At 37.1% G+C, this 60,325-nt stretch overlaps 3 protein-coding genes across 7 annotated transcripts; 2 read left to right on the top strand and 1 right to left on the bottom strand.

Annotated features, from left to right (window-relative positions):
- The first annotated feature begins 4,554 nt into the window (after positions 1-4,554).
- On the top strand, positions 4,555-15,052 carry LOC115758053. 3 transcript variants are annotated; one of them, XR_004017390.1, is made up of 4 exons: positions 4,557-5,078; positions 8,877-9,023; positions 9,077-9,940; positions 10,001-10,217. XR_004017390.1 is itself a non-coding variant. In XM_030698566.1 (3 exons), exons 1-3 carry the CDS (start codon positions 4,689-4,691, stop codon positions 14,364-14,366), a joined length of 825 nt encoding a protein of 274 aa, XP_030554426.1. In that variant the 5' UTR covers positions 4,555-4,688; the 3' UTR covers positions 14,367-15,052. The 3 variants fall into 3 exon arrangements, 1 of the variants encoding a protein (XP_030554426.1); XM_030698566.1 differs by lacking the exons at positions 8,877-9,023; positions 9,077-9,940; positions 10,001-10,217 and adding exons at positions 13,873-14,082; positions 14,142-15,052 and having other exon boundaries at positions 4,555-5,078; XR_004017389.1 differs by having other exon boundaries at positions 9,077-10,217.
- A 4,268-nt stretch (positions 15,053-19,320) lies between these two features.
- On the bottom strand, positions 19,321-40,692 carry LOC115757828 (D-beta-hydroxybutyrate dehydrogenase, mitochondrial). 2 transcript variants are annotated; one of them, XM_030698253.1, is made up of 8 exons: positions 40,583-40,692; positions 40,447-40,496; positions 36,209-36,454; positions 20,921-21,127; positions 20,677-20,830; positions 20,246-20,502; positions 19,900-20,001; positions 19,321-19,827 (listed from the first exon to the last, which is right to left on the bottom strand). In XM_030698253.1, the coding sequence occupies exons 2-8, from the start codon at positions 40,468-40,470 to the stop codon at positions 19,651-19,653; spliced, it is 1,167 nt and encodes a 388-aa protein (XP_030554113.1). In that variant the 5' UTR covers positions 40,471-40,496; positions 40,583-40,692; the 3' UTR covers positions 19,321-19,650. The 2 variants fall into 2 exon arrangements, with proteins under 2 accessions (XP_030554113.1, XP_030554112.1); XM_030698252.1 differs by having other exon boundaries at positions 40,555-40,692.
- A 2,219-nt stretch (positions 40,693-42,911) lies between these two features.
- LOC115758090 (selenoprotein BthD) lies at positions 42,912-47,789 on the top strand. 2 transcript variants are annotated; one of them, XM_030698608.1, is made up of 2 exons: positions 42,912-43,511; positions 47,110-47,789. In XM_030698608.1, exon 1 carries the CDS (start codon positions 42,993-42,995, stop codon positions 43,398-43,400), a length of 408 nt encoding a protein of 135 aa, XP_030554468.1. In that variant the 5' UTR covers positions 42,912-42,992; the 3' UTR covers positions 43,401-43,511; positions 47,110-47,789. The 2 variants fall into 2 exon arrangements, with proteins under 2 accessions (XP_030554468.1, XP_030554469.1); XM_030698609.1 differs by lacking the exon at positions 47,110-47,789 and adding an exon at positions 43,950-44,210.
- Positions 47,790-60,325: the final 12,536 nt, after the last annotated feature.

Below are 60,325 nucleotides of genomic sequence, written 5' to 3' on the forward strand. Positions count from 1 at the left end.
CTCCTCCACTTGAAGTTGTGACAGTGTAGGTAGACGCGTAGATGGAGTTTGTCGATGTCAATGTGCATGTCGTTGCTGCAAAATTGCTACTACTGCACTTAATTGCAGTATTTGAAGCACTTACAGTATTTAGGGAAATCATTTCACGAATTTCCGCAGGTGTAGCGCCAGCAATTCTCATCATTTTAGCGAATTCTGGTCGCAGCTCTCTCGGTTGAGAGGGCGTGGATGCACTAACATCCATGCCCAATGTTGTTTGGCTCAATGTTGTTTTTTTCTTATTAATTTTTCACGAAAATTATAAATTTAATGGTACACAATTTTTATTTTTTTTTTTGATGAAAATTTACCTCTGCGTTTGACGTGTTTAATGTTAAATTTGCTTTGCGAATTATGATTTAAAATTCGATATCAAGACAAGTTATCAATTCGAATCATATCAAGCTCGCTTTTATTTAGATTTGGAATGTCGTAAACAAATATTTATATTATACACTGCTCTAAATAGATTACCTTGTTTTAGGTACGGTTAAAAAAACAATACATTCACGTCAAAAATGTTTCATTTAGGCCTTTTGACACCTTCCTGTGTTACGACAGCGTGCAGATTTGTACAGGGTATTTCAAAGTTAGGCTCTATCGTCTAGATTACTTTTAATTGATTTATATGTTTTTAAATGGTTGTTGATATAAAATATAGTGCGTATCATGAAAAGATTTAAGTGTAATGAAATCAACATATAGCATAAACATAAAGTATAAGCTTGTGAACAAGTTAAAACAAATATTCGAAAATTAAATGAGTGGAATGCCAGGCAAAGGGGAATATGTAAATATCTGGGCATTTGCACAACTAATTAAATATGCGATTACGATTAAATTGAATTGCAGGTTTAACATAAAAAAACAAAATAAAACTGGCATAAAAACGAAAGTGAGAACTCAGGCCAAAAGCGGGCAGGCCGCAAATAATGTTCAGGCAACCCGCATTCGAGCGTGTGTGTGTGTGTGTGAGTGTGTGTGTGAGTGAGTGTGCGCTCGCGTACATATTTCAATTTAATTAAAACGTTTTTATTTTATGTGTTTTTCTTTGGCAGTCGCTTTATTTAAATTCATTCAATTGTAGCTAAATGCCAGAATGGCAGCCCAAATATTTGGCTTAGCCGAGGAGTTAAATTCATGTTTGGATTTAAATATATTTTCGTATTCGTCGGGTTCGCACTCGTTTCCGTTTTATCTGTTTTCTTTCCTCTTTTTTTTTGCAAGTTCAAAAGTGCACCAAATCCGCACGCGGCCGCTGAATGCCAAAGTTGAGTTCCAGCCTGGCAAGTGTCCAAAATAAACCTTTAAGTGTGGTCTTGTAGGGAGTGCTTGACTGGAAGATACACTGGCAAGAGGACTATGCTTCCGTTTCATTCATTCGAGGAAAACACACACCCTTAATCACTTTACGAATTACCAAACTATGGAAAAGAGTGCTTGAATAACTTCTATATTTACAGTTCGATTTCTATGACATTTTCAGGACATTAATATGGCATTCATATGTGTGTAAATACAAAAAAAAAAAGCCGTAAGCAATTAATCTTTGGGAGGAACGGTACACCTTACCTAGGAAATGGTATATTCGGCATCTGTGTAGCAAGAATATAATTACTTTAAGGGCTTGTTCCTTATGCCTGCGACATGTCTTTCCACAAATCCATGATACCCTTTTTGTAAATTTTTATTGGGTCCAGGGTACAAAAAAATTGGCTGGCCAGAGTGAAAGCAATTAATCATCGCCACATGCGTTGTGTATGTGACCTTTTGTTAGAGTATGTTACAGTTTGAGTTACTGCTGCCTGACACGGCTGCGACGACAAGTGAGTTAATTAATCTAACTGCCCAATGCCTGTCAAACTGCAGACGAGACGAAGGTCATGTACCATAATTAAGCATGACTGTTGTTGCTGCTGCTGCTGCTACAAATGATGATGACTATGAGACTGGCCCAACGTGCGGCACCGGCTGGCTCGACGCATAAATTTCAATTTGTTAGCAGCCGAACTCCTGCCGCGGCTCAACTTTATATCTCATATATGCATTGCCAGTGAGGTTGTCAGATGCAAACACGTTCGCACCACGTCCCAATGCACAATTAGCGAGCTGTCACATAAATTATTAGGCCGTTCGATTGCCGCAAGGAAATGCAAGCGGAAATTATTGCTCTGCGACATACGCACACACAGATGTACACATACATATGTACATATGGACATATATGTACATGCAATGTGCAAAATGTGCGAAATATGCGAAATATTTTGATGTCGGGTCAGCATATTGCTGAAATATGCAAAACACGTTGCAAGCTTTAAGCCGCTATTGTTTATGAAGGGCATGCAAGCCGGTAATAAGCGATGGTCCACTGATTCTGCTGGTTCGGCACTTTAAACTTTTCGAAGTGTGCAAATGCGCATATTTCAGAAATTTCATTTCCGAGCATTAGGAGTTTAATTTCTGTAATTACATATTGTGTGAAATCGAAACTTTTTAAGATGTTTTAAATAATTTATATTAAACTCTAAATACATAAATTACAACTCGTTTTTATCAACACAATTTATAAACAAATTTAAAGTTTAAACTTCTAAGGAAAGGTTTTGAGATGGAAGAATTTTTAAAGACAAACATCTCACTTATTAATGTTATTATATCTTTCTGCTTTAAGGATATAATATTAAATAATAGTCAACATTGACTTTCAGACAGCCAGTTTTTTATGAATATTATTTGATGTTTGATATTACAATTACAAATTTTTTACACATATTACAAATTTAAAACATATTTTTTCAATAAAATAAAGCAAAAATTATTTTGCTTTTTATTTGAAAACATTTTAATTTGTACTTGTTTAAATTACTCTCCCACTTATTCCACAATTTGGTTTGAACATTTAATAGATTTACTATTGCATGCTGTGCAGCCGGAAAATGTGCACAACACAAGTTAAGTTGAAATTGAATAGAAAACTTTTTTACTGTTTTCGCGTGATTTTCATGAAAGTCACGTACGCAGCTCCATAGTCAATCAGCTGAAAATCGCTGTAAGTTTCGGGCAAGTTCCGTGCTGCGTGCATTGCATTGACGGAGTGACAATTATTACATTCGGATTTCACGCGGCGTATGGGTAATATTTTTGTATTGTCGGCTTAAATACATAATATATATAGATATAGGTTTATGGCCATGTAACTTGCAATGATAACAATGCAAAATTTATGGTAAAGCGGTGAATGCAGTTTTCGTTTTGAGCCTGTGGCAATTTACATATATTTTAAGATTAGGTTTTGTTTTTGCAAACTTATTAGCATAGTCAGAGAGTAAGAGACGGAACTGGAGGCGGCATGTAAATGTCCCGCCCAGTTCAATCGACAGTCTTAGCCCATAAATCAGCGCCTTTGTCTGCGCACCTTTGTTGAACTTTCTCAAAGTGCCAACAATTTTAATAATGCGTTAAGAGTTGCGGTGGCTGCAAGGACCCCATTATGCAGAAGTGACATTTTTCGACTGCCTGTCTGGATATTTTTTGCTTGTAGCTGCAGCCCTGCATTCATAGGCCAGAGTGTTGCCTGCAAGCTGCCAACTTTATTTTATTGCATTTATAAACTTTGCCCTTACACAAAGTGCAGCAAAAAAAGTTCAAAACCAAAATGTATATGTACGCAAATACGTAGCTACATATATATACGTATAAGTGCAACAATTTACCAGCCGCGCTGCCAGCAAATTTACTACCCGAAAAAATAAAAATAAATAACGTTTTACAGGTGAGAGCAGTGCTTGGCCAGACGGGCCTGGGTGCAGGTAGGTGTGTAGGCCTAGGTCCCATTAAAATGTACACAACATTGTTTGTTTAGGACAGGCGAAAACACGCCCTGTCTGCCACTTACAGCCGGCTAACAGCGGCGTTAACAGCCGCTTAACAGCGCCCGCTCTTCGACGAAGCTCACTGTTAGCAGTGCTTTTGCGTCTGCGTCTGCTTCTGCGTCCGTTTTGCGTTTTGCTTTTGCTTTTGCAATGACAGCAAACACGGTGGCAAAGTCACGGAGCTGCTTCTTTAAATACAGCACGCACAGATGTCTGGCAATTTATTCCAAGTTCGGCCGGCTTTTGTTGCGATTGGTGGGTGCGGCTGCCACGGCAACTGCGGCAACAAAGAAACGCGTAAATAATAAGATAACAAAATTGATCAATAAGTGAATAGGATTTCAAATAAATACAAATAAATTTTTAAATAAATTTTGAAACGTGCAGAAAACAATAAAAACATTTAATTTTTAATTATTCTACACAACATTTTGTTCAACAAAATTTCAAATGTGTGCGAGCAACATTTTCTAATAAAACAAAAAGTTTGTTTATCATTTTTGAACACGTAAATAGAAAACAATCAAATTAACTAAGCGAAATTATTGTAAATTTGTGGCACACGTTTAATTACAAAATTTAAGACTTTTGGTATTTTCCTAATAAAAACAACACAGACAGCCGATCGGAGGCACAACTAAAAGTAGGCGACAACTTTCCACAACTACTAAACATCTAAATTAACTTTTTAATTCGTTTTGTTTTTCATAAATCTTACGGACTGGCTAGCAGGCAAATAACGAGACACAGGAAGACATCGAGTTAAGTAAAAAAATGACAGAAATTAACGCTGCAATACAGGCAATTACTACAGTAAAAACAACAGTTGAAATAACTGATACGATGGCAGCCTCGACGGCTCCGTCTCTGGTGCAGACCACATCAAAAACGACAACAACAACAGGAACTCCACGACAAAGAACTTTGATGCGTGCTGCGGAAATGGACGCAGATACCGATGAGGCTGATGCGGATGATGTAGATGATGGTAAAGCTGCTGCTGATTCTGCTGCTGCTGCTGTCGCTGCTGCTGCTACTGATGATGATGATGATGCGGCGGACAGCATCACTTTGGAGCTGGCATTGTCACCCAACACGCCCACACCACCACCCACCACTGCCGACGAGGATCTGGCTGAGCTGGACAACAGCAAGCCTTTCAAGGTGGGTGCTCGTTACCGTTGCCAGAGGACAATCACACAGTATTGCCTATTCATAAGTCAGATTCAATTGTTAACCGGCTAGCAATTGGTTAAGTAATTACGGGCTCCATTGTTGTTGGCCTCAGTTTGTTAGCGCCAGCTCGTGCTGCACAAAGGAAAGTGGTCAGTCAGCGTGGCGTAAGGAGCCAGGACCAAGGTGCAAGGAGCAAGCGGCTGGCCACTCAAAAGTCTTTGGCTTCGAGGGCTGCCGCTTGTTTTAGTTCTGGTGCCGGGTCTGAGTTTTATGCGCCCTTAAGGCATCTTTCACTTTCAAGAGCGGCAGCAGCTCGAACGTACCATGACCAAATTCTATTGCCTCGAGCTGCTCGCGTTTTGATGCCGCGAACTCTTCTGGTGGGTAAAATAAAGGTCGAAATAAAATATTCAAAATGTTTTAAATCTTAGACGCGTTCAAATATTCTTGCTCGGCCATGTTGCTTATTTTATACATATAATTATTTTACAAATTTGTTTCTTTTTATACCGTGAACCCATTAAAAATGGGTATAAGGGTATATTGTATTTGTGGAAAATGTAAATGTATGTAACAGGCAGAAGGAAGCATCTCCGGCCGCATAAAGTGTATATATTCTTGATCAGCATCAACAGCCGAGTCGATCTAGCTATGATCGGCTGTCTGCCCATCCGTCCGTCCGTCCGTCTATCCGTCTGTCCGTATATATGAATGCAAGGATATTAGAACCTATAAGAGCTAGAGACTTAAAATTTTATTCCTTCCTAGTGCCTGTGCAGATCGAGTTTGTTTCCGATAATCGATAACTTGCCCCAATTCCAAGTAGAACCTCTTACTTGTTCTTCTTAGTATATAAGTACTTGTATGGTGTTGGCTTTCAAACTCAATTCGTTGAAAACAAAATGTTGCCAATTTTCAACTTATCTACTTAATTTTTGTTGTCATTAAATAATCAAAGTTGTAAGTTTTTAATCAGTGGTCGATATGGCAAATGCGAAAATGCAAAATTTTAAATGTTTTATTTAAAAAAAGACAGTTTTTGATAGCGCATCAAGGCACTATAGATTTATTTAAAAGTGGAAAGAGAATTTGCCACCAAAATGAATATTATTAAATTCAAATAAGTCAAAATTTTAATTTTGATTTAATCGGTTTATACCATTTCATCACAGTTTGAAAGCTAATTTGCTTACAGAACATGTATCGGAGTCGGCTTGAATTGTTCTATTTAGGGCCAGCTGAGCTGAGTAAAAACCAATAGATTTAGTTGTACCTCAAAGTACACTGATATCTGAGATCGTCTAAATTTAGTTACTCCACTTATTGTTTAACATAGTAGCTCTTTATTCTAAAAATTGTCCAACAACCATAGTAAAAGACGATTTCCAATTAAAATCAACTGCTAACAATGCCAGCAAATTGCAATCTGGCAGCCCTAGAAAATTCCACATGATAGTTCATATGTGCTTCAGATTAGGTTCTATTTCGTCTAGCTTCTCATCATCTGCGCAATTCAGACTTGTTTTTACACGGGCTGAGCTCAAGTCGCACGAAAACGCAGCTCATATCTCATGAAAAATTACTTCACATAAATCAAAACTACATAATATTTAAAGACCCGTTGACTTTATAAAACTTTATAAAACTGCATCGCAAACCTAAAAAAACGTTAGATTTATGTAGCCCGTTGGCTCGATTTTGAACACACTCGAATCAAATTATGATACACCAGAGACTTTATAAACTGGTTGCAAGTTTTTCATTTTCATGTTTAACAAAAATTTAAATAATTGAATGAGCATCCACAAAAAGGCCATCTAGCCACAGTTACCATTAAAACATGCAACAAATTGCTCTTCAATAGACTTTTAACATGTAAATGAATGTACATTATGAGTTTATATCATCTTTGATCTATATTAATACTGTACCCATTATAGAAGGCAGCAGCAGACAACATTTTGGTTGCATTAAATATGCTAGAAATTAAATTAGCACAAACATCTTAAACTTGGCCAGCGACTTCGTTTTGGACAACTTGAAGTAGAGGTTTTTCGTGAAATTTGTAAATTGTGTTTTAATAACAAGGCAGCAGAAGCCAATATTGCGGCTAGCTTACAATTGAAATTAATTAAAACTGTTCCGAGGGATAAAATGGACTAACCGTGCTGCGAAGGCGAGCAGCATCCCGAGAAGCCATAGCAGCCATAGCGTTGCCAGAAAGCGCAACGCGCGGCCATCCCATGCTCGGTCCGGATAGCTCGTATATCATTAGTGGCGGCCACTGCCGTTGAGGCGCAACTAAGCTGCCGTAGTGTCTGCTGCGCGTTAGTGCCGATAACGATGCTGCTGCCACTTGGCCATGCGTCACCAGACACGGCAAGGAGCCACTCGTTGAGCGATTGTGTGTGCGTCGTCTGCCTGGCTGTCTGCCCCTAATCGATTTATGGTATGCTGAGAACGTTAAAAAGCTCCATAACAAAATCAACTAGGTTGAAGGATCAGAGACATGCAAAACTTTATAACTGGCTACGCGCAAGTGCCTGTAAATTTAGCAGGACGCGATTATTAACTGAAAGCTTGTAACTCTCAGATGTCAAATTTGTCATTCGCAAAAATCAAGGAAAAGTTTTCCCTTCTTTTCCCGTTTCCCTACTCGAATTAACTGCGGCTGCGAATGGGCTGGCAGGGCCACGTGTCGTATGCGCAATTTGTGTGGCATTTATTTAATTAATAAACGTGCACGGCATGTGACATGATTTTGACAAGCATTCATTGTCATGCCTATCTGACAGGTTGACTATCCTTACGGCTGACGCTCACCACTTTTTCAACAATTGTAGTTAATTAAATGAAATGTGTAGGTGTGTGTGGGTTGGCTTAGCATAAGTTTTTACTTTGGGGATGTTAAATACAATAGGACTAGAATATGTTCTGCCCCATTGCCATCAAGCGTTATGATAATGTGCCATGAACCTCCTTCTACAAACACCAAATGCAGCTCGTGCAAGGGAGCCTTCCATTCATAGGCCGTCAGTGTCTCGCAAAAGTATTCTTGAGTATCTTTTGTGCTATTCGACCGTGTAATATATTTAAATATTTACACTAGAGCTTACCTCTAACTGTTTTTTTATAGACCTATATAATTTTAGATTGTTAACATAAATTGTACAACTAAAATTGCACTTATTGCATACTTCCCTAATATTTTATGTTTAGCTCTTAAAATCGACGAGGTTCACGAAGTATCCGAAAAGTTGCATTTTACTTGATTTGCGCTTTGCTTTACAATAAGCTATCGTATTAAAAGTAATCAAATTATTTTTTTTCAAATATTTATTGTTTGCAAGTCCTAAACCCATTGAAAATCAGAAAGAAGAGTGTAAAAGGACCCCATAAAGTATACACATATATATACTATATATACTATACTTCTAAGATTACTCAAACAAAAAAAAGTTAAAAAATAAAAAGTTTCGTATAATTTCGTTACGCACCTTATTTAGTCAGCATCAATAGATGAGTCTGACCGACTGTATGTGTGTAAGAATGTGTTGACCTCAGAGACGATAAAAGCTAGGGACTTACCCGCGCAGATGTAATTTATTTTAAATGATTATATCTCACCATGAAAGTACTCCATGCTTTTTTGCTTTTGACAATAAAAGTAAACATACATACAAACATACATACATACATATTTTATTAAAAACTCGTTTAACCTACATAAAGTATTATTTTATTTTGTTTTTAAATATCTTTTTTACATCTTCAACTCTTCTCCAGACAAATCCTAAGCCTGTACGCAAGTGTCCAATCAGTTTTGCTGCATTTTGAAGAGCATATTTCTATTTTCATTGAAAAGCTATTACCCCCAATTTGAGCCTAATTACTACGCTTATAGATATCTTCTATGCATGAGTACATTTTGAAGTAAGCCAATTTCAACTTACTTTTGTGCCGGCACAATCACACTCTCTTAATAGCTCGTTATGCGGTCATAAAAATGAGAACGGAGCGCACCGAGGTCCCTATGTGGTGAACAGGACTCCCCGCCGGCATGCTGTTGTCTGTGGGACTAATACGAATGCGACATGGAAAACGCATTTGGTTTTTTCTTTTAATGTCGTCTGAGAACTGTTCGGTTCTACCTACTATGCAAAAGCCATGTTTCAAAAACGAAGAACCAAAACCAAAATCCTTATACAAATGCCATGCAAAATGAATGGGCAGGCGGGTAAAGTGGGAGGGCGGGCTGGAATGAATTAAGTTAGAAAATACACATGCTACAAACATGACAAGAACAACAGCAATAGCAACAGCAACAGCTACAACAACAACAAGCAATTACAACAAGTAAAAGCCTGGTAAGGTAAAAGCAGGCGCACACATTGCGTATACGCAACGTAGCGCATTAAAGTAAATAAGCGAGCATTATTCATGTCCAAGCAAGCGTGCAACTTAACTATACCACTCCATGGGGCAATACCAAGTAGCAATAAGCTGCAGCACTTGCCTGGGGGAGGGGGGCTGTCTGTTGCCCGTCTGTTGACTATCTGCTAATAATATGCGTGTCAATGCGGTGACAAGCTTGTAAATTGCGATGCTTTCCGATGTCTTCCCTTCGCCCTTCCTTGTTTGTTATTGCTGTAAAATACTTAATGGACTCGCAATTGCAGAGAGTAAACTATTTCAATAATGTAATGGGACAACAACGGCTACAGGCAGGCCCCGGTTACTATGGCATTTTGATGGCAATCGTGGGAAATTAGTGCCGGCAAATAGCATCGGCGAGGAGCCTGACTCCGTACAATGGAAGCACAAAGCAAAGCTGTGCAGAGTGCTGAAATGTAATACAAACAATTCATACTTCAATAGAACCACGTATAAATGGGTCAATTTTCACAAAGGTCTAGCTGAATGGAGTGAAAGCTCAGGGGGCACGTTGGCAAAACAGCTGCTAGTACGAGATCCGCCTTGCCTATTATATTTCTGTGAATTGAATTGAGCAAATCGAATATTTCAGAACTAGCAGTTACAAATAGACAACAAATAAATATCAATAGAACTAAGGTTAATAATAAACAAAAGACCAGTCCCGCTGTGCCGACGAGATGTGGCAGTTGAGCATACTAATTGAAGTTGAGCTTGTGTAGCCTCTCGACTTACAATAATTTAAATCAAATGGAGAATGGCAGATCACAATTAATTCGATTTAATATGGCATGCTGCTATTTTCATGATAAGCTTTAGATCCTCAGGTCTTTAAGATAATTCCATTCATTCTGTGTGCTAATATATAAAATTGAGTTAGATCAAATCCTTTGGCTAGAGAGTTTAGCCTGCAGTTAATAGTTTTGCTGGGCTCACTGTCCGTTGTAGCCGATTGTTGCGAATGCATTTGCATGCCCGGTAGTTGTGTTAATTTTGGCTTAACAGCAGCTCAGTTGCAGATGCACATACCCATTCCTGATGAAGTTTCACAATTGCTGGCATGACCCGCACTCGTACCTTTACCAAGCGAGCCAGATAGAGCGCACGCGTGTCATTATAAATGCATGAGTACATTGGAATCCGTCCATTGTCCTTGTCGGACTCTGCAGTGTTTGCTTTTTCAGGTCCTGGTACTTGCCTGGTGCCCTTCGTAAATTTACCGAACCAATATTTATACGGGATCAGGTGAAATACACAGACAATGTACCCTTGATTTAGGCAATTTTGTTCAGTTTAGTTACTTGGCTTAAATATTTGTCGATACAGCTTACAAGCCAATTAATATAATAACCTTATCAACGCGAACAGTAATGACTGTGCTAACAGACTTCTGTTAAGAAGCACGTTAGTTAACAGAAAGATAAATATCCTAATGCAACTGAGACATGAATAAGATGGCAACTCCATAATGTTTATATACTAGATACTTATGTTCATAAATAAATTATATGTAAATGAGCAATCATTATGTCAGACAGACCAGGAATAAAATGCATTTTGAATGGAAATGGTTTGAATAGATGGTAAAATAATGATGATTTCTTGTTGTCATGTATCACGTATTTAGCTGATAGCTTTGGATAGGCGTCTGATTAACTCAATCCAAAAGTTCTTACAGCAATAACACTTGATTAAATTTATGACAAACATTTAAAATGATTAAAAGCACTTGACACAACGAATATGGTTTGCTGAGCCAAGCAAAATGAAAAAGTTTTCTAAATAACTGATTGAAATTGAGCAGCTTTGTATAGTGAGTAGCGGATACTAAAGTTCAACAAAAGGTTAAAGTCAAGGCCATGGTCAATGGAAAATCTAAATCTGAAAACATGGCTTAGTTCGAATAAAACAACTGCAAATATTGCGGTGTATTTCTGTTTGTTGGGTGGGGGCCATGTAGACTTGCGAATACGCTGAAAACAAAGTCAAGGAACGCATTTGGCGCAAACAAAGCCACAGGCCATTGGCATATGGAAACCAGTCAGCCAGCCAGTCTTCCTTTCAGTTCGCCAGCCAGTCAGCCAGACAGCCAGTTTCCCAGCCAGTAAAGTGGCAATCAGCAAGTCAGCGTGTTGCTCAGCCGAAGTTTGCTTTAAGAGTTTGTCGATTTGTATTGAATAAAGAAACGGAAAAGTTTTATTTAGTCTAGCTTATCGCTAAAAATATTTTTGATATGAATTTCAAGCTGAATGTCATTGGCCATGATGTAGGCCAATTTAAAGCATATATATTTAATTTTATATATTTTAAAGTGAATTTACATTATATAAGTTACAATTAAGAAATTACGAATCAGTTAATTAGTCAGTCAGTTAATCAGCGAATGAGACAGTCAATCAAGCAGGACAAACAGGTTATATTAATTAATAGTGAGCTACTTATTAGTTCTATCAACACTATAACCTATGACCGAAAGGTTAGCCAAGCCGATAATTATCGATCATAGACCTCAGTTATTAGTCTGGCAAATAACTTGTTGATTGAACCTCGTGCGCCAACATGTTGAGCAACACAATAAAAGTCAGTTCAGTGCTGTTCAGCTTGGTTTAGTTCAGTTCGGGCTATGCCAAATGTAAACATAAGTTTAATGGTCAATACGCCAAGCCAAGCCAAGTGCCAAGTGGCCCGACAAAAAGGAAGGCGGTCAGTTTGCTCCTGTCGGGCTTCTTTTATGGAAATTCGCATAAAATGCGTGATAAATTTTCATTGTTGTTGGCAGACGCAACATTGTCGGCCAGTTGATGGATTTGCCAAGCATCATAATTGGTTTAGCAGACGTGGCGATCAATGATTGATATGATAAGCAGCTGGCGTAGGGGCAATTGCTTGGCTTTATGGAATGACAGCTCCATTGTCACGCCCAGACAGTGTCGCTCTCACATGTCATTGACTTTAAGGCCATGCAGATAATATTGATGATGATGATGATGTTAATGATGCTCATGATGATGTGGGCTCAAACCTAGATCGATCAAATGCCGTGTGTTGGCTCATTTATCAGATGTTCCATCCACAATTGTGTACAGCATGACGTATACTTAATATTAATAAAAGGGCGTTCCATACAATACGCCTGCTTCATTCGGGTAGCTTACCTTTTGCTGAGTGGTCCTTTGTCCTTTTTTTTTGTTTATCCTACCCAACCACTTCACTTCAAAACTCACGCATTTTGGCATTTTACATAGACAGCGTTGCGCTTTAAATATTAAGCAGGCCATCTTTAAGCAGGCCAGTATCTTTTTGAGCCCGAAACTTAATATCCTACCTGAACGCATGACATGCTAGGGTTGCTGTTGTTATTGTTGTGGCTTTATTGCCATTGGCAAATTATAAATTGATTAGTTGCTTGCTTCTGTTTCTTGCCCTTGTATAATATAGTACTACCTCCGTATCGCAGTCGTGCGCTTCGCTGGCTTTTTATTGTTTTTATTGGGAGCTTAACAGAAGGCGGTCGTAATAGAATGCTTCTGGCACATTTGAAATTAAGGCAAACATCGATTCTGATTTTTCCTTTTTCTGTTTTTTCTTCGCCTTCTGCTTTGTTGTTTCACGCCAGCGTCCAATCAAAAGAAGTGACATTTTCATAATAATTAAATGGGTGCGAGAATTTTGAACGAAAGTCGTTAACTTTTTGTATGCTGTCGAGTATATACAATCAAGTGTCCCAGCGTGAGTTCTATTCATGTTAAAGCATTTAATAATAACAAGAATGAACCTTTGCTAGCCAAAGATTAAATACTCTTGCAATATTTTTTCAAATAGTTGCTTAAGAGATATTTTAAACTAAATTAGAATATATTTTTTTAATCGGTTTATAAAGTTAAGCCATACAATCATTAAAATCGATTTATCAACTAGTTCAGTTCAAGATTTTATTTATTCTTTTTATCATCGAAGACATTTAAATTAGTGTTTGAGAGATAATTTAAGGCACAAGTTCTTAAGAATAAACAATTAGGTGTCACAGCTGGAAATCTGTTCAATATTGAGAATGTTACAGCTCACGGACAGTGTAGGAAAGCGCACATTGAGGGAGCATAAAAAAAGCTAAGATACGTTGAATCTATAATAAATAAATAAATAGTTTGTTTAGTAAACAGGAACCAAGAATGTTATACAAGGTATTTGCTTTTGAAAATGGAAAAGAAAAATTTGTAATGGCAGGCATGACATTGACGAAGAATTAAAGCGACAGTTAGAAAGCATTTATTATTTGAATGTATTGATAATGTTGGGCTTGTAACTGCGCACTCTTTGGGCAATGAAAACTAATTAATATCCCACACAGGTCAAGGATATTACACGTAACATACGCAAGGCCGTTGTAGCCACAACATTGGCAGAGCTGCGCCTCAAGGTGGCCGCAAAGTTTCAGCGAGCTCAACCGGCAATTCATTTGGACTGCGACGGCACAGAAATTGATGATGAGGAGTATTTTTCCACACTGGAGGCGAATGCAGAGTTAATTGCCGTTTTCCCCGGCGAACAGTGGAGGGATGTAAGTTTGTTTTACCTTTTAACCACGCTTCACTGTGCAAATTCTGCCTGCCTTTACAGCCCAGCGATTACAATGCAAATATGCGTCGTACCTCCCTGGACGCTCAGCGCCTACGCAAGCTAGTGGGTAAACTGCAGCAGAATCTGCTCAACGATGCCGATTTGGATAAGCTATCGAATATGGATCCCAATTCACTGGCAGACATCACCGGACGAGAGCTGAAGGACAGCGATTATTGTGTTCAGAGCGAGGCAGCACTACGATCTACGGAGTTGTCCTGTTAAATTGATTGCAACACTTGTTGCTATTAGTCATGATTTCTTAGAATATTTGTGTCTATTCAATTTAAAACACCTAGAAACCTACCCAATATTCCTGCACATATGGGCAATAGCAAAGTGAACCGTCGCTTATGATAGATTTGTAAGGAATTTGTAAGAGTTTTGTATGTCAAGCTGGAGCTGATCAGAGAATGCAGTTTCGGGTATTTTTGGAGCATGTTTTGATAGCACATATTGAGAGCGACGATTTAGATATATATATATGTATACCGTATATTTATGTAGTCTAGTTGTAGAGCACTTCCGGACACAATAATCTAGAGGCCACAGTATCTTCAGGATAATCATATTTTTTTAAACCTACATTGTGAATATGAAATGAAAATATGTGAAGTTAAAATACACTTCGAAATGAAAACTAGTCTGTTCCTAGACCAATATGCAACATATATAGACCAAAGTTCAATAAAGCCCTTTGTCTATCTTATCCACTTAAGATTTTTAGCTGCTTAAAGCAATCGCATGTGTTTACAATCCAAACCACAAACATGGTTGCCAGATCTAATTAATTGATTATAGTAAGGTAAGGTAAGGTTTGTAAATTTATCACACATAGTTTTGGTTAATAGGGAGCAATTCGTCTTTTAAACAATGCATGTAATGTAAATTAATTTGAATTAAGCAAAAATCAATATAAACTACCCAAATACAAAATATTTTTTTCTTAAAATTGAACACAAATGCAAATATATGTTTTATAAATGTGCTACATCTTTGTGTATGTATGTATGTGTGTGTATCTGTGCACTTTGTTTAGCAATTAACCATGAAAAGAATACAAAATAGAAAGTCATTCAAAGACAAATTGAAATGCAATTTACGATTACAATGCGAACTCTTTCTCCACATTTTACAACACGAAATTACCGCAAAAATCGATCGATTCGAAATTGGTAAAACTGGCAAATAAGATAAATGTACGAAAACTTTTTGCATTGTCAGTGAGTTTACGAATAAATTGAGATTAAATGTGTTAGTCGCTTTGTGTTTTATTTGCTCGTCGACTGGGTTTCTATGGGTAAATAATGAGCACCTATTACTTAGAATGGGGTGAGCTATGCTTTTTAAATGATATTAAATTAATTTCTGAAAGCATTTTGGGAATTTCTTTAATATTAGATCAAAAAAGTTTAGTCAATCTAGACATATCCTCCTGTCTGTCCAAACAACTTGTTATTGAATTAAGATATTGCACATAATTTTCCTTAATAGTTTTTTTCTTAATTAAATATATATATATATTCCAAATTGTTATTCAAACTCTTATTTTGCGTGTGATTTTCAACGTGAACTGTTTTAATTATTATTTTATATTTTAAATAAGTATTGCAAAAACAATTTCAGGAATTTTTTATGCATATTCTCTTTGCTTGAAACTTTTAACTTGCAAGGATTTACCAACTTCTTTTAGCCAGCTGCTAGTTGTTTGCATATTTCCCTGTTAAACTTTTGCAGAAATCCTAGGTGCGCATTATAATGATATGAGTATTTGCATTTTGCACAGTTGCCATTGGCAATGGGAAAAACGTTTATGAGGCAAGCCGCAGGTCAAGTTAATTGCATTTGTGGGTCAAAAGTCAACTGCTGAAATTTGGCTGGTTCATGGATGACAATACGTTTACCAAATGCCAAAAGTCAACGGGTCAACGTTGACAGGCAGCCCGTGGTCATCTACTATATAATGATAATTACTTGGTCTATTGTCTAAAATATTTGCTGACCAATAGCCAAAGGCCACAAATCGAGTTCCTGCTGTCCAGTTGTCCAGCTGTCAAGCTTTAGGTGCAATTTTAATTATGCAAAGTGCCTGATGTGGCATGAATGAGCTTCTTGCAACACGCTTTGGCTGCTGGGAGCAACTTAGAGCAAATTGAATGCTTTTCGGAGCTAAGCCAGTTTGCATGGGGCTTAAAATCTATTAGCCAAACAGGTGCACTGCCATTTGATGGCTGCTTGGGCAATGCAAAAACACTCGTAATATCCTTTTGCTGCAATAAAAACAGAAAACAGAAAAAAACAAACAAACATGAAAACTCTATTTATTTTTGTTGCTTGCGCTTGTGCTGAAAGGTAAACGTTTCAAACCCTGCCAAAGTCACTAAAATATTCTTCAAAGTGGCCTCAGGCTGATGCAGTGTGTGTGTGTGTGTACAGCATTAAACCAGAAACGAAAAAACACGAATAAAATTAAAAAAAAAAAGCAAGAACCTAAAATGTTATGTTGAAAACTGTGCAGGGAATGCCCTGGGCGGACGCGGAGTTTGATATATGGGCAACAATTGAAAAACGCGCAGACAAGTCGGCGATAGTGGATGCAATAAAATGTTGTTTGTATGAATACTCCTGCTAAGTTACGTAGTTGATTTAAGTTAAAAATCTGCACAGGTTTTTAAAATTTCATTGAATTTAAACAAAATTTGACGGTTTCAGATGGCTTACGCATTGAAGCCAGCAAATATAAATATTGAATCATTGAAATAAAAATTATTCGAGCATCAAGAAGATTATATATTTAAAAAAATTAAGGTACACATGATCTGAATGTAACTTCGAATTTTAAAATAAAACCCATATATATTTACATTGCTAAATTTGATGATAAGATTTTGCATATATATGAGGAGCATAGCGATACTTATACATCCAGAGTTTGGTTTATGGCTTTTCCAACTCGGCTGTTGATGCTGATTTAAAATATATGTATATACTTTATGGGGTCGGAGTTGACTTCTTCTGTGAGTAACACATTTTATGACAAAATTATAATACCCTCAACAATTTTTAAAAAGGACATTAGTCTAATTTATTATTAATTTAAGTAAATTATTTAATTTTATTGTTTTGTGAAACAAGCTATATGTAAAATCTTGAAAACTTGACCTCAATTGCGATCAGCCATTCGCGATATGCAACTTGTATATATTAAAAGCTATTAAACAAATTTTTAAAACTAAATATAAATAGTAAATAAATAAAACTAAGACTGCAATATAATAAAGTTAATTTTGATTGCTTAACTAATTAATTGTGAGCAAATTAAATGGTTTGAATATATTATTGCGAGAACTATTCTATTAGTTTTTAAATTTTAATGCAGTTGTCATGCAGAACCTATCAAGCTGTCGCATAAGCTTATCTTAACGCATGACTCGAGCCCCTATTGGTATGCTACACAGAATGTGACAAATTATCAGCCCACACACACGACTCACACACAGAAATATGGTTTGGCGGCCAAAGGGACAATAGATTTGGATTCATATACATACACACACACACACACACATAAATTCGATAGATAGCAATATGTGTGGGACAGCAAAAGGTAAAATCTGAAGGCGTGAGTGATATACGTTGGCGTATGTATGTCTGGGATTAGTCGGACATACATATGCAAGCCAGCGGTCAGTGTTCAATCTTGCCAGGGTCGCGCTGGTGTTTGCGTTCAGTTTTTGTGCTCTTTTTTGTTTCTTTTGTATATATATTTTTAGCTAACCAGCTCATTTCCCATGCAGCCTTTTTTCTGTTTGCATTTTCTTTTTTGTTTGTCGAAAAGTTCGAACGTGCGACGGCTGCCAACTGCCAACTGCCAGCTGGAAGCTGGCAACTAGGGACTGGGAACTGGGAACTCGGGGCTGCCAGGCGCGGTTTGCATTAACAACTATGAGAGATTTATGCAAAAGTTATGCGCTTCTTAGTATCTGTTACCGTTAGTTTTATACGCCCTATACCAGCCTCCGCGTCCCGGCACACGGCACAGCTCATTGAGCTGTCAGGAGAGTTTGTTTTTTCACCTGAGCTCCGGCCTTGGCGGTGGAAAGTGCTGCTAAAATGCGATTCTGCTGTCATTGTTGCTGAATCAAACATATTAAATATTTATTGAATTTATTTTTATATGCTGCTTCCCGTCCACGGACCACTTGTTTGAGCTGGCGTGCGAAATGCGCATTCGAGTTGCACTTAAGCTTACCCATCCGACCGAAAGTAGCCGCGGCAGCTGTGTGTGGGCGTGGCTAATGCACTTGAGTGCTGATTTCCAGCTGTAACTGAACAGACGTCACGTCAACAGCAACAGCAGCGGGCGATACAGATATACGCCAGACAATGCACTCACAGCTCTGACCAGACAATTAAGGAAGAGTCAATCAATGTATTCAATTAGAAAACATGATCATCTAGTTGCTTTTCATTTTGACTGACTGAATAACCGGTTTTTGATGTAGGCCTATGCGAAGACAGGGTTGATACATATTTATGATCAGTAAAATGAACTTAGTCGACCTAGCCGTGTCCCGTCGATCACAGCAATTACAAATAAGAAAGACTCAAAGTCTTAACTATATGGTATATTATCGAACTTCAGACACAGCTGGAGGTTATCATCTCTTTTTAATAAAATCAATAAATACTTTAAAAGCTGGCTTTTCTTTTAAGCATCACTCGATAAATGTAGAAGCCAGAGTCTGTAAATTAGTTATGTAAGCTCGCGGATAGTATACACACATTTAGAATATTTCGTCTATGGATACATTCCTCAGCTGCTGCCAAGAAAATGGGTGTTCGATGTATAGCCTCGGGTTTTGGTTGTCAAATTTATATCCTAAAAGTTTCATAAATATTGGGCTAGAAACACCGAAGTTATTACAGAACCTTTTTTTTGTAGTCTCGCAATAAGGCGAGAAGAAGCACACGTGTATGTATGTAACATCAGCTCCATGTTCGGTTCAGGGTAACTCCTAGTTGGGCACACCCGACTAAAACACATTTAATTGTTTCACGTAAATGTACTCTTGAATTATTTATCTTGCACGTCAATTAATGATATTTATGCTGTTTTCCCTTTTTAATTGAATCTTAGAAAGTAAACAATATAAATAATGAATGCCTGTTAATGTTATCATTGGTTTTATTTATCGTTATATGTATATGTATTACAATTCACGCTAGAAACTAAAAAGAAAGCACAACAAATGTGAAATTCTACTGACGCACAATATTTTCATAAAAAAAATCAGAAAAGTTTATGTGTATGAGATATATAGTATATAAGAGAGAAATGCTAAATGCTCAATGGGCGACAACGCGTTGCTTCATTTTAAATGCGCTTTAGACAGTAGCGGAGCAATAGATAAACAATAAAAATTTCGGGGAACGGAAACAATGTGCGTGGGCGTCGACAAGTGGGGTGACGGTGGGGGTTGGGGGATGGGCGAGAAACGGATAACGCTCAGTAGACAAATTTCTTTTGCTCGCCATAGATGGACTCGTACAGCGAAGGCGCCAAGTGCTCCGCCAGGAATATTTGCAGCTTCTCTTTGGCAGTCACGGGCGTGTAGCGGGCCATGGGGAACGTTCTAGTCACGGCATCGATGAGCACGCGTAGCGTAGGCTGAATGTCAGCGGCCTGAGGATGAAGCGCTCGTTAGCGTGCCACATATACAATGTAGATAAGCTCTGGCTGGGATTAGGCGCTTACCTGGCGCGAGTATTTCTCCACGGATGTCATGGCCGCCTCGTAGTAGTCCTCGCCGTAGGTTTTCTTCTGCTCCGAGGACAGCTGATTCCACATTTGCTTGGCCTGCAAGCAGACAAGAGTTTTAATGAGCCCCTCACTCATGTCGGCCATCTGCAACTATTTTAATGAAACCCACCCCCGCCCCCATCCCCACTTTGGACTGCCCAACTGGGGCATTATCGTAAAAACTGGAACAAGCTAAGGCAAGCTATGCTCTGCCATGTCCTTGTCATTAAGCACGAAATGGCCAGGTGCATTAAAGGTTGGCTGCCTGTGCAATCTTTGTCAATGGAATTTGGCGACTTACCTGCTCGCGCAGCTCCGTCTCGTTCAACCAGCCATTGCCTGGAGCAAACTCGCCCGCCGCCACCACGGACACATCCACGCCGCGTGTGCGCATCTCCTGGCGCAGGCAGGCAGCAAAACAGTCCACGGCGGCCTGTGTGGCGCACTGGATGCCACGCACCGGTGACGGAACACGATTCAGGCCAGAGGTAAGGAATACCACACGTCCATGGGCGCGGCGCACCAGGGGCAAAAAGATTTGAGTCAAACGCGCGGCTCCTTAAAGTGTGGAAGAAGAATCGTAAAATGAGATAAGTGAAGGGAGAAGAGGTGGAGTTCAAAACTCTTTCCAGCTGCACTAATATATTCAAGAGTGCACTTTAGCTAACTATTAATTTGAATTATCCATTCGAAAGGACTTTTTTAAAAGCACACAGTGGCGCCATCTCTTACCGAGTAGATTCAGATCCAAGCTTTTGCGCAGCACTGCGAATGGTATCCACTCCAGTTCACCGAGGGCAATCCAATGGGCGCCATGCACCAAAGCCCACAGGCCCTCAGCGCCATGCGGCAAATGTTGGGAGACATATCGCGCAGCTTCCAAAAGCTGCCAACAGAGTTTGGAATGGATAAGGTATGAAACCAGGCTAAAAGCATTGCCGCCAAAAGCTCTGCAACAACATTATTGTAGACTTACGCTCTTCTCAGAGGTAACATCCACGTGCAGCAACTTCATGCGCCCCGAGGTCTCCTCCTTTAGTATTTTGGCCTCGTCCGAGTCATCGATGGGCGTGTTAAAGCCCGCATAGATTGTAAAGCCCAGATCATCCAGTTTTTTGGCCAGATACCAGGCCAATGGCGAGTCACAGCCGGTGATTAAAACACCCTTGCCCGAAGCAGAAACCTGAATAGGTCAATGGACAAACAAAACAATTGGTTTATTCAACTTTTGTTGTGATTCTTTCACCTTTTGTGAGAAGCCTCCTGAAGCCGTCAATTAATTAATGTTCAATAATTGTACAACCAATTAGCTATTAATCGAGTTGTATCTTTGTTTACTGTGTCTGATAAATGTGCCTATTTATATAAGTTTGTGTGGGTGTATTTAAAAGTGGGCAATTAGCTAGCACTGTTTTCTCGCTTAGGTAATGTGAGACATTTGACCTTATCGAGCTGCCAAGAATGTTTTTAGATTTTGTATAAAAGGACATACCTAATTTAAGATACATTTACGCCTGAAAGTGAGAGTCAATTAGACACATTTGTAGCTTTCGAGCTGCTGTCGCTCAAGTTCGTTACAAGTTTAACATACTTTAACTTGTTGTCAAGTCAGTTCAAGTCAGCGGAAGCTGCTTATTTAGATGCTTAGGTCTTTACCAAGAGCATTGAGTTTCGTGTGAAGAAATTCTTTAAATATATTTTTGTTAGCTCATAAAAATCATAAATAATTGAAGATGCTTTCTAGGGTTTCTTCTTTAAAAGAGTAGTTCGTTTAGTTTGCAATCGACTCTCCATCTGCTCTTTAATCAATCCGCCCGCTTTGCCAACTGCCCGTTAAAGAGTTGCCAACTTGTTGAAGCCTCACTATTTATCCTTTAGCAAAATTAATGTTCAAGGCAGCTGTCATCAACTTTGCAAGCGAACAAGCGCGCGTCAATATTTCTTTTGCATATTTCTTAACTTTCCAAAGTGGAAATAAATAATAAAAGTGCGCATAACTCGTTGGCTTTTAAAGTTGGAATTTTCTTTTTAATTAAATTTTTACTATAGATCTTCTGAACAACGAGGATAAAAAAGGTTAGATAGATGATTTTATAAAAAAATACATAATATAATTTAATTTTATCCATAAACATAATAAATGAATTTTTTGCATGCAGGTTATGTAAAATTATGAGGTAAAATGTTTTTTTGAGAATTAATACATTTATCTAAAACTTCAGTTGAATAATTATTAAATCTCTTAAACTAATTTGAGCGGTAATTTATTGAAGTGCTGTACAAATATTTTCTTCGTAAATTTCATTTTTAGTTTGTCTCAATTATCGTAATTATAGCATTTTGTATGCTGATAGTTGAGTGCAGAAAAAGTATTTTCGCTTTCAAGGGGCAATATTTTATTAGTTGGTTCCGTCTTAAGCTCTGACCGACTGACTGCGAAACAAATACATGCGCAAATTCGAGCTAGCAAGACACACCCACACACACACCCAATCACACATGTACAACACACACACGCACTCATACACAAAATAGACTAAGAAAAGAAGAGCATAGGAACAAAACGTGTGCATTGACACTTCCGTATTAGACACACGCGCCTTGTGGCTTACATGGTATAGAAAAGTGTGTGTGTGTGTGTGTGACTGCCTATGTGTGGGTGTATCGGATGCTTGGCACAAAGAAAAATCGCAGTTTGTCCAAGTCAAGTCAGAAAGAAAGACAGCTGGACAGCTAGACAAACAGGCAGAGAGACAGGAGGCTGAAGGGTAGTGGGCAAGAGCTAGGTTGCCTTTGGTGGTAGTGGTGCCATAATTCATCATGCCATTAGCCAATATATAGTAATAGTTTGTCACAGTATTGGTAACGGCTCAAGTGGTGCGTCTCTAGTGCGTCAATTGTGAGCCCAAGCTGAAGTTGGGCACCGGGGGACCAAGCTCATTGTTCAAGCTATTAAACGGTTATAAAGTGCTCGTAAAATTGTTAAAAAAAGAAGCAGAAGCGAAAAAAAACTGGAATAAGCACAGAGAAGCCTCGTTGTCTGCGCATTATTATTGGCTATGCTGTTGACACCCATTAAGACTGGCCAACATTTTATTGGTGGCTATAAGGTGTGGGCTTATCAAATCTGTGGCATTAATAAAAATTGAAATAACTATGGTCGGACAGGAGTCAGAGGTTCCTGTGACCCATACACCACACCATATCCCGAAGTGTCAGCTGTTTTGTAAGTTTTGGTCGAAGGCAGCGACAAGTTTTTCAGCTGCTGTTTTGTGGTTGTTGCTTTTTATGCGACTTTACTTATTTTTGCCATAAACTTTTGGTCAACTTTTGCTGCTTCTGCTGCTGCTACGTGCCGCTGCAAGGCTGCCAGGCTGCCAGTATCCACTGGCATTACTTTTTTGCTTAGCCACCCAAAATTTATTGCGGTTTTGCTGGAAATTACTTTAAAGTTTGCGCGAGTAAATTGCGGCTAGTAACAAAAACCAGTGCTGACTTAACGGGAATTGCTCAATTAAAATCGAGCAAAAAACCGCGCAACAAAATATTTAGAGTCAATTAAATGCTGTCCATGTCTGGCGAGGTGTAGCAGGGGGGAGGGCAGCCTGCAACAGTTTGTACAAAGTATACAAGAAAATTCGTAAAGTGCATCGAGCGTTGGGGTTTTATTTTTAGATTCCTTTCAAGCGCCGCTCTATGCAATGCTCCACACATCGATCACGTTTCGCATTGAATTGCATTTTTTATTAAGCTCTTAGCGAGGGCAAGGCCAAGGAAGTCGACGTGAATGCTTTAAAAACGGCTTTAAGTTTGTTCATCAAATAGTTTTCATATTTGCAACAGATCTAACGAGTTATCTAACGAATTGTGTGCTGGATTTTGTTACAATGAGAAAATGCCAATTTTAAAATTGTATAAGCAGTTACGTTTAATATGCGGGAATGCATTCACGTTTTTCACTCAATAATTATATATAACGCATGTAAAAATAATGAAAAAAGCAAAAAAACTGATTTAATTTTTAAGCTCATTATTAAATTATAAACTTTAAAGAAATATTTATAAAATAAATATGCAACATTTAGCTAGAGACAGGCAGCTTGAGTTTTTCATATTTATAATGCCACTCCGAATTCTTAATAAACTCTGCATATTAATTACAAAAAATCAATTGTATTTTAAAAATCCAGTTGCTTGCTACAACAGAACGACCTAAGGGGATCTTCAAGCCTGTCGCCAATTATCAGTTGAACTTCCCGCTTTTCTCACCTTGTCGCACCACTTTAACAGCTTTTTGTGCTGCAACAGAAAAGTGAAAGTGGAAAACAAAAAAAGAAGCAAACCAAATCAAAATAGCAAAAAAAAAAAAACAGGCATAAAAAGTTTTGACAAAGTGCAGTTGGGCTACGTGCAAGGCATAAAGAGGCCGACACAACGTTTGACTAGAGCCGTGTCGTCAGCTCAGGAAAAGGAGAAGGTGCAGGCGGGGCAAACAACCAAAGGACGCATCGCAACGTGTGCCTTTAAGGTGGCAGTCATGTCGTGTGTCTGTAAACACGGCAGGATGCGGTTGCACGTCGCTCGCATTGGCTTTTTATAAACGTTACCAAAATAGACGAAAGTTGCATGCCCCAAAATAGGCAACAGCCGACAGCCAACAGCCAACAACCAAGAGTCGCAGTCGCAGTCGCTGTGGGGGGGCATGTGTCAATCAACTCGGGCATTTAACAGAGCTGTTCTTTCCAGCCAAAGTGAGTCGGGTCGCGTTGCAAACGTAGCCGTAGCCGTAGCCGTGGCCGTAGTCGGAGCGGAACTATTGTTAAGCGGAAATGCGCCGGCTTTGTGAAGGGGCATCAATTGCGTTTTACTTAAATGCATCCTCAATTGCATTTTAATTGCAAAGAGCAGTAGATTTACGAGCAGCGTTGCGCAGCAGGTGTTATCTGCAACCAGAAACCAGCAAACAGCAACCTACAACCTGCAACCAGCAAGTAGCAACTGGCACCGGGCTATGGGTACATTTTGCGCGCACTTTTAGCCAAATTTGATAAATGTGCGACTGGCACGCGATTTGCCGCCAACTGCTGCCAATAGGCGCCAACCAAAGCCATGGGACTTGGCTGGGCCGTGGGCGTGGATTTGGGCGAAAGATTCATTAATTTTAACATGCGCACACGGCGTATACGTAATATTTGTATAGTATGTATAATGCATTATGCTGCCCTAATGTGCAAACTGCAACAAGTTAGCAGCATTTCATGAAATCAAATTGTGCCTTAAAGCAGGCCAGGTGAAGAGTGTAGAAGGGACTGAGTGGGGCAACCGGATAATCTAACGCATTTAACTAAGCGACCAAGTCGGGGTTGGCACTTTCTCTGCGTGGGTGTGTTGAAAGTTATGCGTGCAAAATGTAAACAACAAAAACAACAACAACAATAACAACGACGACGACAAGCAGCAGCACACACATGAACCCGAGCACATGGTTGGGGCTTCATTTGCGAGTTACAAATTTATGACTATCAGGGGTTTAGAGCGTAGTCCATAGTCGTGGACACTGGGGCCAGCCAGCTGTAAATATTTTGAGAAAAATATGAGTGTTTATATTGGGCGAGAGTTAAAAGATGCCGGAACATACAAAATAAATTATAGAAAAAGGTAAATAAGCCCATGGATATGTGAAAATTAAATGAAATAACATGAAATACATTCCGAGTGAATCACGGCCGAGAAATGCGATTTTTTTAAGCTTTTATAAAATATTTATACATTAGAAGCAATATTTGTTCTTAAGCAATAGGATGTTCTTAAGGGATGCTTTGGATTTAAGTTGTATGTACGTCCGATTGTTTAGCTGGATGAGATATTGAAATAAGTTAAATGGGGAAGATAGTTTTTATATTTGAAACCAATTATATATCTGACAATCCTAACAAATAAAATATATTGCCCGCCAGTACAAACTGGTTAAATACTCCCCGAGTTTAAGGGCTGACTACTCCAGAATAATATTCCACCGAAGATCTTCTTGAAAGCTCAAACTATTTTTGCCATTATTATTTTATTCAAGCTATTTTGAGCTGTTGGCAACAAAATATCTATTAGTTTTAAATTCAAATCGAATATTTTAGTAAATAATAAGCTTGATGGAATTTGTTGCCAAGCAATTAGTAAGAAGAAGATAACGTAAAAAACAAATAAAGCCCATTTTTAAACTGGCTCCAAGTTTTAATAAACTTTTCCCAGCTCCTTGGTACACATGCAGCATCGAGTCTTAGCTTTTTGCAAAGAAAAATAAATTGTAGGCAACGGGCTGAGTGCTCGAGTGATAAAAAGTGAAAGAGAAATGAGAGCGTTGCCATCTTTGCCGCTCTCATTCCCATTTGCGCTCTTTGGCGCATTGTTTTATCTATATGTATATGTGTTTTTTTATGCGCGTTGTCGCTCTTCTTGCCACCCACAGGCACTTCACTTGCAAACGCAATTCGCATGAAGAAAAAAATAAAAATGAAAAAGAAAAGCAGGGAAAATACACGCTTGACCGCCCGAGAACCCCCTATAAATCTACATAAGTGGAATGCGTGGCGCCCGGTCGCAGGGTTTAAGTGAAAAATGGCGTACAAACCGCATACAAATTGTCCTCACAGTGCCATTATGAACAAGGCGACGAAATGCGCCAAAGCAAATTCTGAAACAAAGCGCTCAAAAGGCAACCGCAACGAAAATAAAAAAAAAAAGAAGGGAAAAACAAAAAGTAATATAAAAAAAAATTTAAGGGAAACACGCACACGCACACGCATGCACGCATATTAAATCAGTTTCTAAAAATAGCCGCGCAAAAAACAACAGCGTAGCCCATTCCAAAAACACAAAACCCCCAAAAAGTGACAACAAACTAAAATCCACGCGAAGTGCAGGGCGAAAACAAAGAGAAGAAGCAGCAGCAAAGCTGGAAATGTTGAATATATCAAATAAACGAAAGGAAGCAAACGCCAAAAGTCATTGAACGTGTAAATTAATAAACTAATTAACTGGAAAGTTAAAAACCATTTATGTGTTTTTTCTATAGCACACAGGCGCACGCACACGCACGCACACACACACACACACACACCTACTAGTGGAGGGATAGAGGTGACAGCAGCTTATTAGATTCGAGTCGTGACACGACTAAGCACATGCTAAGCATTAGGCTCATCCCGCCTAGAAGATAGTATGTCGTTGTACGATATTAAGCGAGAAATTTAAGGAGTTCAGTAGTTGCATACATATACACATACAAAAGTATGTGATATAAAAGCGTATTGCCCAGGTGTTGCATATTATTATATCCCGAGCGAAACATTTGCTTTCGTTTAGCAGAATCCTTAGCCCATTAGTCGGAAAGACAAATACTTCTTTCCAATGGAAAATTGTGAAAGTGGAATTACATGGCAAGGAAAGGATTCTCATGGTTAGGATCCTCAATCTTGTCTCCTCCGTTGCAGGTCATATCGTGGCATATTGGATAAAGCCATGTCGCGCCCAGCTCTAAGTGAAAGCCTCTGGCAACTTTACGCCATTCACATTCACATACACTTTTATAGGCGTTGGAAGCATTAAAGGCTTTTCGCATTGCGCATACGAGGCGTTGTACGTTGTCTAGTTTAAGCCTGAGCCAATTTGCAGCTTGTTTTCCCAACTTGCCGCGACTCAGCTCTTGTGGCAGACAACACGCAAAGCCTTTGACTTTGTGGCAGCCAGTCAGTCACTCATTACATGCCACAAGCTCACACATATTTCAACAAAGGTTTTATAAATGTTTTTTTCTCTTTCTCCTTCTCTTTCTCGTTCTCTCTCCTTTTCTCTCTGTGTGTGCGTGCTGCTTTATGAAAATTTATCTATATTTAAATTGTGATTATATTTTGGTTAAGCTTTTGTTTAGTTTTCACAGTTGCCAGGCTACAAATGGCGCCCCCGGCGTTTGTGTTAATTAATATTTAGAGCAATATCTAAAGACTAAATGGAGCATACTCTGTGGGTAAACTTGTGAAGCTCTTTACTTTACTAAGGCTGCTCAAGCCAGACCTAAGTGCTGAGAGACGATAATTATGCATAAAATGCATATTAAGTGGATGTTGGCTTTGGATATCCAGCATAATTGCCAGTCAAACGAGAACTTATCAGCTGCTCAACACACATATGTATAAAAGGTAATTAAAATTAACACTTTCTCATTGAAAACTTTACTTCAGTCAGTCATTAAGTACTCAATTAAATATAAATATATTTATATTGTAAATGTTAATGTGTTTATTTTATATAGTGGATATTTATGGCTCGTCTTGGACATGATCCAGTAACCTCGATGATGAGATATGCCAGTGGTGAATTGAAATCTACCCGTCTTGATCTCCACTTTTATTAAAAAATATCTTTCAAGTGCATCGAATAATGAACTAAGTGTTGGAAACAAAAGTTTCCGCCCATGTTACTCTTGCGGTGTGAATCTTCAAGCTGAAGAATAAACTTCTATAAATAAATAAATAGCCTTTGACCCATATTTGACACCCAACAACGTATCAAATAACAAAAGAAAATAAGAAAAGCGCAAGTTCCGTCGATATTTAATGTCTACCAAATATTTCTTGACAAATTGCCGGTAAATAAGTTCCCTGCTACACATAGAAAGCAGAATAATCGATTGTCATGATTATGACCATAGCTTAAGTTTTCTTCAAGGTCTATTTTCGTGTAATTATGCCTGGCCACAGTCCTTGGCTCACGTCCTGATCCAAGTAGGTGCTCATATCATGCCCTAATTCAAGCTATTAATTCTCTACCCAAACGAAGATTGTTAGGTGCCGAATAACCCAGTTGGTTGCTCATAAGCTGACGGCTGCCATGTGAAACGCAACAGCACCACATCAGCTGATGCACATGCGATGACCAAAGGTCTATTCCATAGCACAATGTTAACCACTGTGTGGTTATGGTTGCAGTTTCGGACACGGCATAGTCCACGGCTTTGGGTTCGACCTAATGAACAGCGGTGACGCGCTTTGTGCAGCTGTAGAGAGAGACCGTGCGGCTGACAGGGGTAGAGGAGGACAGCCGAATGCAAATGTCAAATGCGATGCAATTTCTGATTTTTGGGTGGCTATTGGCTGCTCAACTACCTGACTCTTTGGCTCTGCTCGGCTGCTGTTGCCAATCATTTGCTTATTTTGCCATTTGCCACGCACATGACCTTTGGCCCGTTGGCGTTGGCGTTGTGGCTGCGGCTGTGTCATGTGCAATTGGTTTTTCATTTAACTGAAATGCGCAGCAAATTGTTGAACGGAAAACAGTAAACAGACTGCAGTCAACAGTCAGCATTCAACAGTCAGCAGTCAATAGTCAACAGTCAGCAAGTTAGAGCAGAGAGCAGCGAGTTGTCAAGGCGTTTTAATGGCGTGCAATTCTTAGAAACGCAATCGCGTATGGGCCACATGAGGCATGTCCTTCGTTTTAGCCATTGTCAGGCCGGGCACGCCAACGACCTTGCCTTAACATGTTCTCTGGAGGATGAGTTTGTGCATGCGTGTGTGTGTGTGTGTGTATGTGTGTATGTGCGTGTGTGAAGCAACAGGCCACGCGCGACACCATAAAAACGTAACGGAAAAGATCTCGGGCAACAGAAACGTGGCAACTGGACAAAAACACAGGCAACACAACGCAACGCAGCTTCGCACATAATGACATTTTATGATGTAAAGATGTGTGTGTGTGTACAAGTCTGGGTATGAGAACATGAACTGGCCGCGTTTTATGTACCCTTCAGCGAACGGCGCGCTGCGCCATTGTTGCATGTGCCCAGGAGAGCACAGCACACAGAGCCAGTAGAGCCGGGAATAGGTTTGGTAGGGGAGGGGGGTGCCACTAGAAAAGCTGGACGCAGTCTACATAATTGACAATGGTGCCTGTACTTTGCAGGCTGAAACTTTTTCTTTGTGCCCGGAAAACACACACAAATCAGCGTAAAATTTGTCAACGCTTTAGCTTTTATGAAGCTGTAAATGCGACAAAGTGCGCAGCTCTTCAGGAAGCGAACGCTGCTCTGGGGCCAAAAGGAGGAGCAAAAACATCAGAAAAACACAAGAAACATGTTCGGCACGCAGAAGTTGAAATACCCTTGTCCACATATGGCTTAGAGGCTTACTTATGTGTGGGGAGAAGCTCAAAGCTCAAAACTTATATGTTTTTGCAGATTTCTTGTCAAACCGAAAAGTATCCCTTGCCGAAACTCATTTTTCGAGCGATTCCGATATATCTTAAAAGAATAAAATTATTTTCTTACAAGAAATGTCGCTTGTAAATTCCTAAGGCAGTTATATGACATAGTGGTCCGATCCGAACTTGCAAAAAATTAAAATACCTGTTGTAAGAGTATAAAACAAGGTGAACTGCTTGGGAGATAAGCAAGTCCCTTCATAGTTAAAGTAACATTGTAAGTGGTCAAGTCTCAGCTGAATTTATGCAATGTATTTCGATTGGAATAACGGACTTATCTTAGTACTATTCGAAACTTGACTTGAGTGCCGAATTGGACAAACTTTTGTTATTTAGACAAAAATACAGAATTACAGATATAAGAAAACTAGGATGAGTTAATATAAGAAACGTTTTAAAAGTATATTCAAATATATAAACAAATATACAATGTTGTAAAACTACAATAATTCTTTAGGTAAAGTGGCAACGACATTGTACATTTTTGGATAAATCATCGTTTTACATAGCTTTGGAATAAATTTAAAACGCAATGGCTATAATATTCAGTCTGAGTATGTTATGAAACTCTCTACGTAGAATATAAATTAAATTTATGTGTTGCGCGACTTGAAGGACCTTCGATTGCACATAAGTTTTTATTTAATTCTGTAAGTATTAATATCCATCGTTATATAGTTGAGCAATCTGATTAACTTTCATTGCCTGCACCTGCTTGCACTCTGAAACGTAGCTTTTTAGATATATTTCACCTGCGGCAATGCATCAATTTGAAAGTTTTGCGCACACACGGAAATTCAAGCGGGATCTTTGAGGAACGCTCGCGTTAGCTACTCGAGTGGTTGCCATTGGGGCGGGCAACTGAGTAACTAACCCAACAAGTGGAGGATAAACTCCGTTGCTCTGCTGCTCAGGTGTGCCCGGAACTTTGTCTATGACAGTTGAGTAAACTTGCCAACCAGGACGGAGGGGTTGGTGGTGGAGGCTGCATGGAGGCGGCAAAGTTCAAAGAGCACGCGTCCGGGCTAAAAACTGTTAAAGAGAATTCCAGATGCCACAGCCAATTACATTTTAATACGTCAGTTAAGTACGCTCTAAAATATGCAAACAATGTGGCGGGCGGCAGCTAGCGTGCGGCGGGCGGGGGTTGTTGGGCTGAGCGGGTTGGTCAGGCTGGGCGGCAGACCGAATGGGGAGCTGGCTTAACTGAGCGAGCGTGTTAAGCAACTGCTCATTAGTGGCGCTTACATGAAGCTATTAATTCAATTATTTACACTGCGACAGCGACAGCGCTGGCAGTTGACATCGCCGCAAACACACAATGCGCACACACGGGGCGTATAAGTAATGTCTAATTCCGGGAACTTCGGCACCCGGCACTGCGGCACCGGGCGAAACTCTTGCGGGGCAAAGCTTAATTATGCGTAATATGCTAAGTGTAATTGGCGACGCTGCAGCTGAAATGTAACACGCCGACAGGACACTTGTACCTGCATTCGAGTAGAAGGCATATATCAAATGTTCCTAAGTGCCTAATGCATTGCCGCTATGTAGCCGGGGCTGCACTTATGAGCATTTCATTAGCTGTGCATTTACATTTCATTGCGCGCAAATTGTGCTACATATTTTCAGGCGCGGCGTCAGCAGCTGCCAAATGTGACCGGCGAGGTGCGTGTGTGCCGTGTGCCGAATGTCATGTGCGTGCCTCTGTGCGTGTGTGTGTGCGTGCGTGTAATTTAATTTGACAATCGTGACAGAAAAACGAAATGCACAACGTGATGTGCAAAACAATCAAACGTGACAGCAAAACAGTTCAACGACGCCGAAAAGAATACACAAAGAACAGGCCACGTTGTATTAGGGACCTATGGAATATAGGGAATACAAAAAAAAAAACAATATTTAAGAACAGAAATAAAAGAAACTAGAGTGGCAGTTGCTCAGTATCCTATGTCTTTATGATTTTATTTGGTAATGAAAATCTATGACAAAGCAAGGCTTGAAACAAAACACGAGTATAATAGCTAGTTGAAACTAGTTGAAGCAACCAAATACTTTGCCATATAATTTAAATTTTTGTGTATGTCAAATTTTTGGCAATATTTTAAGGTTCACAAATTCCTGCTTCTGTGTTGGCCTTTTTTAAACCCTGAACCCATTAAAAATGGGTATAAGGGTATATTGTATTTGTGCAAAATCCAAATGTATGTAACAGGCAGAAGGAAGCATCTCCGACCCCATAAAGTATATATATTCTTGATCAGCATCAATAGCCGAGTCGATCTAGCCATGTCCGTCTGTCTGTCCGTCCGTCCGTCCGTCCGTCCGTATGTATGAACGCAAGGATCTCGGAACCTATAAGAGCTAGAGACTTGAGACTTTTAGATGTAGGTGCTCCTAGTGCCTGCGCAGATCGAGTTTGTCTCCGATAATCGATAACTTACTCCGTTTCCAAGCAATCGATAAAAATCTATATCGATATCCGGTTTTTTGGGCAATTTTGGTAAATAATAAGAGCTAGAGTCACCAAACTTGACATATAGCTTCTAAAAAAGATTATATATATGCATTTGATGTTGGAAGAAGAGGGTTCAGGGTATCCCCTTGTCGGGAGCTCCCGACTAGAACCTCTTACTTGTTTAAATATTTGTTTTGGGAACAACGCAAAAAAAAAAAGAAATAGGAAGACATGCAAGAATCGCGTTTTCGCTCTTTTCAATGCCGTTTAGGGTTATTAGTTGTTGTTGCCAAGTCGAACTAATCAAAGTCAACGACATCATTTTGCTTTGTGGCCTAATGGCAGAGGAGCTGATTTTCACTTTAAGATCCTGGTCCCGGTGACGTTGCAGGGCGTTGACGCCCATTTCGACGCTCGACGCTCAACTGTAAACCGATTATGTGGCTGTGGCTGGGTCCCAAAATAGACACAGAGCAGCTTAGCACGGAATGAACAGTGGGTCCCAAATGTATTTGGACTTGTAGAGATTTCTGAATATTTCAGATTGAAGAGCCACAATTTAGTTAAAAAAATGATCAATGTTCAATGGAAACTATGCAGAAATAAACAAATAATAATCATTACTAATAAAATACAAAGTTATAAATAATTGTAAAAAGTATTTCTAGAAAATCGATAGATTATCTATATTAACCTTACTTGATAAAATATATTTTTTAAAACTTTTTAAAATATAAATTGAGAAAATGAATAATCAATGTCAAAGTCTGTTAACTATGCGATCTGTGCTAAAAATACATTGACAAAAGTTTGTTTAAATAATATTATATATTATGTAGGAAAAGAGCTTCCACTGTGCATTGGTTACTTTAAGTGAACTGTTCGAAAATGTCGAAGCTGCGGCTAAGTAAGTAGCTATATATCTATCTGGTTGGATGTCTATCTGCCAGGCTGTCTGTCTGTCTTTCGGACAGTTATTTAACAGTGTGTGTGTGTGTGCTGTGAAGCTATGCGTTTGAAATTACAGAAAATGGCAAAGGTCGCATGCGTGCCGAGCCTTGACGCATTTGATTAGCCTTTAGCTGAGGCTGTATTCGATTTACGACATCGACACGCTGCCAGCGCCGACGTCAGCATCTGGTCTCGGCATCGGGAAAGCTCACACAATTGTATTAGCGTGTTGCCATTTGTTTAAGCATATTTGTTTTTATTTTTATTGAATTTAAAGCGCCAACTGGCATCGCCAGCGTCAGCATGTCGCAGCGTCCTTGTGCTGAGGTCATACGCTGCGTATAAGCAACGTCAAGAGTGGCCCAGTGTCAGGGACGAAAGTTTCCATGGCTGTTCCTGCTGCTGCTGCTGCTGCTACTACTGGTGCTAGTGCTGGTCTGACTATTGCTGCAGGAGTTTCCATCCAGAGTTGCAGCTGCAGCTGTTAATTATCCTGTTGGCCGGGCTGCTTATTACGTTAATGCCTGGTTGCATATCGCGCATGCTAGTAGAAAAGCAGCCGGCAATTGCCAGGACAATGCGAGCACATGCCAGGACACGTCCGGCTGTCTTATCATTGCAAAATGTTGCCTACGTGCCCCGGCACGACTATAAAATGTGGCCCAGCAGCACTTGTAATTGCCAGTCAGGCAGCAAATGGCCAACGTCAGCAGCATTGTGTCCTGCCTTATCCTGCGTTAGCCTGCTGGCAGTTAAGCTAATTAAAGTGCACGCAAATTTGAATTATCTGACGCCTTTTATGGCCATTTTTGGCGCCATCGATATTTCAAGCCCAGTGGCCAGCAAATGAAGAAATAACTTTGGCATTATCTCCGCCGATTTACAATGAAACGAATGCCCGACAGACGGCACACACAGTTGCCCTCAGCCTCAGCCGTATACATTTATTAGCAGCCAAATAAAAATATGTTTGAAGTAAAACAAATTGCGCATACGCAATGTGGCAATTTATGCGGCTAACATGCACGTTAATTCGTCTTGAGCAGAGCAAATTGCATGCGAAGATAAAAGCTAAAGCGAAATCACAGCTATATTTACTGACATCATTCGAAATGAGAATGAGAATGAAATGCGAATGGAATGTGCTAGCAGAAAATTAAACGTGTGTGGCATGTGGCAGCTAATGAACTGACTCACGAATCCAAATACAAATATAACAGTCTGCGGCCACTTTCCACGTTCACCATTAAGAAATTTATTATTAAAGGTCAATGTTCGTGTTAAGCTGAGATCTCTGTTAGCAGAGTGCATACAAATACTCTCAAAGTAGGTATCATAGAAATTTATGAAAACAAACAAAAAGGAAGCCTCTGGGATATCTAACTGTTGTAAATTTTTTTCTCAATTTGTAATTTGCACTTGTATTTGAAAAGCATATTTAATCGGCTGTAGTAGCAACCATTTAAACCCTCAATCTTTATAAAATATTCTTTGATTGACCTAGATTTATAAGTTAAATTCATTATTTTGTTTTATATTATATTATCCTGTAAATATATTTGTATGTATTTCTCTATGTAGTTTTTGATCAATATATATTCTTAATCATGTATATATCTGAATTAGCTACTATCTATATCAAGTCTGTTTTTTCTTTGGAGCTCTTTAAATTTATTATTTTTTGAGCTTAAGCTCATTTCATGCACGTGTATTTTTAAGCTTTTTATTTTATCAAGTATTGTTATACTTATTCATATTTCCATCTTATCTTCTACTTATGAGTGTTATATTTCTTACTTTCCTGCTTTCAGCTTTGAGCTGCCACATTTTGCGCTCTGTGCAATTTTCAACACTTTTCTCTGGCGTAACTTCAAATGCACTTCGAGTATTTTCTTTTCCTCTGCTTGGTTTTCTTATATACTCAAATTTGTATTCATTACCCGAGCAGTTGTAGCATGTTGTGTCTTTCTGCTCTGCTCCTTATCTGCTGTTTATTTATTTGTTTTTATTTTCATTTCGCAGTCAGTTCTAAAATATCAAACAAGACCAAGAGGGTCTTGGCAAGGGACAAATCCACAGCCAAATGCCGCTGGTGGTTAAAGGGGGGAAAAAAAACCCCAAAGCTGTCGCTCAGTTATTTGTCGTCAGTCCGCGCTGTACTCGTGTCCTTTTGTGCTGAGTTCTTGGCTTTGCCTATTTTTAGTTTCTAGTGATTTGTTTTGCCTACTATTGCTGCCCGGCCATTCCTTTTGCCTATGCGCTTTGTTATTTTTGCGGTTTGGCACTTGTAACATGCAAATTTTTTTAGGCTCACACAAACAGAAGCCCCAGCTACCACCAGTCACCAGCCAGCAGCCAGACATGAGCCAAAGTTATGTCCCATCCGAAACTGAAACCGAACGCTCTTCCAGGCGTTGTCTCTGCCTGTGTTGGCATGTGGCCTGGGCTCTGGCTGGGCAACCGGAATGTGGTTTGCCTGCCGCCTGACGGCGTTAAAAGGATTAGAATGTCTGAAATGGACTTGTGGCATTCCTCAGAATCGCCTCGTGTGCGGCATTCAAATGTAATGCGTAAGGTGTTTGCATCTGCAATCTGTGGACTTACCTTTACAAAATGATAAAACAGCACGGCTCCCACCGTGGACAAGGCGAACCAAACGAACACCGCAAATGTTGAAATATTGGAAATGTTCAGCGCATGCAGCAGATGCGAACTGACAATGGCCGCCGCCTGGCAGAACAGGAACGGCATAAAAAGTCGCTCAAAGATGTCCCATGGAATCTCCGCCGATTTCTGTGGCAGCGCCGAAATCGAGCCACGTCGCAACGAGGCGCGTCGCGAGGCGCGGCGCTGAAATTAAAAGTAAAAATAACAAAGCTTTAATTAGTACTAAGTACACTTGATTAGAAAACGATTATTAGCATTTTCTGAATGTAATTATTAAATGCAATTTGAAAGGCAATTTAATAATAACTTTTTTTATAATTGTAAAAACTAGACTAAAATCTGATCAGCTTTGAAAAATTATATTATCTTTTGCTTTCTTATCTTTTTTGCTTTCCAACATATTTGTGCACTTAAGAGGACCTACCATATTTATTAGCTTTATTCAATTGTTTTTAAGCCAAATACGAAAATAAGTATTTTACAATCTTGTAAAAGTTGTTTAGCTTCAGCAACTCCAGCATAAGTTAGAATTTTGGATTTAAATAAGTAACAAAGCAAGTTGCATATTTATTTAAAATTCATAAGCAAAGTCTGGGCTCAATTGAATTTTAAATTTTTTACAAAAGATTTTTGCTTTACTTTAACCAGTTAATCCGTTGTCCCGATGAGCGTGAATATCTGATTTGGCTTTCGTCTGAGGACAAAAAAGTCGAATAACTTTTCGGGCTTGAAATACGACATTTTTTATCATTAATTTATAAGTATTTAGAATGCTCTGACAGAACTTTCGACTGGGCGACAACAAGTGGCAAAATATTCAATTATTCATTGCCCCAGTCAGGCAGTTCAGTTCTCTGTGTGATGAAAGCTCACAGTCGAAATGTTGCGGCCCCATGTGATGGGTAAATGTGTTGTTTAATCAATTGCTAATATTTGTGTGCACATTATAAAAACAATTGTTTTTCTCTTTTGTTTGTGTTTGGTTCAATAAACAATGCGCTTTTATTTAAATTATACAATTTGTTTGCTTCTCTGGCGCGTCATTAATCGCTGAATACTTTGCGGTCTGTGCTCTTGAAATATGTTCAATTGTTTACATAGAGATTAGTGTCGCATATTTTGTTTTTATTTGTTTATTGGTTTTTTTGAAATTGTTCTCGTAAAATATCTTGACCACAAATTGGCTCATATTGATTCGAACTTTACCCTTTCATCATTTGCAAGTCTATTGTCCAGGCACTTATGAGCTTTACAAATACAAAAACAAAGGCTTAAACTTTGAGCCTATCTTTATAAAAACTTGCAAATATTTTGCTTATATCTATATGCCAAATGCCTTCACTCTTAATTATGTAGACATTCATATTATTTAGGATAATCCCCATTAGACAGACATATTTTAAGAACCTGCCTTTTCTTCCGTTTGCAAATAATATATGTTTTTAACTAATTTATTTGGATTCTTGAATTTCTTTAAAAATCCCTGGTAGTTTATTAGAATACTGAGTTCCATAAATTGTTTATCTAATCTCCAGGTTGACATTCTTTAAATAGCAACAATTTTAGCCAATTTTTCTCCGCCTAGATTTTTCTCTTTAAATAACAACGCCTTTTTTTAAGCAACTAAAATACATTTTTGTAAGCACGTTAAAGTGTTTCAAGCATTTTCATTAAATATTTGTGCAACGAATGGAACTTTAATAATTGATTTAATAAAGTCGTGGACACAACTTGATTATTCGTGCGAATAAATTTCTCATTAATGTTTATTTTCAAGGAAAACATTTAAGTTCCATTGAATTACTGTGTAATAAAAGAGCATAAATTCATGTTAATTTCAATTCAATTTCTTTTGATGTATTTAAGTGGCTGCAATTATTTCTAGTTTCATTATGAACAGAGCTTTGCCTGCTAAAGTTCTATTTTGCCATTTTTGGAATTCTTGGAAGTGCTGGGCCCAAATGAAAACGGACTAAATACACTTAATCATAAAAACAATATGCGAATAATTGAATTCGATTGAAATGAAGGATGCATAGAAAATTTTAATTGCATACGAAAAACCGCAAAACCCTAACTGCACGTCCGGTTTGCATCTATCATGGCCGCACCCACACATTGACATTGACATATAGCAATTACACATGACATATGTGTACACACGCACACACACACGAAGGCACACACAAAAACAGATACACAGATACACATGTGTGTGTCGAATGTAAGTGCGCATGTAGAGTGGCCGTTTAGGGCGACCCAGACCTAGCTAAAAGGCATCCACGCCCATAAATCAACGACTGTGTGAAATAATCAAATGGTGGCATCTGCATAAATACGGCCAATTGATTTATTTGCACGAAAATAAACCAATTCTATTGCTGATTTTTGGCCAAATTGTAAAATGTTCTGGCTATTTTTACACCAGCTCGAAATAAATTGAAAGGAAATCGACGATTTCTCGTTCTTCTTTCTGTTGTTGCAGTTGTTGTTGTTTTTGAGCTTGAGCCAAATGCGTCGACCACATTGTCATCGTTGTACTGGCTCTTCGTCTTCCCCCCCCTCTCCTTCATCTTCTTTTTGTGTGTGTTGACCTTGTCACAAATTTTCAGTTTTCTTTAATTTTCTTGCATTCTTTCATTAGACGCAAGTTTCTGATCTGATCCACTAATCCTGCTGCTTCTTTCTTACTCTCTCCTCCCTGCACGATTCGAAATGTGTGACAACACTGGGGAAGCATTTTCCATCAAATCTATGCGTCATCGTCATTTCGTCATTGTTATCGTGCCTCTTCTTCTGCTCACTTTCTCCTTCTTATTATTTTTGTGATTTTCAACTCGTCATCAATCTTAAGTTTTCTTTAACTCGCTTGCATTCCCTTCTGGTAGGCGCAAGTTTCTGTATAAATGCTGCGACTCCTGTACTTCTGTTAACCTTTGAAATGTGTGGCAACTCTGTGGCAAAAATCTGTGCGTCATCGTCTTTCGTCATCGTTGTTCTGCCTCTTATGCTCCTCCCCCTCTCCTTCTTCTACTTTTTATGTGTTTGACCTTGTCACTAATCCTAAGTTTTCTTTCATTTTCTTGAATTTTTTTTTGTTTTTGGTAGGCGTATGTTTCTGATGTGATCCACTAATCCTGCTGCTTCTTCGTCTCTCTCTGCTCGCTGCACTCTTGCTGCCTTCGAAATATGTGGCAACTCTACAAAATCTATGCGTATCTTTCAAAACTTTTACTTGGCTTTAAGCAAATATTTTTATTTATTATGCTTGATCTGGTTGCTCAGCTGCCAGCAAAATTTTTAGTTTCTGTTTTCTTTTCTTTTTTTTGGCGGGGGGAGGGTCTATAAAAAAACTTGTGAATGTTGGGCCCGTAAATCAGTTTGGTTTGTCGCCGGGTCGGACAATATTAATAGGCCCAAGATTTGGAAATATTTTTAGCTATGCCGCAAACAACATTTTGTGTGTGGGTTTTGCATAGAAATGCTTTCATTGGAATCAAATGGAAAATTCTGGCAAAATACCCAAAAGAAAAGATTTCGTAAAGGTCCATTGGAAAACGTTTTACGACTGCGCAAATTACTGAGCGGATATAGTATGATTTCATAAATATAATTTTAATTCACAAAAAATTATAATTTTTGTCGATCTAAGTTAAGAATTTTGGCTAAACTCGGAAAATATTAATTGAAAATCATATTATAAGAACTTATACCGGGCAGTCATAAATGATTTTAGGTTTAAGCAATAAAGTTTTCTGATATCTTTATATGTATGTATATATATATAAATATATATATAGGGATGCACTTTTATAGCACTTGTGATTCTTGGCAGCTGTTGACCCAGTTGGAACTTGGCCATTAAGTGAATTTTTGTAATTAATTTTACGGGGCGCGTTGAAGCCCTCAAGAGTTCCGCATGTTTGTTAACAGACCGAAGCGGCAAACATTTTCTTGGCCAAAATGGGCGTGTTCGCCATGAATGCTTCGACGGCGAATTTGCGAATTTGTCTATTGGCATTTCTGGGTTAAGCTAACTGGGCTAAGTGTGGCTAGGTACACAGTTTGCTTTGTGCGGCTGCCTGTTTGGGCCGCAATCAATTTGGCTTTGGGCTTACGTAAATAATGCGCTTTACGGAACTGGCGGATATAAGTGTATATATATATTTACTTACCATATTGTTATCGAAGACCTGCATGGCGGCTGCTGATGCTGCTGCAGCGGCTGTTAGGGAATGGAATATTGAGGAGATGCTTGTTTAAATCCTTTCATATATATTTACAGGGTATTCTCTTTGGCAATTCACTCACTTTCACAGCGTTGCTTATTATATAAATTATATGAGTTCCAAGGAACGCGTTGCTAAAGAATTTGGAAGATATTTCAAAATTGTTGTTCGCGTTCGGCTCGTGGCTGGGCGCACTGAAACACGACGTGGAACTAAGCGAGGAGCTGGCTGAGGCTGGCCGATCGCTGCCTGCAGCTGTCAGACGTGCGCAGTCGACGCCAGCGTCGCTGTCGGCGTCGACGCCGGCATCTGTTGTATTTCAAAATGGGCTGCAACGTACGAAAGCGCCGCGAGATTTGTCGTTTTGATTTTTTAAAAATATATCTCAAATACATGGAAATGCGTATGTAGATACAGATACAGACAAAGATACAGCTACAGATATATATATATATGTATAGGTATTTTTATGTGTGTGTTTGAATTTATTTATTTAAATTTGTATGCCGCACAACTGCGGCTGACGCAGACGCCATGAATGTTCCGCGTTTAAATATGATTATTATTAATATTTATGCACTGGATATTTATTTTCCACAATTCTCATGCATGCTGGCCTATAAGAATGTGTGAATACATTTATCTAGCTTCACTTTTGGAGGTAAATGCACACACACATTGCCAGACTAGACAGCAGCCATCACATTTAAATATTGCTTTAAAAACTCGGGCACATTAAATAAAAATACGCATTAATATTTATGAGTCTGTGAGAGGGCGCTTTGCTATTGACCCCAGGCTTTGCTCTAGGGTTCACTGGAGTTTTTTTCTTCATTATTTTATTTATTTTTATGTGTACTTTTTGGGTTTGTTCAGTGTCCCGTAACTTTTCTTGTTTTCATTTTATTATTGTTCATTTGCAAATTGCATTTTTGCTTTTTATTAAAATGCTCTGACCAGGACTTGCTGCATATACGAAATGCTGTCGGTGTCTGGATATGGCATAAAATTGAACTATAAGCTGTGGACGGGCAAAACAATATTCCCTGCTATACGGAACTGCAATAATAATCCAAATACATTAAATTTGTGTGTTTAATTTCGCCACAAATTTAAAGCTGAATCGATCTCGGGCTTTTCTGAAAGCTTTCAACTTTCCGGAAGGATCAATAAGGATCAAAAGGGCCATGCCTGGCCTTAAGGTTCCGTTGTGAGCACAGGTTTTCCACATCTTAAAAGTTTTAATAGAACAATTCAAGTAATTATTGTTTATATATAACAAAAAAAAATATATATATATATATAAATATTGGTTAATTATTCATATTCTGTTCTGAAAACTATTGCTTGCGCAATGTCTGAACGAAATATACATTTATTAACTATTTTCAATTATTCAAATAAAAATATTGGTTTCAACCAAACCACATTTAAATAAACACATGGTTTGGGTTAAAAAGCTAACTAGTTCGTCTTAAGGTGCGGTTAATGCTAAACAAAAAATATATAACTAGCAAATAAGGATATTAAAGATTAAAGCCCTTGAAGACATTTTCCTTTCGGGTTTGAAATGTCAAATGTGTGAGGATAGTAGATCGAAAATTCTAGGTTAAATGAAAATGTCTTAGTGACTAGAAAGTTGTACCATACAATAGTTTCATAGGATATAGAAGTGCAATTTTTAGAATTGTGGCTCATATTTAAGCAGCAACTTAACTAATAAATGCCGGGTTCCGTCAAGATATCTCGATAAACAATACCATACCGGAGTTAGCTGAAGCTCAACCAATGAACTTTTTTTATTGAATTGTTCAGTTTTTTTTTATTTTTTATATTATTGTTTGCCCTTTGCTGTTAACTATAGAGCTCAATTTTATGAGCTCCTGCTGCTGCACAAAAGCATCGGGCATCGCATTATTGGAAAAGATATAGAAACATAAATGTAGCATGAACGCATATACATAAGTATATATAATTTGTACAACATATTTATTTGTGTGTGCATAAATATTTGCTTAATTTATGTATTTATATTATAAAATTTGTTTGTGCAACGTGTTGTTTTTGCTGTTCCTGCTTTTCAAAGCTGCTGTGCGCGTTGTCTGTCAAATTAACAACATTGTTTTTTATGAATGTGCTTCTATATGTGCCACGAACTGTGTGTGTGCGCGAGTGTGCCTGTTGCATTTTAAAATAGCTCGGCTAATGGCTGAAATTGTTTTTGGAAAACGGTTTTTGAGAATTTCCGCCGCGACGACACTTGAAAAGTTCTGAAAGTGATTTATGAATTGCGCACAGTGCCAAAATGAACATAAGACGCAACAAACTAACCGTATGACAATCAATCAGCGCCGGCAATGTATTAATTGTAAATAATAATATTGTTATTGTAATATTATTAACATAAAGTAGCACACATGTCGAAAACTGTAAAATGAACGACAAGGCTGCCATATATTGTTTGACTTGGTAAAATTCTAAATTCTGGCAGAATGGCCCCAAAAAAAAAGAAGGGAAAAATCGTTGATTGGGCCGATGATGAACACTTCTCCAAGGATCGCAGCATATTCTACATAGAACACACCACGGAATGCCCCATCTTTCAGGTGAAGGCCGACGAGTGCTTGACCTTCTTCCAGCAGCGCATTCCGGAGCGAGAGTTCCAGCTGGTGCGCAACAAGAATGGCAAACAGGTGCCCCGAGATGGAGCCTTCGAGGTCTTCATTTCACAAAATGCGCGCACCTCCGAGCACGAGCTGTGGTCTGGTATGACCCGAGGACCGCCGCGGCGTGATAAGTTTCCGCAGTACGAGGATCTGGTTTCGGATGTGAATCGCGTCCTAAGGAAGTTCTACCCGGACAAGGCTGTTGGTATCGATGAAGATGAAATGGATATGTGACTGGCTCATTAAAAGGCAGAAAATCCGCAGCGAGGGCTCAACAATGAAAAGGCATTAAAAAGCATGATTTCATTTTTGGAATTTTTATGGTCATATTTACATAACAATGTGGTAAGAATATAAAGCTAATGCGTCTTTTTGTCAAATAACACAAAACACGAAAACACACCCACACATAAGCACGTACAATTACACACACACACACACAAGCCTGTTTAAAAAGTTTTCAGCACACACACACACACACACACAAAATCAACTGATTAGCAGGCGCGCTTTTCCTATACCCTGTTGGATACATAGCATGGGGTATGTTAGCCAGCTTTGTGTATCCCTGTCTAAGAAACAGAGTGCATAATATTAATATCTATATGTCATAAACTATTTTGAGAAACTTTCAAATGACGTTATTCTGTCTGCAACGTTAGATATCTCATTACAAAAAGCGGAATTTGAGTGATAAGAGAATGTGGCTCACTGTAGGGTATTTTATAATTGAGCCTGCAATTTAATTTATATTTATTGTTGGCCATTGTTATTACCTGACAGGTGCCGTCCCGTCGTCGCCGTTTGACAGCTTAAAACGCTAAATTCAAGCCAGATAATTAACACACCCAATGTAGAGAAAAATAAATACAATTGTGATAAGTGTGTCGCAGCGTCGTCCCATTGTCTGGGCCCACGGTGAATCTGCCGGCTATTCATGCGCTACCCCCAACCCGTCTGTTGACAGAACAAATATCCAAATGCAATTTCAATATACACAACAAACGACACAGAAAAAAAGAAGCGAAAACAAATATCAATGTAAACTATTTGATTTGATAACAAAATGGCAAACAAAAAAACTAACCCATATATAGCAAATAAATTAGAAAATTGCATCACACAAGTGAACAATGGTAATAATACCGAGCAAATTCAAGCGAAAAGTTTTAATAAATAAAATACAATAAATTGTTTGTACATAAATTTGTTTATACATCGTTTCTCGACTTCAATAATCACTTCATCTCTTAATAGTCTAACTATTGTACAGAAGCCAAATAATCTACAATGTTTCAAATGGTCATATAATTAGGGAGAACAATTTTTTTGTTATATTATTGGTATGGAACTTTTTATAGAACATAAGCTTTTAACACGATCGTGTATGGTTAAAAGAGAAGCAGTAAAGAGTTTAGTCATCGAGTAGTTGGATTCAATCCGAACTAAGCGAGGTTGATTTGGCAACCGCAAGTTCACCTTCGAGTAGTCCACAGACGGTTGGCCCATAGTCTATAATTATATAGACTACCTATTGATATAGGCACTCGCTATTGATTTACGCACAGATTGAAGAAGAAACCAGATTATTGTTGGGAGTACGATCTCGTGCATAATAGTGAGACCCGTCATACTTTTTTAAATCGCGTTTTGGGATAACTCTAGCCGCTTGGGAGTGGTTGGAAAGGCAAAAGCCCAGATTGCTGTACGTCAAGTTAAGGCTGGTTACAATATATCTTGGTATATTAGTATTTTGCAGCAAAAGAAAGTGAGGCATTAAGCAACAGAGTAAAAATTAAAAAATCTAAGTCACATGTTCTATATGTGTACTCAAGCTCCATTGCCTCCCAATATCTTGTGCGTAACTTGCTTTAAAGTCCGTTTCCATTTTATAGCCTACATATTTGCATGCCAATTGCCCGCTGAAAGCCTGTTCACTTGACTCCCGCTCCTAATCGTAGTCGTCCTATGCGCGCCATGCTCACTTAAATCGTCGTCAGATCAGATCTTTATATGCTGGATAGGATGTACTTTGCACATCCACAACTGTTTCATTTTGTGCCATTGTTGGCCGCTAGGGGGCGTGTTATGGAAAGGCCACCAGGCCATAAAAATCCAATGCGCACAACCGAACCAAATTACAATGTTGCAGCAAGAATAACACAAGCAAAGTTCAGATGCCAGCCACTGTTTGCATGCAGCATAGCGGGCCAAAATGCCACAGCAGCTGATATGCATTAGAGTAGGCGAGGCTTGTTGGTGGATTGGTAGGGTAGCGAGGGGAAGAAAGGAGGTTGCGCATGGCCGTGGCCCAAAGGGTTTTGTGTGCCATTTGTGCCGGCAAAATTTTAACAATAAAATTTGCAGCAGAAGTTGCATGCAACATGAACGTTGACATTGCATCGCAGTGGCTCGGCGGCCGCAGCTACAGCAGCAACAACCCTAACAATAACAATAACTATGAAAAATAAGTAAAACAATAACAACGAGAAGGACTACATGAGTTGAGAAGTGTTGGGCAACCCGTTGCTGATTTGTGATGTGGATGTTGGGATGTCACATGCCGGATCAACATGCAAATTAGGCTGGTGGCTGGCGGCTGGCAACTGGCAAGTGCAGATGGCTTTTTGATTGGCTGTCATATCAGTTGGCAGTTGGCTGTTCGGGCTGTACGCTTTTGGCTGTTCCAAATTTGGCCATAACAATGTCAGGCAACTGGCTGGCCTGGGCTAATTTAAATACGAGTATCTAGTTGCTGTTCGGGTAGCTAACTAAAAGCCAAAGTTCGCACTTGCCAGCACATGGGCAAAGTTTCTGGCCGGATCTGTTCTGGTCTGGTCAATAAGCTGTTAATCAGCCTTAGCCAAATCGATTTTGCGTATCTTCCAAATATCAAATTCAAAGAAATGCCAAAAAATGCAAACATATTTTGCAACTGCGCGGAGCATGAACAGACAAGAGCGTCGCACATCATTAATATTATTAAAGGCTGTAAATAAAATGCCAGCGATGCTGGCCAAAAATAACAAACCTGCCGCATATTTCAGCCAAACGAAAGTAAATGAGAGCACGGCTGTCGCACCGTGGAACTAAAACTCGAACATTTTCCTCAAAAGACTAAAAATACGTTTTGAAGAAATTTATAAATATATGTGCAAAAGAGCAAGGGTGGACTGCAGAGAAAGAAAAAGGCGGGACAGAGGAAAATTCAGGCAATTCTTCATTTTTTACTATTAAAATAATCAGTAGCCTCTCTGCTTCAGATTTATCTAAAAATTTATTCTTAAGCAGAGAAAGTAAGATTAAAAGAGTTAAGTTATTCAAATACTTAGGTTTAAACACCTTTTTGACAATACAACTGTATTAATTAATTATTTGTGAGCCAACCTCCCTCCTTTAGCTTTGCATCCTGCATGTGACTTTCTATGTCCTCGAAACTTGTCTTTTCATATTTTTTAAAATTTGTAATTAAACAGTTCTGAAATAGATATGCTTCGGTTCGGATTTCGACTCGAACTTAATGAGGATAACTGGCAGAGTTAAAGATCGGTTCATGGTTAAAAAGATAGGTAAAATCTGAGTTGGAGATGATTGGGCAAAACCGGATTAAGCACAATGTATTGTGAATCAATATAGATGCCAACCTCTGACATTTATAGTTCTTGCAATTCCCTTTGTTTTATTTATTGAAACCCTTTGCTATGCAGAGAAATTACAAATATTTGCTTTTTCATACCTCAGGTTTTAATAAAATACAGATATCTCTGTGTTTGCGCCCACTTGCGACTGCTCTTATGATTATATGATTATATAAAATGTAAACTCCCTGTTAGTTGTTTTTATATTTTTCAATCAATCATTTTTTTATGAGCTGCCCAACGCAGTTGGTGCCACTGTGCGGCGATGTCGCTGCTAATACAACTGTCTCTTATGCTTTTTACAGATTGCGATACTTTGGTGGCTGTTCGAAGACGCAAGAAAAAGAACAGACAAAGAAGCCGAAAAAAAACGCGACGAATGATTTCAACACATTTAATGCGGCAGGCCCACAAAGAGATGTCAGCGTACTGCTGCCCACGGCTTGCAATTTATTTGTATCTTGTAGATGCTTTAATGATGCCAGCATCAGGGGAAGCGTAAACAAATTGTGACCAAAAAAGACAAAAGGTAGGAGAAAATAGACGAAGATGAAAATGGGTTAATGTCCAGTGCACACAATGGCCCTGGATCTAGCTCAAGTGGCAACTGTGGCGGCGACTGCATGTGTCAGCTGTCACACGCAAATCGAAGGCGAAATTTTGCGCTGTGCGTTACGCCAAGGACATGGCAGGATCTTTGCCAAAACCGGCGTCAAGTTGCAAATTGCATGAGAATTCGTATGGAAACAGACCGCAACATTTTGCATTAGTACGCTTGCAGCGCCGGCAAATTTATTTTTAGTGTGCATCGACTTGGGTTGGAGGCAGTTTCACAAGTAAAACTACAAGTTAAATTGAGAACGTCTTTTTGGCTAACCCTGCCAAGAAATAATATGTTTGGCAATTTCATGTGGACCTCTAATGAAATTGTTGGAAAATCGAAACTACGAAAATAAATATAAATTTATTTTTGTATGCATTGAAACCCATACTATATTTTAAAGTCCCATTAACAATTACATTATATGGTAAGTTATCTACAATATTATCTTACGTGGACGTCGAAATTACTATAACATAAATTGTTTTTAATATAAAAATATGTATCTTAGCATATAATTACCAACAAATTTCCATCTATTTATTAGAGTGCGGAGGACTTTCCTGTATATACTCTACACAGACGTTATTATATAGAGTTAACACGGGAGGAATGAAAGAAAGAGATAGAGAGAAAGAGATAGCAAAAAAGTAAATTGTAGTGAATTACAATTTATAAGATTTCTAAATAAAAGTAGGAATAACTGAAAGCCTTAACAGAACTATTTTCTGCTTCGAATTTTTGACAACGATACACTTCTCAAGTTGAACAGAAAGATAGATAGATAATTAGACATTTATATACTTATATAGATACTTGAAAGGGAATTTGAAGATCATTGACATAATTTTTGCCTATTTTAGTCTTGTGGTGGGAATCTTGAAGTCGAAAAATATAATTTTTTCAATCAAACTCTGCATCCAATATTAGCGAATCCATCAAACAGTGTGAAACATGTATCCAATTCATTTTCACAAAGATCATTAAAAAATGTTAGCTTCTTAGCTCCTACAGTTTGGACAAGGCGATGATGGCCAATTGGCTTGTCATGACAAACAGTTTTATATATACAGATGTAGTGCTAGTAAAACAAATAAATAAATGATAAAGATTCCTAATAATTTTTTATTTTCATATTTTAATCATAATTTAAAATGATTATAATGTACTTCAGATTACATCCTTAAACGGCCTTGCCTGGACCAACATTTTTTATATTTGACTGCTATTTGTCCCAAGTCTGTAAGTGTATTCAATTTTCGAAACATAACTGTACTTACGAATTAATTTATGGTTTACACGCATTATTGAAACCTATTTAACCATAAAGCTGGTCACTTAGCTGACCAGCTCACGTGCCATGCTTCACCCACATGAGGCCAGGTTAATTGACCCATGCATAGGCGTTCTCACACATCCAGGTGGGCGCAACAAATTGCAACAGAATTGAAGGGCGGAGGCAGTGCAAATGCCAGCGAATGGCATTTTGGGCTTTGGCATTTGTTTTATCGCGTCGGGTTGCAGGTCAAGCCAAATTCTTTTTAATGAGCTGGCCTTTAGTGTGTACGCTGAACTGCCACTTGTCACACTTTCGTTAACCTGCTTTATGGGCTGCAATCCGTGGTTAAAGAAAACATAGAATATTAAAAAAAAACTATAACATATGATTCGCATTTGGCAAAGGTCAGGACATGTTTCGGGTAAGGTGAGAAGGCTCTCACCGTGTTTATTCGAGTCAACTAGGATTACATGATGCAGGACATTATCAAGTAGGATATTAGCTATTGCTACAGGAGGGTGAACTTTAACCTATGCCGCATTGCAGGCTAAACGATTTGTGAGTTTCCTTTTTTGTTTGCATGCACATCATAAAGCATAAAAACGTCGTTCCAACTCCTCCTCAGCTGGCAATGATTCCCAGGAAAAGGCGACTGGGCAGCAGCGTTTAGATAAATAGAGAGAAAGCCAATAAACAGCAAAAAGGCAGGCAATTAAACGTAAATAAGCCTGAAGGCAGGCGAGCAGGGGTTGCGGGCAGCGCCAAACAAAATAAATTTTCGTGTATACTCCGGGGTGCAATGGGGCACTGGCACCGCCATTGGCACCACATGGCGTATTAGTTATGCCTTGTACTGTGGGCCAGAAGTTGACTTAAGACACACCCACAGCCCACGCGCGTCCAAGCCCACATTTACTAGCTGGTCTTTTTCGCATGAAATTAGTTTTTGGCCAGCGCTAATTAAAATTTATGATACCTGTTTATTTACAAAATATTTACGCGAATTCACAAAGAGCCAAACCAGAAGCCGTTACTGTTTTTCTTTGGCATTTGGTCAAGGGAGCAACTGCGGTCTTTAAAGGATCAACACTGAGTCCGCTTTATGCGATCATAAAATCCAGCCAGAGAACTTGCTGACAACAGTAAAAAGTTGCAAAAATTAATTTAAAATTATTGCCATCATGATATATAAATCTTAGCAATTATTGCGTAGCTCGCCTATGAAATTCTTCTGTAGAGTCCAGTATCCAGCCAATTTTCCAAGCGTCCGAGTTGTCAGGTTTCTTTAGCCATTAAAGGAGACAATTTCGAATTTTTTGCAAGTGCCCAATATCTATTGTGTGTGCAATATCAAACTATGTAACATCAATATGTTCAATTCAATAATTGATTTCTATTTTTGCATTTAAAAACTTCCCTCTTATTATTTACGGCAATTAATAGACAGGCATTTAGGAATTCATGAGAATTCTGTAAAGCTTTTTACATCCCTTCAGACTTTTTCAGAACTTTAAAATTAAAATCAATTCCCTATTGAATGCACTCCTGATGAATTATTGACCCGAACAATCTGATGAACAATGTACATATATACAAGATTCTGCCTGTTTTCTAATTGTGAAAGCTGCCGTTCCCTAATGATGATTAAAGAGTTACTTATGATATACATAATCTAATTTACCTCTTAATTAATGTAATTATTTAATTAAAATTTAATGGAAATTGCATTGCTTAGAAGCTGTCAATTAAGATGCGAAAATACTTACGCTTATGCAACATTTAGGTCCCCCCGCTTCACAATTGCACGCCGCAACCAGCTGTCCTTGCGTCATCAGCTAAATGCGATAATTGTTGCTATAAATACACCCATAATGCATACTTATCCGTTTATATACAAATATTTTGCATGCGAATGCTGTAAGAAATGGATGTGCCTCCAACCCCTGGTCACAATCAACTGGGCACCATAAAATCATTTGCACATGAATGATTGAGGGCGCGTTCCGGCCAAGTGACAAAATCAAATGAAGCGTTCAATTTTATACTGACTGAGGCTTCGTTTTATTTAATTTTACATATATCTTTGTTATTGTTATATATATATATATATATATAATCTCATAAATTAGGTTTTATTTCCTTTTTTGTTTGGGCTTTAATGTGTATATACGTTTGTTTGGTTTACTTTTTCTTTTTCTTTTTCGTTTTTTTTTTTTTTTGTTTTTGGTTTGTAATAGAATTTTCTGCCGCATATACATATTAGTACTCATATTTTAACTTCAATTTAAATTTTTATTTCAATAGTTGCGCTAGCTCAACTCTCGTCTCATTTTTCAAATCTTTTGTTGTTCAGTAGGTATACATATATATATATATATATATTTTGATGTATATAGTATCATAGGCAGACATAATTTTTGTATAACTTCTAACCACACATTCTCCTAAATCATGTTGTCACTGTTGTCGTTGTAGCACTCGGGTACCATCCATGTCTCACTGTTTACATTTATAGTATGATACATTTATAACCATAATAATTTACAAGTTAAATGACTTAGAAATTAATAGTAGGATTTCCTTTGTGGATTACCATACATTACATAAAACATTATACATAATTAAAGTTAAAAACATTTCTCATTCATTTTGTTTGCTTTGCCTGCTTGACTTGTAATATAAGGTTATATCATTTTCTCGTATTTTAGTTTATATATTATTTATTATTTGGGCTTCGCTCTTATTCCTGGCCTATGTACATAGCTTCTCTTTCAAGTATTTTTATTATTTTTTTTATATTTACAGAGCCCTGACCCTGGGCAAATTGGCTGCTTGTCTTATTTTTGCAGATTTGTTTCGAGTTTTGCAAAAGTCAAAAGACACAATGAAACAAAACGAAAAACTAAAATAAAAATCCATTTCGTGTGACCTTTTTTTAATTGTAATATAATTCGAAAAAATTTGTAACGTATATATATATATATAATTTTGTATATATAATAGTGTATATATGTAATTAAGGGGATTTATTGGCTATACATGTACAATTAATTAATTAAAATACAATACATTTTTGATTTCATTTGTTTTGTGCATTCTTAAAAAAAGTGCAAAAATACATTTGTCAAAAATCTGTTTTTAATTTTTTGGTGCATACTTTTAGGCGGTGCATTTAAATCACAACATTTACATTTTAAGTGCATTGTATGTGTTTGTGTGTTTATGGAGAGTATGTGTGTGTGAGAGGGTGTATGGATGTGTGGATGTGTATAGGTTCTTAATAGACGTATACTATGTCAAGTTGTTCTAATCGTAAGTGCTCGGCCGAGTTCTCAATCCGCGTAGCATTTCAAGTGTTTTGCTCAAAAGTTTCAGTAAGGACGGATTGCTTTTAAGCTGCCTGTGTTTGAGATAGGATAGTGTAGCTAATAGAATTATCATGTTGTTGTTGTTATTGTAGTTTTCTATATGCTATAGCGTGGCTCTTGGTGTAGCTGTAGCTAGCTAGTTAGATGGCTGCCGCCATCTCAGAGCGTCTACACATAACATATGCAACGATTTTGGTTTTTTTCATAGCTTTAAGGTACTTGTGACTACTTATGTTATAGCTCGAAAATATTTTAATTCCTTGAAGAATTTGGGCTTCCACAGCAAATGTATCGCCGTGCATCCAAAGTTTGTTCTCTGTGTGTCATTTAACCGTCGTTTATCTTCTGATCAAATTGTTTTGGAAATTAGTTCGGCAACTAAACAACTATTTGTTGGTGCTGTGGAAGACTATTCTCTGGATGAACAAACTTTGAAAGGGCAGGGACGCAAAATAAACTCGTAAGCTTGTTGTGTTAGTAAATGTTTTGGCTTTCGATAATATTTATTTGTGTTGATTTTTTTTTGTGCTTGTTTGTGCAAAAAGTGCTACGTACTACACACAAATAGAATACAAAATAAACAAAATGAAAATTTATTATTAATTAGCAGCTAATACAAATTCAGGAGTTGTTTTTTGTTTTGTATACATTTATTCTAATTTATTTTAACATTATATATTTTTTGTTCTTTTTTTTGTCATTTTTTAGGTAAGTGCCATTGTGGTGCATTATATAAATATTAAAAAAATTGTATCTTCGTTTGCATTTAATTATCACATAAATGTGCAGCAGTGCAAATTGTTTACGCTAATTGTTTTGCAAGTTTGCGTTTGGGCTAATTATATAAATTGAAAATTATTTATAATTAATGGGTGCAATTGCAATTTTAATGAATTGCATATATATTAAATATGTGCCATTAGTAATGTATTCATTGTGCCATGTTTAAAGTTTATTTATGGTATTTTAATCGTATTTTTGCTTGCAACAAAGTTCGCTTCAAACTGTTTGTATTTTTTTTTTTTTTATAAAGAAAATTAGAGTAAATATGATTAACGTTTAACGAGTGCGTGCATTTGAGTGAAGTGTGTTTATGTGTGTGTTTGTGTTTGTGTAATGGAAAACTTTACGTTACGTACGTTCTACAACATAATTATTTTCTAATGAACTCGTCTAGCTAGGAGCCAAGCGAATTATACAAATTAAAATGTCGCCAACTGAAACTCGCATCAAATTAGAGCCGCCGCCATGCAAATGAAATAAAACAAAACTGGGAAACTTTCATGGCTGGCACAGTGCCTCATGCGTGTTCATGTTCATGCACATGCACTGCACTGATTGCACTCATGTCGTTCATTTGCGGAACTTTATCTCGCAATCTGTGCCGAGCTCTCCATCTGGGTCATTCAGCAACAGCTCGACGTAGTCAAGAGCGTGTTAAAAAGACGGCTGTGTTCCCCAAAACAAATTCGCCGTCAAATCGTTAACAAATTAAGCCGAATATAGATTGATATTCAATATAATTAAAATTGATGTTAGGTAAATTGGAGCTTAAAAGCTTTCCAGTTGTTTTATAGTGTGAGCTGTCTCTTCCATAGCTGACAACATTTAAAATAAACTGTTTTACGGAATATATGCATGCTCAAAAATTTTTTATTAACAAACAAAATATTAAATTATCCTTAAAGCCGAAGTGCAATCTTTTTTGCCCTAGCTCATAGAAAATCTCAAGTCTCAATGCGCATTAAGAGAAAAGCTAAAGCAAATAAGTTTCGTTTATCAAGGAAATCCCCGCTTCTGCCTCATACATAAATAACAGTTTATGATTGCTCAAACTTCTAGCTTTTATTCAAATTTCAATTTGTTTGCCCTGGCTAATGCCAATCTAATTTGTGCTACACTTATGTCTATCTTTTGGTTTTTTTCCATTTTTATTTGCCAACCAACTGCTGGACAACAATTTATTTCAGCAATTTGCATGCAAAACAAATGTCGATTTTTTAGCTTTGTGGATTTTTTTTTTTTTTTTTTTTTGTATATATATATTCAAGTTGGGACATGCTGCCACTAATTCTGGTAGCAGTTGCAGCAATTGATCAAAAATTGTGGCTCATATCGCGAGTGGCAATTGTGTGAGAGTGGTTGGTAATGAAAGTGGCATTGAATTGCATCAGTGGCTCTGGTTGTGCGCATTGAGTGCAGCTTTTTATTGCTGGGTGTAAATTTGATATATATAAATATCCTTTTTTTTTGGCTGTGAAGAAAAAGCGGGCTCGAATCAATGGGACACAACACCTGATGCGCATTGAAGGCCACTTTGCCAAAGAGCCGCAGGCGATACGATATGCCTTGTTACGGGTTACAGTTTTTCGGTTTTACAGTTTTACGGTTTGACAGCTGAAGGGTTGACTGTTAACCATTTAGCGGGGATTTTCTCTAGTTGTTTTGCATGCAGCCTCCAAAGCCTATACAAATTGTGTTTGCAGTTTCGGGCTTACCATATATATATATATATATATATATATATATATGCTGAAACTTTTCAACAATTTCCCAGACTTACTTATAGTCTAGACAAGAAGTGTTAAATGACACCTAACACAATGATTATAATTTCATTTTGATTATGCATATTAATAAACATTTAGTTAGTGTATTTGCGATATGCGTTTAATTATTATTATATAATATTTTATTTCATTTTTGTTCGTATTTCTGTTTCCTCTGGCCTAGTGCTTTAGTGCTCAGCAAAATTGTATTTGTATCTACCGCTAAGAAAACTTGCTTGAATTACTCTTTGTTGGCTAATATTTATGTTCATTATATTCATTTACTAAGTAACATTTAAATAGATTATATTTGTAATAATATTTTGAAATATTGTGGCTAACATGCTTTTCATATTCAGCTACCCATAAATCCATCCAAACCCTCCTTAAATTGCCCAAGCTATCCGAAAGTATTCTTCGGTTTGACAACGCTCCAAAAAACCGGCTACTTGCATTTCTAACACTCATGCGATTAATATATTGTTAAAATTCCACTTCATATTTGAGATTATTATTTTTATTTAAAACACATAAATCTACTGAAAATTCCATAGAATTTAACGCCTGCTTATTAATTTAGTTTTGTTTACCATCTAAAAATTGAATGAGAAAATGTTGCCTGTGCATTGTTGAAAAGTTTGTCTATTTTTTGTCAGCGTTGAAGTGAGCGTCAGTTGAACACAGACAAACTTGGAACTTGTTTGCTTGGTTTTCCCAGAGGCAGTTGCTGCCTTTGGCTTAAACAGACTGACTCGGAAAACGCAGCTCGCCGCAGAGGATTCCTTGAATACATGGGAAGTTGCTTCTAGAATTAGCTAAGCTTTGAGTTTTGAATTGCACTTCAACTGTTTGCATAACTACGAGAAGGTTAAAAAGCCAAAGTGATACTTCAAAGCGCAACTTGAGTGTAAAGTTTGGCTATTTAACTTGAACAGATATTTCTTGTCAGGCAGCCAAAAACAAACAAAAAGAAAAGAAACCAAAAAAAAAATATGTGAAAAAATGGGCTAGCTTAAAATATATATAAATATATATGTATATAGGTAGTTAATAATGAGAACTTACTGTATGCGTAGTGCTTGCAACAGTTGTAACCATGTGCTGTGTAAAGTAGTTTTTGTTGTTGTTGTTGTTGTGGAGAGACTTTGTCTTTTAGAGCAGTAACGAGTTATAGAAAAGAAAGCTAAGGATAAGTGATTCATGATTCTAAAGTAAAACAAAAGTATTAAATGGAAACAGTTTTAAGCTGTTGAAAAGTAATTAAAAGCTAGTTTTCTACAACAGATCTGTGAACGAAAATGCAGATTCCATAAAAGAACAAAATTAAGAAAATGCAACAATAAAAAACGAATTAAAATTATAATAAAGTTAGTTAAAACTCATCTGTTGTGGGAGAGAGAGAGAGAGAGAGACAGAAAGAGAGAGAGAGAGTGTGTATATAGAAAGGAAATCAGAAATGCATAGTTTGTTTTGTTTTCAGTGTATATTAAGTTGTGTATTTGTTTTCTTCATCTTCATGTATAGTTTTTTGTTTGCTTTTTGTGTTTTGTTTTGCTTTGTTTTCGTTTTTCTGTATTTTATAATATTCGTATATATATAATTTATTAATATATTCAATATGTAAACAGTAAATTATAATGGAATTATAATTATATAATATAATTATAATAATAATAATTATGGAATTATAATTATACTAAAAAAATGGCCGCAAAAAATGCGCACATTATACATCATCATCATTATCTTAATCATCATCAACTAGTTGCTTTCTAAATCAAAGATTTAACATAAAGGGGAAAGAGAGAGAGAGAGGCAGGCTAAACTTATGTACAGCAAATACAAATTCAAATACAAAGTACAAATAGATTAAAATTAGAATTCGAATTGAACTTAGTTTTTGTTTTATTTTGTTTTTTAATTGTAATTAGGTTGTTAAAAAATTGTGCGAATGGCATTGAATATTAGGCCATTTGCTACATTAATAGTTAAAGTTCCTTTTTTATTTTCAGTTTCCTTTCTTGTTGGGTTTTTCATTTAATATACAAATACAAATAAATACAAGTAGTGTTATCTATTTTTTAAATGTTTTCTTCATTCATTTTCATTGCATATTGACTCTCACTGTGTTGTATGAGTGTTGCATATACTTAAACGGTATATATGTGTACGTATGTGTGTATATTTCTAGTGTGTATGTGTGTATGTGTGTCTGGGTGTTTTGCCTATGCACTTGTATATGTGTTTTACTGTAAACATTTAACAATTATCTGTTATCATACTTGCATGGTTTATGTTCAAGAAACTATGTTGTTTTTTTCTTTTCAATTATTTTTTTTTTTGTGTTTAATATTGTTTTGTTTTTGGCTAGGTTTACGTTTTTACTTTCGCTATGCTTAAATTAAATATGTGTATTATGTTGTACTTAAATAAAACGTTAATGTAAAATTCTTGTCGCAAAAATGGAAACAAATAACCAAACACAAAAACCCAAATTGATTTTCATTGATATTTTGTTAATAACGTTTATATACAAATTTGTACACACAATTCGCATGCCGTTTTGTTGGCCGCCTAAAAAAAGTCAAGTCAAGGAAATGCAAAATATTGAAACGATCTTCGTTAAATTAAAAAACACTTAAGACAAATCAAGGTAAGTTTATATGAGAATCAAGTGAATATACTGATAAGAGACACATATCGAAAGAAATTAACTTATGTGTATTTACATGAACGCACACCAAAATAACGGTCGATATTTTTGCTCTATTTCATGTTATAAAAGTTTTTCGATTTGTTCGCTTTTTGTTGCAGTTTAAAAAGTTGTTGTTTTTGTTTTTACCTCTCATGTTTCGGTTATAGAAAAATAGGCCAAAAATAGATGTATATGTATATTTTCCGTTCATTTCAATTCTCATTCAAAAATGTCATTAAAATTTTTATCTGTCGCTTTGCATTTGGTTTACTTTGATTTGTTTTCGGTTTAGTTGTCCTCGGTTGTTGTTTTTTTTGTTAGTGCGCTTTTATTTGGGTTTAAGGATTTGTTTAAATTTTTTTTGATTTGGTTTTGTGTGTAATGTTTGCAAGGATAATATGCATATATATATATCTATACATATATATTTGTTAATTTACTTATAGTTTTATACATTTTATTTAATTTCCTCGTTTTTGTTTTTCGTAGTAAGCAACATTTATGTAGAGTTATTACACCGGTATAGAAATCGTTTATATTATTTGTTATTAATATTATCTTTAATATTTAAAGGTGGGTTATTTTGCAGTTATTAATAGAATATAGTAAATCAAAAAGTCAATTGAAATGAAATGAGAAAAGGAAACCCAAAACGATTTGTTTTTATTTAGATTACGAACATTGGCTTTTAGTATTTCATATTTTCAACGAAGATCGTTCTTATCGCAGGGACACAGAGCTCTCAGACCGGGGCCTTGTTTTCGGGAGATGCTTTTTATTTATTTATTTTTGTTTATATTTATATTTATATTCATATTTATATTAAACTTATTTTTGTTTTGTTTTGTAAATTGCATTTTTTGCGCATTTGAGCTGCGTGTCAGCACATAAGAAAATCATAAAGTAAATCTTATCGATAAAGACTTTTTTAATTGATTATAATTACTTGCATTTTATACGTACTGTGTATAAGATATGAAATTTTATTGCTCGCAATTTCATATGTTATTTCATATATAATTTTGATGTAGTTTTTTTTTTTTTGTTTTTTTCTTTTACTCTTTACATAAAAGTTGGCATTGAAGGTTTTATAAAACAAAGACGAGAATACGTTTGAATAGCTTCCAAAACACGTTAATAGACTTTTACTTTAAGCATTCGAATTTTTACAAATAATTATTTGTTTTTTTTTTTTTTTTGTATTGTTTAATTGTTATTAATTTGTTACCGTGACGCATACACAACCGTCTCAACTTTTTTTTTTTCGTTTTTTTTTTGTGTTTAAAAATTTGCTTGATTGTTTTCTTAATTGATTGTTTGTTGTAACTCTGTATGCATAATAACAATATTGCAATATTAAAAATTTTACTTTTTTCATTTGTTTGTTTGTCATTTGTATATTTATATTTTATAGTTTTTTAGCACAGTCAACGGTTGTATTTGCGCTCATCTTAGCGGGGGGGAACAAAAATCAGCGGAGTTAAATGGCGAAGTCAGTACGAAATAAATATATTTTGATTTTTTATGTCGAATTTGTTTTTTGTTGTTAGCGGTTTTACAGGGCTTTAACTAAATAATATAAATTTTGGTTTTTTTGTATAAATTTTAAGGGTTTTGTTTCTTTATTTATTTATAAGTCCATTGTTAGTTAAATATACTTGTTTTAAATAAATTTTCTTAACTACAAATAGCTGCCATTTCCATGAGAACTGTTTCATATATGAAGAAATCATAAGGTGAGATAAATTTGACTTAGACGAAATATACGAAAATGCAGCAACTAATGTACAAAATGAGCCAAAATATCTTGAAGGTGAAAAGCTCTTTAGCATAATAATTGTAAATTAAATGCATAATACGCATAATAATCAATCATAATAAGTAAAATCAAGTCAAGTCTTTTTGTTATGTAAATGTTATACCTTCATTGTATTAGTTTGTAAATGTTTTCCTGCTCTTTCTTTCATACATATATATATATATATATATATATATATATATATATATATATATATATATATATATATATATATTGTTATATATATATATATTGTTTTTTTATATATCATTCAGACATGCGTAGACCTACAGCATTGTTAGTTATCGACATTATCAATCGAATGATAATCGTTAATCAGTTATCTGTGGCATACGCAATCGCATTCGTGTTCATATTATCAGCATTATCATTGCAATAAAACCTATGTCAATTTTTAATTGTATATTTATTTGTTATATGTATATATTTACTATATATAATTAATGTCTGCATTTTCATATTTTGTTTTGAATTTTTTTGTTTTTCGTTTTTCATCATTTCATTTGTATATGTATATATAACCCTTTTGCTCTTCCCCTACTGTCAGCTCTTCAGCTCGCTCATGTACGCATTTTTTGATTTATTTTCAATATTTTCTTCTCTTTCGCTTTTATTTATTTTATTTTGTTTTTGTTGCATTAACATTTAAACTTTAATACACGTATATTTAAATAATGTACACGAAATATATATATGCATATACATATATATTAAAAAATACACATATACATATACATATGTATATATATATTTATAAATATATATATATATATATATATATATATATATATATATATATATATATATATATTTAATATATTTTGAATACTCTTTAATATATATACTAAAAATAGCTTAGGCCCGATTTAATGCGCAAAACAATAAAAGAAAACAAACTTGGGCAAGTTTTTTGCGACAAAATTTTCCACTTGTTTTTTTACTTTTCGAAAATTTAACGCCATTTTAGATATCTTTTGTTTATCTTTTAAATAGTTTCTTGACTGGTAGTTTTTTTTTGTGTTTTTGTTTTATTTTTCAATTAATAATAGTGTAATAATAGATCAAATCATATCGTTTTTTTAAATATTTGTTGCCATTATTAGTACTTGTTTTACTTGGATTTTTACATACCACAACTTTGCATTTTGTTCAATACTTTTTTTACTTTTGAGGGTGTGGGCAGGCGGAGTGGTTAGTATGTGTGTGAGTA

This window comes from Drosophila novamexicana, unplaced genomic scaffold (assembly GCF_003285875.2).
Source record: "Drosophila novamexicana strain 15010-1031.04,08,12 unplaced genomic scaffold, DnovRS2.1 tig00000121-arrow-pilon, whole genome shotgun sequence".
Lineage (NCBI taxonomy): Eukaryota > Metazoa > Arthropoda > Insecta > Diptera > Drosophilidae > Drosophila > Drosophila novamexicana.

Excerpts from the sequence above, each read along its gene's own strand:
- LOC115758053 (XM_030698566.1), top strand. The coding sequence starts at position 4,689 with ATGACAGAAATTAACGCTGCAATACAGGCAATTACTACAGTAAAAACA. Across the intron at positions 5,079-13,872 it reads ACAACAGCAAGCCTTTCAAG|GTCAAGGATATTACACGTAA; the intron begins GTGGGTGCTCGT and ends TATCCCACACAG. Across the intron at positions 14,083-14,141 it reads CCGGCGAACAGTGGAGGGAT|CCCAGCGATTACAATGCAAA; the intron begins GTAAGTTTGTTT and ends CTGCCTTTACAG.
- LOC115757828 (XM_030698253.1), bottom strand. The coding sequence starts at position 40,470 with ATGCAGGTCTTCGATAACAATATG. Across the intron at positions 20,831-20,920 it reads ATGTTACCTCTGAGAAGAGC|CTTTTGGAAGCTGCGCGATA; the intron begins GTAAGTCTACAA and ends CTCTGTTGGCAG. Across the intron at positions 20,002-20,245 it reads AGACGGAGCTGCGCGAGCAG|GCCAAGCAAATGTGGAATCA; the intron begins GTAAGTCGCCAA and ends GTCTGCTTGCAG.
- LOC115758090 (XM_030698608.1), top strand. The coding sequence starts at position 42,993 with ATGGCCCCAAAAAAAAAGAAGGGAAAAATCGTTGATTGGGCCGATGAT.